We start from the raw sequence: 71700 nt of genomic DNA on the forward strand, positions 1-71700 counted from the left end.
AATGTACCTTGAGTAAAGAAATTTACTCCCTTGGCAGAACTATGCAAGGCTTGACAAGGCTTGAGATAGACTTGACAGATGACTCAGAGTTTACCAGAAACACAGAGAAGCAGTGGGTAAGAAAGTACTATTGTAGAAGAGTGGCTGCAGAGTTACTCGTATAGGAAAGCATGTACGTTCTCAGGCAGTATTAATCTTAATAAGCTTTAATTTAAGTCAATTTGTTGTCTGAACACTACTAAGAAGTGTTATGCCAAAGACGTTATCCAAGATAGTTCCCTATCTTGGAATGGTTACTCCTGGTCTTTGAGTTACAACTCAGCTGATTTGAGTTTCTTGGGGCAGTGAGGTTCTGTGACTGCACATAGGAAGCGGTATATTTGAGAGACAATAAGCAAGCTCGGCTTAGAAAAAAACATACTTGCTGTACACTATTTCTTTTGTATGGGCCCCCATTGCAAGCTCAGCAAGGAAAGTACTGGGAGGAAGTAGCACCCAACAGAATTACGACTGAGGCTTATGAGTTACTGGAAGTCTTCCGTGGCCTACAGTTGCAGGTTATTGCATCAATAAGAGAACAGTTTACACTAGAAAGTAAAAGTACAGCATTTGTTCCAGGAAATTATTGCCATAGCTTGATGCCTCTTATTACCTTGAAAGTGAAGAGCAAGAGACCTTGAAGTCATTAGCAATAATTCTGAACAGCTCATCAACCTTAATACGTCCTGTGCAGACAGGGAAACCTTGACTGCAATTGCTACCACTTACAAGCATAGAAAGCAAGTAAACTCCTGAATATTGGCAACAGTGGGATGGATGACACTTTCATGTTGCCACAAATGCACAGGAGTCAGTTACCTTACATCAGTTCATCTTGATCAAGCATGAGATTTTTACTTACCATAGGAACTTACATGCTTTCCTTTCACGTATACTTGTCAAAAATATTACAAGAAAGATTGATGTATTCTGGTTTCCTGGCTTACCTTATGTTTCTCCAGTGCTAGGTCAGGTACGGGGTCTTGCTTCAGGTTAACATCAGTTGAATCAACTTGTCTTGTGTGCTTAGCTCTAGATGGTCCTGCCACTGCATCTGGCTGTTCTTTGCTTCAGATTCAAGATAAATCTGTTGCCCAGATGTACCACCACTTCTGGCCTGGGCATGGTCTAGCAGCAAGAAGAGACTCCTTGTATTTCAACCATCTATGATGGAGGGTCCAACCAGAACTCCAAATCCACGTACTCCAGTCATTGTAGATATTTGCATTTTACACTATGAAGGTTTTGCTAATAACTATACACAAAATTTCCTTGCTGGATGGAGAAACATTTTACATTACCACGGGAGACCTCTTGCTGCTGACACAGTTAAACCATTTCCCTGAAAAATTCCAGCTTTTCTAACCTTTATGTGTTGCGTCTGCTTTTGTCTGCTTTGGCTGTAGGTTTCAGGAGAGGTGCCGGCAAATCTTTGTTAATGAGAATACTGGTTTTTTCTACTCCTGAGCCAGTGTGGGAAACTTGGTATCCAGGACTTGCCAAGCATGACTCCAGTCCACTTTCACCTCTCTCTGAGCAGGTTTTACAACAAATGATGTGCACTATCTCACTGCGGGCAACTCACCAAGTCTCCCTCCCCAGATCACTGCAGCTGCTAGGAAAACCAGTATCCCTCAAAATTAGACACCTGCTTTCAAGAAGAACACTGTGCCTCACGGTAACAGACACGATAAATGCTGTGAGTAATGACAGATCCATGTGCTAACAGTGCTATCAGCCACCTACTGGCTCCTTTCTTCTTTAGATAAAGGCTTTTCTCCCCTGTGTGTGCATGAAGCACACACTTCTGTGTGAAGGTGGATCTCTCTGCAGAAGCAGTGGGAGCAGAAGGCAGAAGTTCTCAAGTCCTGTCTGCAGCAGTGAAACAAGCTCAGTGCTGATCATACAACCGGTGCTCTTAGCCTCAGTTTCCCCACTTGTAATAGGAATAATCTCTACGCTGTAATCACGCCGCAAGGCGTAGTTAATGTTTGCACAGTGGTGCTTGGGAGATACCAAGCATCAGATATTCCCAGGATACACCAGTAAAGCAATTGTATCTACACAGTGAACAAAAGCAGGCACAGATGCAAACATAATGTTATGCATTTTGGTACAAAATGAAATAAAAATTTTGTCTTCTCTCCTCAGATTTCTTGTCAAACATTCATTGTTTCCCATACTGAAGCGGTTAGTAATACAAAGCATATTTCTATCCTACTTTATTTTACATTAAAAAGTGAAGAAACATGATTGAATCTTAATACAAAAAAAAAGGGCTTAAGTTACATTCTCCTGGGATCATCTGTAGCAAAGCGTAATAAGTTTCTCAATATCTGACCTAATTATATCTGTCCTTCTAAGTTTTGTTTCCCATAAGAGCTAAATGTCTATGGTTAAAAATAACATTTGAAATTCCTCCAAGTTCCAACAGAACTTTTTCATCCTCTCTCAAATTTAATATCTATTTTTGTTTTAATTTTCACCCAACTTTAAAAGTTATGATTTTGAGGCTGGTATTCTGTTCTGACATCCAGTTCCTAAAAATGATAGTGTTAGGTAAACTTGAGAAATGGGGGGAAAGACTTACATTGTGTGTGTTTATTTCATGTCAGAAAAAACGCAGCAATCGAAAAAAGGGACAGAGAGGCATGGGGAAGGAAGGATACTTTTGAGATTGAAAAGGAATTGCCTGTGTTAGAAATGTATCTTCTGGATCATGTCAAGGTCTCTTGACAGGGAACACCAGGTGATTCTACAATGTCTGTTTGTATCCTCTCTCCCTCCCTGAGCACCCAGTTTAAGCCCCAGAGCAGTGGTGATGGAAGGTGAAACAGGCCCCAGCCCCTATGACCCATCAGTCCTGTTTAGAGCTCCCCATATCCAGGCAAAAACTGTAAAACTGTGCTACTGTTGGGATGACAGAATTCTTCATACTCATTTCTTCCTGCTGGCCCTGTTACTACAGGGCCGACACAGACCTGAGACTGGAATGCTTTGCATCTGAATCCACTTTGCACAGCAGTTAGAGACTCCAGTGCCCACTGAAGACCTCTGTGTCTCAGTTTCCCACCCATTAACAACAGCAGTGACCTTCCTGAAGAGCCACTGCAAGGCTGAAGTCCTAACGTTTGACAAGGGCAAGGAGATCAGGTCTAATGTGTTAAAGAAATACATGGGATTTTTATAACAGGTCACACTTCATTCCCAGGGAGGTTGATAATAAATAATCTCTATGCAGCATCCTCTATTGAGAATAGGCCAAGAAAAAAGTGAGTCTGCAAACAGAGATACAAGCAGGATTTTTGGGTGTGAAATTTGGCTTAGCCCTTCTCCATTGAGAAGTTTTTCAGGCCTTGTGGAAGGAAGAATCTGGATTTTCAGGCTAAGTATTTGAACATCAAGCCTTGTGCACCTGCAGGAGTTCTGCATGCATCACTGCAGACGGGCCATAAAGCCTCATCCTGGTGCTTCGTAAATGGTGCCGCCTGCTCTCAAGTGCAGAGCTGGTGTGAGCTCTGTTTTCACAGTTCAGCTCACGGGAGGGGGGCGCAAGCTGAACAACAAATGCAGTTTATAATTGCCCAGTCATTCTGCTTCAAGGGTCTGGGAGACTTAAATGTCACAGTGTACAAATGGGAATTGTTGGGAGAAATAGAGCAAAGTGACTTCAAAGGCATCCAAGCCCAGTGTTTTTGCTAGTTCATAGCACAGGTTCAAGGCTGGAGCAGATTGCCTAAATTCCCTCAGAAAGAGGTAGCAAAGGGCTGGAGGATGAGGCAGTGGCTTCTCAAAGGGTCCTGTGGTGGAAAGGTCTCTTTTGTTAGACAGGTGGCAGGGCAGTTTGGTGGTTATGATATTCCCGAAGGACATGTGCATTCAGATCCCTGCAGGCTGAGATGGGCCAAGCCCTCTGGTTTCACTGACCTTGCCTTATTTTGCTGGTGCAAAACCTGACTGCAAGCTCTGAATCCTATTATAGCTGAAGCATCTGACTTTTCCTTAAGAACTCATGTGAGGGATATGTTCATACCTTCCCTGTGGTTTTTCTTGGGACCAGGGGCTGCTGTGAGTCCCCAGCTTCAACTGCAGCCCTCTGCTATGGGGAATTCAAGGCAGAGCCAACCAAGGGCTCCTCAGAAGAGCTGATGGCACTGTGCGCGTCCATTCCGAGAAGAAGGGGCCAGGGTTGGGTTGCTCCTGCCATAGAATAGGGGAAGGAAGAGCAACACTGTGACGGAAAACCAGGCTTGTTACTGCTGCCCCTACTGCAGAGATAGGAAGGGTGAAGACAGAAATGCTGTTGCAGGATGAGGCTCTCCCTTTACCCTCAAACAGCAGCTGCTGCTCTGGCTGTCTGCACTCCTCTGCCCCCCAGTGCAGCTGTGAGTCTGGTTTCCTGGGGCTGACGCCTTGTGTTGCTGTGACAGCCCGATATCCTGTGCCCATGCTGCCTGTGCCCAGCAGTCGCCCCGTGTGGGCTGCCTGCAGCAGTGCACATTCCCCTGGGGAGCTGGGGGTCTGCACCTGCAGCATGTCTACACTTGTTGGCAAAACACTGTCCAGTCCTGCAGAAGACTTTGCTAATATCTAATAGCTGGTTGGACTAGATGATCAATGTAAATGTCTTCCAACAGAATCATCCTATTCTATTCTATTTTAATCTCAGAGCCATCTCTCTCTTCCCATGATGGGATGCCATACAGCAGGCATTTTGCAAGATGTCTGGAGTCAAGGTCCAGAGACATCACGGGGTGGATGGGGCTGGCAGCGAGCAGGCTATCCTATGTTCACCCCCAGAACAACAAAAACACCAGGAAAAGGAGAAAAGAAGACAAGACAGCAGAGCTGGGCTTTATTTACATGGGTTTCCTACTACTTTAGTTGGGGAACGGAATACAGTAGTGGTACCCTGGCTCAGTTGTTACGTAAGAGGATGTTACCTGTGAATTAAATACAATGTGCTTCTGTATTTTCTAGCTATTTTCCCCAGTATAAGGTGTTGATCTGAGTGTTTTTTTTTTTTACCTTTTTTTTTTTTTTTTTTTTTTTGGAGAGTAAAGTAAAATAGAAATTAGGGATCCTAGACACCTCTGAAAGTTTAAGTAGCCCAAATTTTGGAAACAGGTTCTTTTTTCATTCAGATGCTTTCTAATAAAAAGGTGGTTTGTAAGCACTGATGATCTTTGATGATCTGTTACAGCTCTACCACAACCACTTTGGGAAGCAGTAGATGGGAAAATGGTTATTATAGAAAAGCCAGTGCTTGAAATAATTTTACCAACATTAGGCATCCTATTTTGGGAAGAAACTGAAGAGAGGACTTGCCAGAAAATATTGACGTTTCCAGAAGCAAGATATTCATAGGTGATGAGCCTGATTTACAGCAATATGTGCACACAAACGTTCACTAACTCCTAGATTGTGAGCAGGAATGTCAGAGGCTCATTTCTAAATTGAGCACTTGCACCTGAATGTGTAATATTCCAAACATAGTAGGTGCTTCTTACTGTTCCGCTATGTCTGATTTGGAAAAATCTGTTCCTTGCTAGAGTGAACTCATTACTTCCCAAATATCTTCTTAGAGTTTGCATGTGACATTCATCCAGGAGTTCCCTGCAGGTTCAGTTCCAATGCTATGTTTTCAGAGAGTTTTCAGTCTTCCATAATATTTTTCTGTCCTCCCTTTCACGTCTATCTAGCTCCCAGTAAATCTTGATAACTCTGATACGCGGTTTTCATAGTTTCTCCAATAATCTCTTTGAAGAGACTGGACAAGCAAGACCATCTCTCAAATGATACAAAGCATTTCCCTAATGTGATATTATGTGTGCCAAGAAATTCCTGATTTAGTTTGAGTACTTTCATACTGCATTCTCGTATGCCAGCAGCAGTCACAGGAGCTGGCTGGGGACTGCCTATTCCCAGGGATGATACTTTGCACCTCTAGGTCACACAGCTGCCACTGCCAGTTCCAACAAAGGTTTTCCCATCGCCCACCAGGAAATATGCGATCACCTGCCCAAAGCCCATCAGGACAAATTCTCTTCAGTATCTAAGAAACAATTCAGATAGCAAATTTTTGTTTAGCTTTGTGGCTAAATACTGTCCCAATGCATCTTTATAAAGAATGACCTCTTTTTCTTCTTCTTGTCTAGACCAAGTTCCAATCACCCAGAAAAGGCCAAAGACAAGACGCTTTAAGCAGAGAGACACAAAACCAGGATCCTCTTCCATGGTTATTTTGGATTTCCAGCAGAGCTGCTCTTCATGTGTTATAACAACCTCTATGCAATCGCTGCTCCTTTGCTCCCCCCGAAGGGAGGTTTCAGCACCCTGCCTCCTCAGCACCCAGGCTGTGCACTGCACGGCTGGCTGGTGCCACATGCAGCCGAGGTGCCGGAGCACTCCCAAGGCCTTGGAGCTCAGCTGCTGCTGTCTGGGAGGTCAGAGCCTGCCCACTGCACCCCTTTGCAGTTCTGCTGGCCCCTGCGCAGAGGAACAGGGGTCCTGCTGTTCCTCACTGCTGCAGGCCTGCTAAAGGGAGTGACGGCTTGTTCTTCTATCTCTATTTGTGAGAACGTTCAAATACCAAAGTTAAATCCAGGCTTATCCTCTCTTTTCTTCACATAAAAGCTTCCACTCAAAGCAGATGTTCTCAAATCTATTATCCTCTATATTGTTCATAGTGGTTCTAATTTTTCCCACGTTGCTCAAAGCTCTATCCTCAGGTGACTGTTCTCTGAGCTTTTCCAGCTCAGCTTTACCTTTCAAATAAGATTTATCCATTAAAAAACAATTCTGCTGCTTTTTGCAGCTATTATTTTGTCACATATGGATTTATTCAATAAATGCTTTTAATAGCAACATTTCTAGGCTTTGTTTGTCAAGAGCTGCCAGGCTTTTACAAGCCAGGGTTGGCACAGACATTGAATTGCCTCTCTGTACCCAGGGGAGAGTTTCCTGCTGGTCATGACAGAGGTCCTGCATACACAATGTAAATGAAAGGAAATTAAAAATATGGGTAGCTACATAATTCACAGCCAGTAAATGGTGAAGAATATCAGGCTTCCAGCAACTTCTGGACCTCAACAAAGCTTCTAATAAAAGCAGGGATGTGTGATTTTAATTTGCAGTTCCAAGACCTACTCAAAGACCTAAAAGCCCAGCTTCAACACAAGCACCAGGGCAGGGAACTATATAAAGGCCACTAGCAAGAGCAAATTCAGCCAGCCCGAGGGCATTGGGAAATAACAGCTGACAGGACAGAAGAGAGAGGTCAAGATAAGTATGCCAAAAATCTTTCATTCATGGGTCAGCCTGAAGTTAAGCAGCACTGCTGTTGCCTGCCTGCTGTGGGGCAATGGGTGTCTAGTGTTTGTGTCTTGGCGTACATCATATCCACCCATGTAGGATTTCACAGATGTTCCTGAAGAAGGTGGTGGTTGTGGAAAAAAAGAGGGAGTCTTCTATTCTGTTTCCCCAGTCCTTTGCTTTTTCTGAGGTCTTCAGGTGTCTATAGCTAAATCCTTAGCCCAAATTCTCCTCCATCAAAGTGGCACAGTACTAAGTTTGCCTAAAGCAAAATTGACAGGGAAAAGAAAATACATTGCCTAATACTATTTTTTAGGTTTTTCAATAATTCTAAACTTGGTTTAGTGCCTCTTTTGCTTTCTTTCAATGAAATATTTAATACATTCTTAACATTAATAGGATTTCTTTTTGCTCACCTTCCTCCATTCTTTCCGTAGTTACCCATCTAGTCCCACAAGGACTTATTAATTAAATTCTCTCAGTACAGAGTTATCTCTCTCTGACTATCTCTATTTTCTGTACTGCAGCTTGTGTACATTGTCGAGAGGAATCAGAGAGAGCAAAGAACCAAATAAAAAGATCCCTCCAGGATTATAGCATTCGATTATACAAAGAAAACCAGCAGTTCCGATTGCTCATCCTTATTTCCCAGAGGAGGCCTCAAATGTCTTTGTTCTTTGGCTTTTTAGAAAGAATTTCCTTTTCTGGTAAAATCATTTTACCTGTGAACTGCAGGCCAGGCTTTTCGTCACATTTACCTGCTTTTCCATTATCAACCATTATGTACTTTTCTTCCCCATGTTCTGCCTCCAACAAACAGCTTTGGGGTGTTTTGCACCTCCCCATGGCTTTGTACCTGGGCTTTAGGACCTTCCACCAGCTCTGGCTTTCCTGAGGGGGGAATATGGTTTCACGTGAACCACAAAGTGGGTTCTTCTCACAGATGACAGTGTCATAAATGCATTACTGCTGAGTGCAGGGATGATGAGATCCCTGGAGAGGCCTCGAAAGGAATGAGTATGGGGCCCCAAGCCCCCTCTCATCTCCTGAAGGGCTGTACCAGTTTTATGGACAAAGAACACCTTCTGGCCCCAGAGTTGTCAGTCAAAGTCAGTTTCCTCAGTGCTGAAGTTACAATAAGTAACAGAATAACTCTTACAAACATAGTGGGAATTATAGTAGTATATCTAATTAACTGAGAGTTTCAAGCTGTGAACTCCCTGCCTCCTTGAAGTCCACAAATCTGTATGACTCACAGCCATCACACCTATGGTATATGTGCACGCATATACATGTTTTGATATGTTCAGTATTTTGCTCTTGTCTAAAAATAAAGCTGCAAAATGGAACGGGAAAATCCGTTTGCTCCCTTACACTTTGTGCTGGGAACCTGATATTACCTCCAGTTTGCCGTCTTCCCAGCTGGCTAGATATTGTATTGTTTATGTTGGACCTCCTCCAAGATTAATGGCATCATCTGTACAGTTTTAACAGTCTAATCTTGCTAAATCTCTTTGTTTTGAAATTTGATTGTGCCTGATCTTCATTATTTTAATTGTTTAATATATTATAATTAATTAGATCTAACAGATTCCCGTTCAGCTCAACATATTTACATCCGTCTGTGAATTATGGGAAGCACATGACAAACCAGGCTGATTCCATGATGGTTTTTAACTCCAGAGACCAGGTATTATTTTTGCTACGGACTTGCGTTTGTGTGCAGACAACTCATCTATCTTCTGTTTCTCCAAGGGGTTCCAGCTCACTGTGTTTATAGCCTAACTGGATCTCAGCACAAGTGTTACAGAAGTAACAATAACCACCCAGAGCCCATCCCATAGGCGGCTTCCTTCTAACTGGGACTGACTCCTGTTTAAACTGAGCACAGGAATAAAGAACGTGAACATGCAGGTTTGTGAATATGTATGCTGTTTCAGTGTAAAACACGGAAACCTCCCTTTCCTCCCCACCCACCTCATGTCAAGTTCTGGCAAGATTTTGGTGCTTCCCAGAGGACAGACTCTCTGCCTACATAGAGGGGTACCTTCTGCTTGCTGTGCATGTCACAGCCCCATCAGAGTCATGCCAGTTGTCTTCTGAAAATGGTGTTGCTGTTGCTGCTGCTGCTGCACACACAGGCTTGGCATCCAGATTTCCTGCACCATCTCTCCAGTAATGCATCTTCATTCTGCCCGCATCCAGGTTGCAGGGAAGAGTACCTTTTTGCCAGGGATTAAGAGTCAGTTGCTTCTTCTGAAGGTAGAGCTGGAAGAAGAGCAAATTTTCCTTTCCAGTGGTGAATGAAATTGCCTACCTCCTCTTCCTCATCAACTTAACACTGCACTTCAGTGGGAAGAGCATTCAGCCAGGACATGGGGGACCAAGTTCAATTCACTCCTCCACCTGAAAGAAGACAAACCCATTTATTTAGAGGACACTCTTGCTATCAGGCTCCACAAGGGGACCTTTAGCTCCTGCTAAAGGTTTACCATATTTCTTCAAAAATTAGTAACAGAACATTGATCCTGAGAGCAATTGCAACCTGGTGGTCTATTGGCCAGAGCCTACAGACAAGGGTGAAAAGACTTGGTTCTGCTCCATGCATTAAGGGCTACTTTTGCATCTTATCTGGTGATTACTACTGTGTAAAATAAATGCAGGATATCTTCCTGAGGAGTATCAGGGATCCCTAGCACTCTCTTTGCATCAGCAAGCAGTATGGCAAAAGACCAAAATCAACCTATATATAACAAATCAGATCTTGACTGAATTCATCACAAAAAAGAAGATGGGAAGAAACAAACATATGCAGAAACCTGCCATTTTCATCTCCACAAGAAAACCATGAATGCCCCCCAGCTGATAAAAGACATTCCCTTTGGTGTTACAGGCAGCCAGCTGCACGGGGTTGCTCACTGGACAGTAAGCAACAGATGCTCCAAGGAAGACACAACAGGTGTGACATGAAAAAAGCCATGTGCACTTGGTCCTGCCAAGATGCACTGCCTTTGCAGCATCTATGGTTTTGTGGGCTCAGCTGCCAGCCTTCTCTAAAAGCACTTAATTAAGATAAATTAAGACCCTCTACAAAAAAATACAGGAAAAACATTATCTTACTTGAGAACCTTGGTACATAAGATCAGAGGAAAGGATCTCTAGAAAACATGGACATAGAATTTAGATTTTAAAGCCCTAGAAGACAAACAAAAAAAAAAATTTCCTCTTTTGTTTCTAAATTCCTTTGATCATTTTCAGATCTGTAAAAATATTCAGTTATAACACCTGTAATCAAAATAATATAGTGTATGGTGTATGTTTTTGTAATCTAATTTGGGGATTCTTTTCCACCCCCAAAAACATAGCACAGGCTTGGTTTTAGGTAGACAAGTATTTTTATTTATGTAATTTTTTTTTCCCTGAAGAAAATGCACTTTCAAATTATGCATGGGATGGATTCATAAATTTGAAGCAGTCTGCAGGCTGTTAGAGTTGAAAAAGGAGAGTTTTTAGTGTTTGGGCCAGGTATGGTCACATCCACCCCTCAGCACGGAGCCAGCCGGGTGGTTGGCACAGCTCAGCTGGCTCTTCCTGATGCTGTCAGAGGAGCATTTCTGACTCAGGTGGGCAGAACACTTCACACCCCAGCAGCCATAACCACAGACTGGGAGGAACCCAGCAGGAACTATTGTTGCCAAGAGAGAATGTGTCAGAGCAAGAAGCCCGATGGAGAAGGAAGGAGCAGGCCAAAATCACCAGCAAGGCTGGTCTGTGGGAGAAAGATCATGGCGGGGGGAGAGCGGGAATTTTTGGTTGGTGGCAAAGTACCAAGGCATAAGAGAAGAGCACTTTAGTGGTGCATATATCCAAATGAATGTATTGAAGAGTCCTCTGACCCTCTGACCACCCTTTGAGCTGCTATGCCATATTTACTTGGGGAGGCAATATGCTAGAGATATAAATTGTTCTGTGAATGTCAGAATGGTGCCAGGGCTGGCACGAGCCAGGAGCAGGACATGCCAAGCAAACACCCAAATCTTCCTGGGAGTGGCACACTGTAGGAATGCCAGGAGAGGCTTCATTTACAGCTGAATTGCAGGTATGTCAGCCTAGACTGTTACCCAAGAACCTGCAGGAAAATCCATCCCTGAGTTTGTCTCCAGCTGCAGAGGGTTAGGCTTGGTATTGCAGATCAAGTGCCTGTGCACCAAGAGCTTAAAAGCTTGGTCAGAAAGAACTCCTAACCATGCTTGCCTCATCAACAGCTATCAGTGGGAGACAGAGAAAACAAAAAGTTCAGACAGTTTCTTCATGAGGGCTGAGCAGCTGTAGCATAGACTGCACTGGCTGATGAATTTAAGCATGGAGTTCAGGATATTTCAAGAACTTCCTACCTGAACATCAACCATAGCTCTGGCTGGAAACTTTCAAATTACAAGCCAATCTCCACTTTGTCTTACAAATTGCTTACTAAACGCCCCTAGCCCATGTGCTTTCTGATAGTTGCAGGATGCAGCACAGATCTTTCCACATGCTTTAAGACCATCTATGGATCTCATTTGTAGTAGGGATTTTTACTGATTTTTACTGCTTCTTTTTCTTCAGCCAAACTCTGATACTAGATAGGGTTCATTCTTTTATTACACTCCTTCCTTTTTGTTTTCACAATAGGTGGAACATTTTCTTCAGCAGGTTTTGTTGTTTTTTGTTTTTTGTGTTTTTTTTCCCAAATCTTGTCCCTCCACCTGTTCTCCTTAGAAGGGCACCCACTCTCTGCTTTTGAGTTCTGAGCTTTCCTTGTGCAAACCATCATCTCTGAAAATTGGCACTGGTACACATCTTAATCCATAGCCTAGCAAGCCTGTTGTCTCCATACAACTTCTTGCATTTTCAGGCATGAGCTGTAGCCAGCTCTGGTGACAGTTTTTCTGTAAAAGAAGAAGAAGAAAAATGACATTGTAAAATCTGGAGCTGATCAACAAATCTGTTGGTGAAGCTCAGAGTCACTCACAGCATTCCAAGTTAGTCTACTGCTATTATTGCTGCTCGCATGCTGCTTACCGTATCATAGAGATCATCTGGTTACAGCCTAGTTGCACTCTTAATTAGCCCAGCCAGAAGCCTGCCAAGTTTGAAAAAAAAAAAAAAGTAGTTTAACTGAGAAGTGAGACATTAACTATTTGAGAGATAATATCATCTATAAACCTCATAGTCTTGTTCAGCAGTTTAACCTTTTTCTCATTGAAACCTCATTTTCAAGTTAAGTAAAAAAAAAAATCCTAAATTTGGGGGAAGTGTGCCTGCCCTGTGAGATCTTAGGCCTGGAATTTGGGCTTCAAAAATCTTTCTTTGGGACTTAGGTTTCAAAGCCTGCCCTAGATAAATCACAAGAAATTGTAATTGGCTTGGTAACTGGCTTGCGAGTGGGATCTCAGCCCCTTCTTCAGCCTCATATTTTTCCATATGGCCTCAGGTTTTTCCACAGGCAAATCATACAGACATTTGCCTGAGAGCTCTGTCCTACAGAGCCTTTTCCTGCAGGACTGGGTGTAGATGTCAATTTGCTGCTGACCTTTAAACGACTGTAAAACTGTAACTTAGCCACGCTGCAAGCACTCCCACTAATTTTATACTTCCTGGGGCTTATCTATTATGCAAAACCAGACAGGTTTCACAAGCTGGAAGTTGTGTACAAGAGCAGCTTTTATCACAGCCCAGTACTATGCATGTGTGTAGTCTTTGTTTAGACATCATCTCAATTGTGTCCTGTTTAGACAAATGACTGGAGAAGAACTACAAAAATTTCCAGGCTAGATAGGGTATTCATCTTGAGGAAGGTCCTGACAGAAAAGACAAAAAGGAGACAAGGCATTTTTCTTTGTTTCTCCAGCTAAGGTAATTTGTGAAAAATACAACTCTCACATGGTTTTTAGAGTAATGCAGACCCTGTGGGACAGTTGTAAGGCTCCATATGGGAATATTCTAAAAACACTGCAGTGTTGGGTTGGATGTGCTATTTAAAATGTGTGTATAGATTAAAAAAAATAATAATTTGCTTCATCCTAGTTAGCCTCTCTTAAACCAGATTCACTAGTTCCCACACACAACAGCTGTCTTTAAAATGTAAGGTAGTTGCCAGGCGGGCACAATAAGAATCCACAAGCATCTGATGAGTATAAATATCAAAGCAGGAGATTCTCCAGTCAGGATGAAAGGGGTAAGTAACAATTAGTTTTGTTACAGCTATTGACAGGAGCACATCCTAACAGCCTGGTTGAACTTCTTGGATGAAGAAACAGCTAGCCACTAACTGGCTCCCACCAGGGTATATCTGAGACCTCATTTCTAAATCAGACAGAATCCTTAGGCCCATTAAGTTATGGGAATTGATGCTGAGCCAGGAGAGCAAGGGGAATACAAAGATAGTAACAGACTCCAGAGATCCTGGAGGAAAAAAGGTGTTCAGGACAGAAAGGAAGAAGAAGAGGCAGGGCAAGAGGATCAAGTTGCTGAGTGGTTCTGCAAAAAAATAAAACAAATAAGGTGGGGTTTGATTGATTGTTTTCATAGACTTAGGCTCCTAAAATCTCTGCCATAACAACCTCAGGTTCTCTTCTGAAACCCACTCTCTATTTAGGGCACATGCTATGCTCAATCAAAAATCTTTGAGCACTCTCCGGCAGGCTGGTGGCTCTCAACTCAGGCACTATATAAGGGCTGGCTTCCACCTGCCTTGTCCTCACCACAGGCATTTCATTACGTGCTTTGTCCTCTGTACGGCTGCAGTTTTCACAGACCTTATTTATCTTGAGATTTCAGCTCTTCTTTCAAATTTGGTTGAAACTGGGTACTAAAGTTTTTAAGGGGAATTGCTGAATGTACAGAGAGATAAACAACACAGTCTCATAAACCTCATTTCAAAGGCAACCAGGCTAAAAATGCCAGTTTTTAGTTTCTGATCCTGTTCATGCCAAATGTTGTCTAACATTTCAGAAGCAAGCTGTGGCCCCGAGAGCTTCTTTCAATATCCTATCAAGAATATAAAATAAATTCTGATAAATGTAGTCAGTATAAAATAAAATTAGTTGAAATTGGTTGCTGGGATGCAAAACTGAAGCTGACAGGCAGTTGTGAGGAAACTTGCAAGAAAATGCTTATTTTATGTATTTCTTTGGGGCTTAGCAGCCTGGAGCTGTCAAGATGGTTTTGCACATGCTCAGCAGAAAAAACAAGGGAAATGAGTGATTTTACCAGCAGAAAATGTAACTTCCTACTGCATTGAGAAACCTTCAAGATTAGAAATATTATTAATGCCTATAACTTGAATAAAGTCTGTTGAGATAGTTTTGCCAAGGGCTTGTGAAAATCTAAGTAAAATATATTAGTAGGTTCACCTTCATCCACAACTCTATTGAACCATTCAGACACCAGTAAGTGATTAATGAGATTTTTTTATCTAGAAATTGTCATTTGTAGGACCATCTCATAAAATGACCCTTGAGATGCTGTATAATTTTATTTTGAATTTCAAGTGATCATCTCATAAACAATTCACTGTATTAATAATTCCTTGGAGTACCCCAGAGAAATAGAGGTTCAGTATGCTACCTATTGATTATCTTATTGGCAAATGTTTACAGTGAGAGTTTAGAAGTCAGCATGTATCCTATAGCAGCTGTTTCATTTTTGAAGTCCTGTAGAAATCCTCAGAACATATCCTGTGAGACTGGAAACTTGCACCTTTGCATTTTTTTCTGAACCCTTCAACTCTAACAACTATGGTCTATTTCTAAAAAAATGTAAGGAAAATAAATAACTTATCTTTGAAAAATAAGATACAAACTCAGGATAAACACATGCAAGACAAGAAGCTCTGAAATTAAGTGGCAGAACTGACTTGAAACAAGACATTATGGAGCCTTTCTCCTGACAATCAACATTAAAACATAAGTGAATAAGCGCAAATAAATAAAAAATAAGTCCAAAAATAAATCAAAGTGGGTATAATAGAATGATGTTAGTCTGAAGTTTGCTTCAAGACATCCTGTCACTTCTGGTAACACTTTTAAGAATTATCTTGCTCACTCAAGAGCAGTTACACATAAAAGAAACGAATACAAGCTAAAGGAGTTCTGAGATCCAATGGCTACTGTTTGCAAAGAGTAAACAATTGTATTAATCTATAAACGAACAGAATTAATCTATAAATGAGCAGTAATTTAGCCCTGTGTGAAGGATCAGGGTAAGACTGATGCATAGGTAATTTATCAACACCATGCTGAGTTCACTCCAAGTCGTACTTGCAGCCTGGAAGACTCATGTTTGGTCAGTGCTCCCAGCGGAGCAGGTGCCCAGCCACCCTCACTCATTCCAGGGCAAAGCACACCCATTTTGGCACCATCCATCTTGCTTCCTGTAGGGTGAAAGGGTGAAGAAAATAGATGTGATATGCTCTTTCAGTGTATCTCTGGAAGAAACACAAATACCTCAGCACTGGGCAAGCAGTTCGGAATGAGAATATAATAAAATCTTAATACGTATGTTCCACTTGCAGGCCTCTGCCTAGCCAAGTGTTTTCAAACACTCATGGTTAATCTCTTTTTTGTTTCTGATGTTGTCGATATTTAATTTGATTTCTTCAAAGTTCTGATGACTGCAGCAGGATCCCTTGCTCCTTAGGTACGCTTCAAAACAGTCTGATTAATCAACCTTATTTGTGAGTGATGAACTTTGTTCTTCCATGCAGCTTTCGAGTTTGTATCTAATATTGTACAACCAATGCAGGTGCAGAAACAAAACATATTTTCCCTAGGAAAGCAGATACACCCAAAGCAATGGCAAGATTCCTTTTTTCAAAATGAGTCTCAGCAATTCAAGAATTTGCACACTTTTATAATGCCACTAACATACTTAAACACTACAATGAAAGGAAATAAATGAGATTCGGGACCTATACATACATCACCACCCAGACCTCTCGAATCCCCTTTCCTGCTAACGGGTTCTTGGAAGTTATTGCAGCCCTTTGAGTGTGGCCAAATTCTGATGTTTTCCCCCCATCTCACACACTGAGAGTCAAAAATAAAGTCTGTCAAAAATAAAGTCCTTTAAATTAAATTCAGCTCTTAGTGACCCCTGTGCAAACTTACAGTCTTTCATACCACTCAGGAGCTTTTTCTAAACAAGGAAGACCAGCATCTATCTTCCTTTCTCAAAAAGGTCAGTAGGAAACAAAGAACAGTGCTGATTTATCTTCATCACTTGGTGACAAGTTCTGTGAAGGCAGTTGCCATTTTACATTACTTTTTTTCAGAATCAGGGAACGTGGTAACTTACAATTCATCATTTCTATGCCATTTATTTGGTGGGTATCCTGACATACCTCTTAGATACTTGTCACTTTGTTGACAAGATGTTCACAAACATTTTTTAATTATTTTGGTGAAAATGACCTTTGCATTGTAGTGACAGGTAAATTGAGGAATCATCCTTGGAGACACTTCCAACCATGCACTCTATACATATACTTAAATCCATCCATATACAAAATCATTTTAGGATTTTATTCCAAGGTACAGGATTACTTATGCAAGACTCACTGGTACATTGATTCTTTGGCTAAATGTGTAATTTTTATAAAACTAGACTACGAACAGACAGGTGAGGAGGTTAGAGAAGGTTTGATGAGGCAGAGAGAAAGGCCATGTGAGATTCAGCAGCTTTAACTACTTTCCACTCTGTGATGGAAATTAGTAGCCTTATCCACAATTTATGTTTTATCACTGGCACCAGACAGAGTCAGAATCTGACTCATTTTACACCACTGGGTGTGGGGGGACGGAACAAAAAAGAAAACTCTAAATGCATGCATCCTTCACTAAAGTCTTTCAGCTGGGTCAACCTACACGAGTATCCTGATGACGAAGGGTGTCCGCTGATCCAAAAGGACAATCAGAATACAAAGGAGATGAATGAAAGGTCTCCTTCCCTTGTGCAAAGCTTGAAGTTTGGCTTGCAAATCACATGCTGTGGCCAAGGAAAGAAACAAAGATAGCTCGGATATATTCCAAAAAAATGTTAATAAATGTTTTATTCCAGAAAGGTGGTAATATTCCAGTGATCTTGCTTTTGCTAAGTGGGGGGACAGAAGCTCAAAGCCCTACAGAAGCACAGAAGGGCTGCATAAAATTACTCACATATAGATATAATGATGTAGCCTGAGAATCAGCACAGCAAGGCATGTACCAAAGTCGCAACAGTCAGGATTTTGAGCAAGCAGATTTTGGAAAAGTAGCTCTTAACAGTAGGAGAGCACACGACAGAGCTGCCAACTCTTCTATTTTTCCCTCTGCAGGCCATAAATTTGCAGAATCATCTCCTGGTCTCTGGAGAAATGCCCTTTGCTAGGCTGCCTTTCCTCATTTTCCTGTTCCCAGGAAAAAAACACAAACCAACCAACAGTAACTCACAACATCTCCATTTTCTAGCAACAGCCTGGTTAGCACCACGAGTCACCATCACTGCACCTTCCAGTCCTGACAGCATTTGCTGCCTTCTAATAGCTATTCCTATGGATTTCCTGGATTATTGTTCCTGGCCTGTGTGAGGGTAAGCCTCACAAAAATCCTACCATTCTCTTCTAGTGTAGGGATACCCTACCTTGTACTTACCCACTTTGATTAAATATGTTTAAGCACATAAAAGAATAACTAAGCACTTGTGGGAGAAAGGATGGAAGGGAAAGAACTAAAGGCTGTGTTTGGAAGGAGAATAAAAGACATCTGAGGTAATTTTCTTCCATCCCATCCCTTCATTTCTTCCTCTCATGTAAGAGAGTAAAGTAAGAGTGATTGTAAATAAACATGCATATATGTACTTTCATATGCAAATGTTTCTAACTCTACAAATGAGTTTTTGCTGCTGGCTGCCGACTAGCATGCCTGACAGTCTGAGATAGTGAAAGTGCAAGTCATCGAACAAAAAGCTGTGTAGAGAGCAGCAGAGAAAATGCATCTGAAGAACAGGGAAGCTGCTTAAAGCCTAGCTTTTTAACAGACCAAGTTTCCTGGTCAAAACTGCAATAAGCAAGACAAAATAAAACATTCCACACTGGGGGAAAAGTGCAGGAAATATAAGAATAGAAGACAGCAGGAGAGCATCTGTTCAAGAGACAGCATATGCAAAGGTGAGTAATGTCTAATTCCTTGGATCTGTTTCAAATGGCAGCGTTCGTGAAATCCAGAGGAGTGGAAATGGTGTTTGGCAAAAATAGCCCACTTAAAGGGGAAGGAGTGCAGCGTCTGTTGGCACATGGGGCTGTTAGCAAACAATAACTATGGTTAGTGGCAATTAGGGTTGTTGCAGGAGATGTTCCATTTGCTCCAAAACCAAAAATAATGGAAAGGACTGAGCGGAAAGGCTGATGTTTTCCTCCCACAAAACTATTAACACTGCCTACAATATAGTAGCCTACTTCACCAGGGGTTCCCTTGTATTTCCTGGACATATCAGAAAGCAATACACATTTCTGCTTCATCTAACACATGCTCCAGTCTGGGTTCTTATGCACTTTTAATGATTATAATTTTTCCTGTATCAGTTAATTTTTCATCATGTTACCACAAAATATTCAAGTACCTCTGAAGACGTATGGTCTATATTTGGGTGGTTGCCATTTCAACGAGACTTCTCTACAAAATAAAGGTTTAAAGCTTATGTTAAAAATGAACTCTGTAACATAACTTGAAACAAGTTGCAGCAAATGCTGTGCCATCATACCATCTGTGTTCAAGTACAGCTCTAAAGCTCTCCTCCTATTGCTTCCTAAAGTGGAAAATAATGGTAAAAAATAAAAACAGATAAGATGAAGAAGCATTGTGTATTGGAATATATTATGAACCTGAGCCTTGTGATGCTTGCTTCAAAAAATGAACCCATCTGTATCGGTAAACTCCAACAAAGCATCTTGGGCGAACCAAAGAGGAAGATTATGTATTTCTTCACATTTAAATTAAGTAATGGTGATGTTCTCAACTGACACAGCTCATAAATTTTGGTTAACTTTGCTCTACACAATATTGCCCATTTTGCTTTTTTAGTTCTCTTCACAAGCTTTCCAACAATATTCCAGAAGAACATGAATAAAATTCATTAAACCTTGGAGTTAATGGAAGAAACTAGAACTGATGAGAAATAATTAAAAAAACACCCCACTGTTAAATCAATGTCTAAGATAAAAGAGGTTGCTGGACAAAATTTACACAAAGCAAAATGTACATTATGACAAACCCCAGCACACATCTTAAACCACGAGAAAGGGTAGTAAGAGATCCAAAAACAAACCCTGCAGGTAAAATGCCACCGCAGAAGTACTAACTACTCTTTATGTGATACAATAAAAAAAGCCCTGTTCTTAAAAATTCGACTCTGTCATGCAGAGCTTAAAATAGCACCTTTCTGATACTCAGTCAAACTACGGGATCGGTGTTTTGGAGAAGAAGAAATATGTTCCCTGTTCTGGTCACTTCATTGCACTCTCAGGTCTGCAGTCACTTTGTCACTGCAGGGTCGAAGGAAGACGAGGAATGTGTCGGGAAGCTGTCCCGGAACTGCCTGGAAAAGACAGAGAGAGTACACAGGCAAGACCACGAGGCAGAACGCAGTGCATCTGCGGGAGAACCTGTTGATGCTGTTTTCTCTGGTACTGCACTAACCCGCTCCCGGCCACTCACTTGTCTAGAACACAAATAACTTCCTCTTGCTTTCCCAGAAGCAAGCACCTCGCTCTTCCTGTGCTATTCCCACACGCTGCCCCACCAACAGATTTTGATGTCAACATCAGTCCAGGCCTGCCCTGCGCTGGGGCTCCTCCTGCCTGAGTTGTTTCGAACAGTCAAGCAAATACTTGCGATCTGAGCAAGAGTCGCTTGGGAAGCTGCTGCCGCTCGATTTCCAGTGGCGGCTCCACAGCCGGGATACAGTAACCGGGCACGTGACTTTAGCCCGAGGTTTTATGTGAGACCTTGCACCAAACGGGAGCAGGGCGGGGAGATCACCGGCGTCTCCCGGAGCCACGACAGCCTGGAGCAAGCCCCCGGAGGGAATCCCCCTCCCACTCTGGAGGTGCTCCAGTCCCGTGGCACTGACAGATACACGAGTCTAGAAGAGAACCTTTAGCCTACCTGACCCTTTTCAAAAAGCATGTCGAGGTGCTTTCTCCATTTTATTATTCTCCATTTTATTTCTAATCCCGTGAGACAGTGCTGACCCCAGAGCCCAGGAGAAAGCAGGAGAGGTCACGACACTGCATATTTGAGACAGGGATTCAAGCTGGGGCATGCTGTTTAGACAGGGGACAAGCAAATGCCAGCTTCCAACACATTTGGGGAACGCTGTTTTCTTTCAGAAAGAGTATTTCCAACATCAGTAACGTTTATTAATACTCTTCCTACTCCTGTCAGCACGTTCTCATCAACGTTTGCGCGGTGCTGTCCGAAATGCCCGCTGGCATTTCCAAGAGAGAGGCTTCCCAAAGGGACCGTCCTGCGCCTGTCCTGGCGCCAGTCCCAGCAGGGTTTCCCAGGGCCCCGCCGCCATCCCCGGGCTCCCATCCTCTTCTGGACTTTTCCCTTCCAACCCACAGCGTGTGTAGGATGAGGCTCCCGGGGCGCGGTTCGATGCAGGGCCGGGACAGTCCCGCTCCTTGCGCACCCCCCCGCCCGCGGGGCTCGGCGGGGCTGACTGGGGGGGACTCCGGGAGGCACCAAGCCGGGGGAGCCCGCCCGGGGCGACACCCGCGCACACCCCGAGACCGCACGAGGCGGTGCTGCCGCCCCCTCTCTGCGCCGCAGGCGCGGGGCCCGCGGTATGGTGCTGCGGGGGCCGGGGGCGGACCACGGCCCCAGACGGGCAGGACACGGCCCCAGACGGTCGGCAGCGCAGGGACCCCCCGATCGCCCCGCTCGGCCGTGTGGGGGGCGGGCGGTGCCGCCGGTGGCTCTGGGCGTGTCTGCACGGGGGGGGGACAGGAACGAGATGGGGGGAGGTTCGCGCGCGCCCTCGCGCGCCGTTGCCATGGCGCCGCTTGACGTCACGGGCGGCGCGCGGCCCGCGCGGTGCGGCGCGGTGATTGGCGGAGACGCCCCGTGCGCGGCGCCGGCGGAGGGAGGGAGGGAGCGAGGCTGCAGCGCCGCGAGCGCCAGAGCCGCACAGTCCGCGCCGGCCGCCCGCCCGCTCCGACGCACCTGCGCCTGCCGCGCTCCCGCCCGCCCGCCCGCCGTGCACAGGTAACGGGGCCGCCGCCCGGGGACGGCCCCCCCGCACACGGCGGGACGGGGGCGCCGAGCGGGGCGGCCGGCGGGCAGCGCCCAGCCCGCCCTGCTCCCCCTCCCCCTTTCCCTGGGGCGGCTCCGCTGGGAGGGAGCGGGGCGCGGGGGCCGCTTCACGGGGCCTCTCCGCACCGGGGATGGGGGGGGGAACGAAGAGGGAGGAAGAATGGGCGGAGGGGGCGGCAGGTGAGGCCCCCGCTCGTGGCGGCCTCGCGAGGAGGGTGAGGGAGTGCCGCCCCGCGGGCGGGGGCCGGTGCGGGCGGCGGGCGCTGCCGGGTGTGGTCTCCCGCCGGGAGCGCTGCCCGGGCGCGGAAGAACCGCAGCCGCGGCCGCCCCCCGGCAGCGCTCGCTGCCCTCCCTCCGCCCAGCCCCCGCCCCCGCCCATCTTCCCCTCCCCACCCCGGTCGAGGGGTCCGGACGGGAGCGGCGGCTCCCGGGACTGGAGGGTGCTCCTCCTCCCCACCCCCGAGTCCCCGGGGTTGGACCTGTGGGCTTCCCCTCGCCCGGGCGTGGGACGCGGCATCCTCCCCGGGGCGCGGGGCGGAGGGAGCGAGATTGGGGCGGGCCGGTCTCCGGCGCCCACCCGCCGTGACAAAGGCGGCGGGCGCGGCGCGGGGAAGGAAGGAGGGAGGGAGGGCGGGGCGGCCGCAGCGCCCCGGGGCCGCCCGCCCGCCCCGCCCTCCGCTCCGCCCGCCCCCGGGCCGCTCCATTTTCTGCTGTCACCGCGCTCGCCGCGCCGGGGCCGCGGCAGCGCCCAGCCCGCGGGGGCGGCCCCGGGACGCGGCCGCCCGGGGATGCTGCTCGGCAGCCCGCGGTTCCCAGGGAGCTGGTGGCGGGGCTGGCGTTCTGACCGCGCTCGCCCCGGTCACGCCGAGTGGTAAATAACTATCGCCAAAACCCTGCTTTAAAATGGCTCCTTAACCCCGCCGTGCGCGGTGCCGGCAAGTTCTCGACGCGCGCTTGCAGCCGAATCCCGCGTTTGTGCCCCCGTGTCGGGAACAGGATCTATTAAAACTTACAGTCACCTGGAATGCTAAATTGTGCTTCATTTATTCCCAAAGACGGGATAGCCTTGCTATTGTTTCTGGTAACGTCACGTGAAATGGCAAAAATGTTAATGGTTAGAAATGAAAGTGCAGGGTTGGGGGGTGTGGAACATACAGAAATAAGTAAAGCATTTATGTCCGAAATTGGTTCAAATTTTAGTAATCATGTCAAACTTTAAAGGACGGTGTATCCTAAAGCTTATTGCCAGTTCCTCAAAATTATTTAAGTCAGGATACATAGAAGGATGAGGGAGGAGTGTATTTTTCCTACTGTACCAAGAGATATTTCCCCATACCTCTGTTTATCAGAGCTTTATTTTTTTAAGTGGTGGTAAGATACAAGCTATGAAGCATCTCAGCCAGGTCGCACTACCTGAAATACCGATGTTGAAGTAATATTTTTAAATAGTAAAATTTTTTGTTTGTTTCTAAAAGCACAGTCTCTCAGGCAGAGCAGCAGTACCTGGCACAGAACATCCCATAATGGGGATTCCCATTTTGGGAAAGGGAGTTAATATCATGGAAGGGTGTATGCCTTGAAATTTAGATATTTAGTGCATTCTGACTTTTGAACATCCAGTGTGGGATTTGATTTGCAGATCTCTGTGCCAAGTCTTTCTGCCTGTAACTGTATGAATCTGTTAAGGCTTAGAATGCTGCCTGGTACTGTTTGTTCAGCCTTTATTTGATGTTCTCCTGTGAAAAGCTTAATTTTGGATTTTCTTAGTTGATTTTGTTTTATCGATAATTTAAAGCAGTTGATACTGCAGATGGAATGTAGTCTTATGAGAGAGTGATGGCAAATAATTAGGATTATTTTGTGTGCATAAGATAGGAATGATTTGCTTTCAGATCACTTTGGATGTTTCTGCTTGTGTTTATTAAAATAACATACTTTTAAAAGTTGAAGTTTTTTCAGGACAAAACAGTGGCTTTTAACTCTTCAATCCATATATCCACATGTTTGAGCATTGAGTGCTGCTTGTATGCCTTGTATTTTGGATTTCAGCTGTACCTCTTACAGTTCCGAACTACTCTTCATGAAGTTAAAACACCTTTGTGCTTGATCAGTGCCCGAATAATGCCTCACTATTTTTCCTCTTCAGAAATATCACCATGGATAAAAATGAGCTGGTGCAGAAAGCCAAACTGGCTGAGCAGGCTGAAAGATATGATGACATGGCAAGTTGCATGAAGTCTGTGACTGAGCAAGGAGCTGAGTTGTCCAACGAAGAGAGGAATCTTCTCTCTGTTGCCTATAAAAATGTTGTAGGAGCCCGTAGGTCATCTTGGAGAGTCGTCTCAAGTATCGAACAAAAGACGGAAGGCGCTGAGAAAAAACAGCAGATGGCTCGAGAATACAGAGAGAAAATTGAGACTGAGCTAAGAGACATCTGCAATGATGTGCTGGTGAGAAATAATGAAACTGTTGATCCATTTTTACTTACAGTTGCAGAGTACATGGTGTTGGGGCCTGTGGGACTATTTCTACCCTGTCAGTAAAGCTGTGGTCTCCTATGCTATTTCTGAAGGACAGGGTTTAAAAAAAGTCCGACTTGTCTTTCCCTCTAAATGTACTGATTATTTATATGCAAATTATAGTTATGAATTCTAATTAATTTGGACATGTTGAAACATTATTGTATGGAAAGTAATAGTTATGAAAAGTCAGTATATTTCTCTGAGATTGAACTGGATGTAGGTTTAGTTTGGGGTTTTCTCCTCCATCCTTCCCCCTCAATGCAGTATTTGTATCCTAGATCACTTTGATTTCTGCTACTTTAATATGCTGCTCTAGTTGTAAGAGGTAGTTTTTACTCTACAGAAATTGTGCCCCTCCCTGGGTAAGATGATGTAATGTTAGTTATGACTCAGCCATGCAGAAAATTGTCTGCAGGAAGAGGCAGTAGAAATGCTGTGATACCCTCTTAAACTTAATTTTTAGTAGCACACTAAAAGAGTGTGCAAGTTAGACATTTTCTGTGGCTTGTAGTTATGTAAAAATGTGCATGTACCTGGAAAGCAACCTTGTATTTTCATTGGGAGGCTGGTTTATGAAATCCGAACCTCTTCCAAATGCTTATTCCAGATTGTCGGGTTTTTCCAACTGCATATGCCTGTGATGCTTCAGTGAGCACTCAGTGAGCAGCTGTTCAGTCCTGAGACTACTCATGAGGTGGAGGTTCAGCTGTCAGCAATAGAGTTGTCCACTGGACTGTGGACCATGCTGGTGTGTCACCCCATATGGGACAAGGGATCATGTACCCGGAGGTGACAGAATGACATGTGATACGAGGGAAGTGTTAAATAGCCAAGTAATGTGCTTGAAGATCTGATGTCAAATGAAAATTAAGATCAATGAGTAGCATAAATTTTGCTGGATGTGTGAGATAACTAAATGGCATGGGCAAGTGATAGCTTCTAGGAGACTGGTTCTCCCAGGGTGTGGAAGAGTCAGCATGGATAACTCTTGAGTCTTGGCTTCCAGTGTAGGCTGGCTGCTATGGTTATTGTAACACACCGGATTTTTTATGTTTTGTTATCTTGTCTAAGGATAATTCTTAAACTTCCACTATGAAAATAGAAATGCCAAACTTACTCATGGGAAAGAACTGATTTAGTGGGTTCTTGTGTTGTAAAGTGGTGGCTCATCTATTCAAGGCAAGGAAATAAGGATCCAAATCTGGCATTCTAATTGTTTGTTATTTCTTTCATTATTTTGTTAATGGGAAAGTCCTGGGGATTGGATGCTTTTGGTTCAGAGTTACCTGAAATTCTTTTGTAAACTACGTTTGGGTTTAAGAAATCATTTTAATTAAGTCTATGGGCTTAGAAATCTTATAAGAATTTAGAGTGTACAATTAACTCTTTGTCTGATCATGGAAACCAGACTGAGGTGAAACTGGCTTTTATTGTGCTTGCTAAACTCAAACACTAAACCAAAAACCTAGCTTTTGAGTTTGCCACAGCCAACTAGAGTGTCTGGGAGAGAAGTTATAGGGTGGAGAATCTTGTTAAATCTTCTGAATCTCAAAATGGATTTGAATTTCTCTTTGTGTTACTGAGAGATACATTCATTATTCAAAGAAGTTATTATTCTTTGACATGTTACTATTTTTAGGAAACTAATGACTGACTAATCTTTAATGTTGACAGTCCCATTTTTCTTAATAGGTTAAGGAAAAATTACTGTCCAGAAGAAACAATGCCTTAAGCAGTGATTAGCAGTAATAAAAGTACATTTTTAGACTTGAGTTTAAAAAGAAAAAAATTAAAACTTTTGTATTCGAAGGACAGGATTTAAAAATGCTTTCAAATAGCATATGGTACCTGTGATGTTGCCAGCTATATTGAAAAAATAGTTTAAAATATATTCTTGTTTTCTTTTTTGAGTATCTTGTTTACATATGTTCTTACCTAGAAACATGACTGACCAAATTGCTTTATTAAACATCCACTTTGCTTTAACCGAGAAAAAAGAAATCTGGTAACATGTAGTTGTTTATTATGAACAGGAGACTGCACAATGTTACATGCAAATGTCGAACTAGGGTTTGGGTTTTTTTGTTTGTTTGTTTTAGACGATTTCTGTAATTCTTGTGCAGCATAATCAAGTCTATAACTGTTTACAGAAGTGAAAAACAAGGCTTACCAAATCTTGACTGGTGTGGAGTATGCCATTAATTAATAAGACCTCAAGTGTTAAAATTTCAGAGCTTTTAGCCTTATCAATTAGAGTACAAAGGTGGCTTGCCAACTTTTGTATCTTTATTGAGGCTGTGAATCTATTGGAGCTGATGTTGTGTCTTCAGTTGTCTGCTAGGCTCTTAAGTAATATTTAATGCCCTGAGGTGTTAACGTCACAGCTGAATGTGACTGGAGTTCTAACTTCAGTGTGTTGAAGGAGGAAACCAATTAAGAGAATGTGTTTGTGACTAGAAGAGTGTGGCCAAAGCTGGCTCCTCTGCAACTTCTCGTTCTTTTCCCTCTGTGTTTTGTTGGAGTCAAATCACTAGTGTTTTATAAGAAATAGCTCCTCTAATCCCATAGATGCTGAGTATACTCAGCTCTGCCTGAGTTCTGTTTCCAGCTCTTCTGCTAATTTCCAGAGTGAATAAGAGCAGTTAATGATGGCTTCATCACTATTGGGCCCAATGATAAAAGTTTTAGTGGTTATGTGGCTCAGGCCTAACGATTTATTTTTCTCCTTTACACTGACTTTGCAACAGGAAAAGCCAGCATCTGCATCCTTGCCACTTCCTAAATCTCTTGAACCTGCTGTGGAGTACCTCTACAGCTCTGCAAAGAGCTGAACTCATCCCCTTGTTTGCTGCAGCCTCAGAGTGCTGCTGTACCAAGAAGAGACACCTAAAATCTCTCATTCCAGCACCAATTCTGTCATTTATATGTAGAAGTATATTAAGGTATAATATAACAGCTCTAGTCTGGAGTTGGCCTGGTGGTGCTGGCAGACCACAAATAATTGCGACATGTTGTACATAGTACAAGGTCCTTGCACTGTAGCAATAAAGACTGAATTTTTTAATTCTTCAAGAGTAATATCATGTATGTAAGGAAGTACATTGCATACTTGAGCATCTTAAAAGTACTTGAGTATTATAAAAAATTTACAGCCTCAGAAGTTTTGAATTGATAGAGGAAATTAAGCTTTTACTTAAGTACTTTTTCTCATGTTACCTAAGTGTGTGCTTTACATCCTGTTTCAGTTTCTTAGAAGGGAGGGCCTAAAGTACCAGTATAATGATCTATAATCATATTTTATTATTTACATAATAAAAATCATCATTAGCATAACAGGTGTGGATTTTCTTCAAAATGCTTTTTGCCATTTGTAGAAAACTGAGCTGGAACTGAAGTGATTAAAATTAAATCTGTAGTAAGATGACTTTTTCAGCTAATGAGGGTTCTGAAATACAGAGAAGAATGTATGGAGAGGTCTTTGAATAGCTAACACCCCATATTGCTTGCATATTAGAAGTTCTCAGGAGCATTAGTAGCTTTCAGGTAGTCTCTGACATGAGTTAAACATAAACTAATAATGGAAAACATGACTGGCTATCTTCACTTTAGTAGGAATGTAATTCTGGACAGTTGCACTCTCTTCCCTAGGCCTGCACATACTGCAGCAGTCCCTGCATGTCCAAATGCATGGTATGTGACAGTTCCCCTGTTCTTACCCCACACCCAGTCTTTGGGTGAGGTCACTTCCTCCCATAGGTTCCACCACAGTCATACCCTGAGTAAATTTCTTCAGCAGCAGTGCCCAAGCACTCTGGTTTGCTGTTTCTTTTCCCTTTTTAGTTATTTAGGTTCCTGGAACCTTGGCTGACCTTCAGTTATGGAGTTACTGTTGCATGTAGGTGCTACTCAGCACCTCTTTCCCCACTCCCTCCCCCTACCAGAAAAGCTACAGAATAATGGTGGTGTTCAGGACCCTCCAATAAAATGAAATTACTGCTTTCTTCACTACATTATTTCTTCTTAATTTCATGCTCAGAAGCACAAAATGGTATTCCTTGTGTGCTGATACTCTTGAGATTTCTTTGTGCTTGTTATGGATGCTTCACTTGTTAGAAGTGGTAATTGTGAGAAGTTGCAGTTATATTTCAGATTAGTGATTGAGATTTGCATTTCTTTCTTATGCCTGTTGTTGAGAGGGGGAGTAGGAGAAGGTTTAGTGACCTACCATGAGGCTGCAGTTCACTGGGGGAAGGGAGTGTAATTCCATTCAGAATGCATCTAAATGGCTTTTTAAAGAACATACCACAGAATTAATGCCTATTGCCATCATTCTCGAATTACTGTGGGACTACTTTCTAGTTGCTGCCAGCACTTAATAGGTTACTATGTTAACATCTATAAAACCTGTCTAATAATTCTTAATGACAGGATTAGAAAGTCTAGTTTTCTCCTATAGGAAGTCATATGCATTTTGACATGCACATGTGTGAATTGTTTTTTTAAAACTCAGCCATTGTATGTTCATTGTGCCCTCCTCGTGGTTAAAGAGCTAAGCTGTAGAATGGTGCTAATGGGCAAGTGAATAGATTGCTTATGAGCTTGAGTGACTGACCATACCATACAACCTTGCTGCGACAGTATCTCATACTAACAGAAGATTGAGTGTTCTGACTGAAAATTGCTACCTTCAGTTCTGTGACTCCTTCAGGCTTGCTTAATTTTTTATTTTTGACTGCACTTTCTCTCTTTGAGATCTGTATCCTTTTTTCGGAAAAGAAGAGGAGGCATTTGTATAAATTTCTATTTGCAAAATGTCAATCACAGAAGGAGGGTGGATATTTTGTTGAAATCTAAGAGTTATTTGAGTGCCCAAAATAATTTCGGTTGAAAGGGAGGTCATTAAGTTTGGCTCTGCTCAGATCAGCTCCAGTTTGATCACTTTGCTCAAGGCCTTGTCAGTCAAATTTTTAATGTCTTCAAGTGTGGATATTTCACAGCCCCTCTGGGCAGCCTGTCGTAATATTTGGTCATATTTATTGTTAAAAGAAAAAAATTTAACCTTGCATGTAACTCAGAACTTCTTATGTTCCAGTTTGTCTACTGCCTCTCATTGTTCCACTGTAGAACTCAAGAAAGAGTCTGGCTCCATCTTCTTTATGCAGCTGTACATGGCAGTAAGATCTGCTGGTCTGCTCTGGGCTGAAGAAACCCATCTCTCTCAGCCTTGCCTTGTACATGATGTGCTCCACCCCATAATCATACTAGTGACTTCTACTGGACTTGCTTCAGTATATCTGTGTCTTTTTTGTGCTGTGGAGCTCAAACCTGGATGTAGAACTCAGGATGTCATTTCAAGTTGGTAAAATTTGCGTTAGAAGTTGGTAATGGGTAATGTATTAGCGGCACATGTGAAAATATGCATGTACTTCTGGTTCACAAATGATTCTCTGAATGAATTTCTATATACTGCAGAGCAAAACATAGCCAGGGTTTGGTAACTTCCAAGGGTGGTTATAATTTAAGCTTTTGATTAACTCTCCCAAGTCTGGCTTTTTCAGTTAGGGCTTGGTTGGTATAATTGCTCACATATTTTGGAGGTAGGAGGCTGAGGCAGTTTGCATCAACCTCATGATTTCACTTTGTTAATCCTTTAATCATTTCCCTAGTTGTAGCTACAGCCTTCAGGGTTTTTTTTTGACTGTTGGGTTTTTAGTTTGGTTTGGGTTGTTGGTTTTGGGTTTTTTTCTTTACTGCGGTGAAAGCATTGCCTAAGCTAGAGTAATTTGCTTTACTTTTTTTAGGCAATTAGACTGTTGAAAAACTGTTGAATCTTTGATAATTTAAATATAACTCATGGGTCAGTTGACATATGAGATGACTTGTGTTGTTTTTTATTTATTCTAATCTTAGCAAGAAGGGCATCCATAGTGTTGATACCTGTGTTTACTGCACCCATTTATCAGGAAACAAGCTAAGGTGCTCTGCATAAATGCAGTTACCTCTGATATATACATTAGCTGTGCTCACACATGTGTACACTCATGTATACATGTATCTACATCCTCTTGCATTCATTGGAAATAGAAAAAAATCTTTTATAACCACTATCCTGCTGTATTAATTTCATTTGGCATTAATGTTTAGTAATTGGCTTTGATTTACAGTAAAAAAATATATAGTGGTTATACTGTTCAAAAGCACTGAAGTGACAACTTGCTTTATTTGACAGCAGTGTTCATTGTTCGAGTACTTTATGTACCTACTGCTGATAGGCAGCTCTAAACAGCAAAATAAAATCAGTTGATCAGTTTAGTCACTGGTGACTGATACTATTCTCCTTCTGTACTGTTGAAGGAAAAACTTCACTGAGTGTACTTGTAATTTGTGAACTGCTAAGTGTATTTGTTTCACAGTTGGTTACAAGACAGTTAAGAGCAGAAATGCTGCATTGTTAAGCTATCAGGTTCTACTGGTGCCTATGAAAGCCACAAGTGGTAGAAATACAAAATTTAGAATATGAGCAGAGTTAGTGCATTGTCTCTGTACATCTGCACAAACAGATGTACACTGTGCTGCGCTATCTCTGGTTTTATCTGGAAACTTCTGTCTCGTTACTGAGCACGTGACAGAAGTTCATGTTTCTGAAACAGGTTCTCAAACACTTTACTTGTTCTTTGCTAGGGGCAGACACAGTGGCTCCTGGATCTGAGGCTGGTTGTCTGTTCAGGCAGTAGTTGACTGCCATTTTGAAATAGTTTGAGAAAGCTTGTGGTATTAAAATTGATTGAGAGAATTAAGATTGTGATTATTTCTTAAATTTGGTGTGGTTTTTTTTTAATGAATGTCAGTTTTTGTGTAGTTATTTAATTTTCCTGAAATCTGACAGAAGATTGGCAATGCCTCTTCAAATGAGAAGTAATAATAAGTCACGCTGCTGAGATGAACAGTAAAAAACAGATATAGTACGTTGGACTCTATGATCTGTAGGTTGGACTGATTGGTCTCAGAGGTCTTTTCCAACCTCATTGTCTCTCTGGTTCTGTAATGCAGCTCATGAGGCAGAGAACAGTTGTGGGTTGCTTTTTGTTGTGGTTGGGTTTTTTCCTGCGTGTTACCTTTTGTGATTATGCAGGTTACAAAAGATTTAACAAAAGTAATCTGATCTCTTAACCCGTTGGTTTCTCCTAGTACAGAATAGGTTTACATTGTTAAAAGGGCATTGTTCCTAATAAAATGCTTTTATTAACGTTGTATGCTATAGTGAATCCTTAACAGATACATGTTCTGCTTCAGGTTTCAAATCTGCTCATAGTGCAAAGTGCTAAAGATAAATGGTTCCTGCTTCTATTTCTTAGCAGAAATAAGTGTTACACCATATTTATGGGTGGTTTTATTAGTATTTCTTCAGAGACCGAAACTATAGAGTCTTCAGACAGCTAGAATGTGTTCTTATTCAGCGTACAGCCACAGTAGCTGCTGCTTAGACCTACCTCCGAAGCAGAAATTCTCATCCAACTCGGTTTCCGTTTTGTATTATCTCAAGTTTCTCGGAGGATATTCTGAAAAGAATAATGATCAATGCACCTGACACCATTCTATTTTGTTGTAAGTCCACAATATTCAAGAAAGAGTTAAATGAGGCGATAGGAAAAAAAAGAGGCATAGATAAAAATTGCATATTGACTTTGATCCTCAGCAGAAACTGTTTATTAATGTTATAGCAATGCCTTGACAAATTAAAGACTTTATTCCTAATATTTTTCTATTAAGTGTCTTATTGGCAGCTGCCTTTTGTATGGGATTCCTCAGAGCTGATTACTAAAGTAGAGAAGTATTTTTGCCTGTGCTTCAGGATTTGTTGGTTCCTTCACTGTCATGTTTGTTAAGCATACTTTGATAAAAACCTGTAATGGTTCAAGAGTCTTTTGAATAATCTCAAAGAGTATATCCTGATATTAAGCACATTTGCCTCCCTTGCCATAAATACCAGTTGGAAAGCAAAATGGTAGAAGGAACAAGCTAATAAAGGACATGGTAAGGCAAATCTGCAAGGAGTGTTGTGTGTACGGCTGTTAAACTGTGAACTGAGATGCTGCTCCTCATTGCCTCAGTTGCTGTCCTCTTCCTTTTTTTGCACACCAGTGGTGTGTCTGTGCCATAGCTTCCCTCCAGTTGCCCTATAGACGTTTTTGTGCATAAACCTACTTCTTGCTGACTTGTATCTATCCCCCAGCATATGTGTCAGCATGAGGGTGATTTTTCAGTGTGTCCTTCTTCCATGTGTTCTTCTGCCTGCCCATATGTGACACTGCTTTTGTTCTCTTTTCTAACGAAACACATTTAGATTGTTTTAGTGGTATTTTTATGTATAAGCTAAAATTTCTTGACATTCTTTCTTTTGTCCGTTAATCCTTTTAGTCCTTTTTTCAGTTATCCTTTTATTAGTTACACCTCATTTCCTCTATTTTTTTCCTTTCTAGATATCTTCACCAGATTGACAACAGAAAAACCGCAAATCAAGTGTATATTTTTCCCGCTCTTACCAATCCCATGTCTCCATGGATGTCACATTTCCCACTGTTGCATAAATGCCACAGTTAAATTCCTCCCTGTCCCCTTGAAGGTCCTTTTTCCCAAATTCTGAATGCCTCCCTGCTGAAGCTCATCCTTCTTGCCTCCTTTCTTCCAGCCAGCCTTGTCACCTTTCTCAAACTTCTGCTGCTGTTTCTGTGGGCAGCTAATTCAACGGGAGGAATGAACTGGTACTGAAAACAGGCAGCAGCCTTGTTTCCTTCTTCAGCAGATGTTTTACCAGTGAGATCTCCACTGCCTCAGCAGCCTCAGCTAATATTGACAGATTTTCCTGTATTCCTGTTCTAGTGACCAAACAAGTAGAGAGAATTCTGTAGCTAACTTCAAACAGGAGGCCTTACCTTTGGCTGGAGTATAAGGCTGACAACAGTCCTTTTGGTTTTGCCCCAAGGGGGTTGGAGGTCACCCAAGAGGCAGCAGTTGCAGAGCCCTTATCCCAAGCTTTGGGTAGAACTATAATCAGGAGCAGCATAGTAAGCCTGTCTCAAAACAGGGTTTGGGAAGGGATTGTTTAAATATATTCCTCTTAAAAATACAAATATTTGTCACTTCCCTCCAAGAATTCAGATAGAGTGTGTAAATAAAATTACTGGCCGCAAATGGTTTGGTTAAACGCGTAGTAGTGTGTTTGCCAATCTGTGCAGTGCAGCTAATTGCACGTGTTTTATAGCCTGAGTAACTTTCCTAACTGTTGTGCCAAGGCAGAAAACACATGCATGGAAAATCACTCACTAGGTTTTTATGGGAATAATAGGTGTCTTGAACTTGTCTGACACAGATGGCCTGCCTGAATAACTTTGTCATCAAAGCAGAAGTCTGTAAAGTATAGCTTAATGAAGCATGCTGCAGTTAGTGTGCCGGTTGGTTAGTGGGTTCCATTGTAACCGGGTACAACGTAGCTCTTCTCACAAAGTGTGTACCTGAAAACACTGGTCCAAGTCAGTAATTTGAATGTCTACCTCAGTACACCTGATGCTTTATACCTGTAATTCTTTCGAATGCACATGCACAACTTCACAGGTAGTCATAAAACTGCAAGTCAACTTCGTAATGGTAGTCTGGTGGTTTTGTGTTTCATCTCACAAAGAAAGGGTTGTTGCCCTTGCACACAAGAGGAAATAGGTACTCTGGATTGCAGATGGTTAGCAGACGGAAGAATCTTTTCAGCCAGTATGATTCTTCTTGTGTTCTTAAAATGACTTGGAGAAAGATAGTGGCATGCTGCTCACATCATGCAAATGTTAGGCTGTTGTCATTAAGTGTGAAATGGATTTCAGAGTGGGCTTTAAAAAAAAGATACACTGTTTCTTTGATGTCTTTCATGAATTGAAAAACCAAGAGTTCTTCCATGCCGTTTTCATCTCTATGTTGTATACCATGGATGGATGACAAGTAAGTTGAAGTTCAGCTAATACTCATGTGTAATTTATTCTCAGAATTAGAAATAATGTCATTACTATGTCGTGTGTCTTTCGATACTGCATGAAAACAAAAGGCCTGCCTTGTCATCTTTAAGAAAAACTCATACTGTTTAAATTACCTAATGCTTATCAGTGTGTTCTTTTGGATTTTTGCTGTTCTGAAGCTTGGCTCTTTTGTGCAAGAGCAGTATCTTTTTGTTTCTCCAATAGTTCAGGAGTTTTTAATCAATTAGGTATCTTAATAATTAATTTTTCTATATTTAAAAACAAGTTTCTTGTTCTCAGTACTTTAACTGTGTATTACCCGCTTGTTTACTGCTGCTTTTCGTAGAGTCTGGTGATTATTCTTTCACTCATGTTTGTCAGGAGGGAAACACAGAAAATTGAGCTGTTGATGCAATCCTCAAGTGCATTAGTAACTAACTAAAGTTTCTAGGCGATAACATGTACTGAAACCAAGCCTTTTCCCTAAAGGGAAATAAGCAGAGAACTGGAAGCAATACGGCAAAACTGAGGCATTTATTTTAATGCTCTTATGATGGATTTGGGAATAGATTCTGCCCCACGCAAGTCATTTGCCAGACACGCAAATGCTTTTGAAAGAGGGTAGTTTTAGGCTTCAGGTGTCAGGAAAGGACTGTTCAAGTCTTTTTGTTGGCTTCCTGTCTTCAACTGAAGTCCTCACCAAAATTTGACAAGCTGAAGCAAGTCCACTTGCAGTGAGAAGCAGACAGACTTCTAGGAGAGGGTTAGGTGTTGGAATTTTTTTGTTACCACTTGGTGGTCTTCCTTCACACTCCTAACTAAGTCTGATAACTCTTACCTTTCAGACTTTATCTTGCAAAACCACAGGAACAAGTACATAGAGACTTTCATCAAAACAGGCTCAAAATGTGTTGTACCTCATGTCGACTGTGTCCTGTTCTGCCAGTAGAATGTGTGTAAGAATGAAGAAAGTGAATCTTCACTTCAGTGTTTAAAATAGCCAGGATTGAAGTTCTCCAGTAGAATAATACAAGTTGTGTGCAGGCAGCTTCTGTTGTGCCTTTACAGACACAGACTTCTATCTAGTACATACTTGCTGGGGGTGAGGGAGCATACTACATGGGTGAGATTTCTTATCAGTGGTATGTGAGAGCATAGCTGACATCTCCTGACTTCAGATGTGTTTGTTTCCCAGTCCAGACTACCAGAAAGCTGTTAAATTAGTCCTAACCACAATTTCAGATGTGAAGTGTTGAAGCCTGATCTTTGAAGAGCCAGAATATTTGTAAGGGTTGATATTCAGGTTTAGTACATACTCTTTTTTTTTTTTTTTGAAGAGTAATAATTTTCTAGTAGATCTTTCTGAAAAGACATAAAAGAGGTTCTAGAAACACTTGTACAAGCTGTTACAGATTTTGGCTGACAAAGGCACTTAGATGCTGCTGTATCTGCCTAGTTGACTACGATAGTATGGTTTGTTTCACAGCAGTTAGATTCTTGCTGTCAAATTAAAAGCTCTGACAACTGCTGATGTGTATTTGGGGGGACTCAGGGGCCGGGAGTGGTGGCTTAGTTTTGTTTAAAAAACTGTTTCTACCAGATGCTGATCAAGGCACTGTAATGTGTGGAGTTGTACTTAATGCATACTAGTATATATAAAAACTAGATGGGAACTTTACATGATAGCAGGAAGGTCATGAACGAGCATGGGGGCTTAACTACATCCCATGTAGCTATAATATACACGTGCTGTATGGACTACAGTTGTCAGGGTGTTGCATGCACTGCCCTGGTCAAGATCACTTTAGTAATGACAGATCACTTATTGGTCAGGTCTTGGACTAGCTGTGAGCATTTCAGTGGCCTGTGGGATGATCAGCTCTGTACTGCTGAACACTATCATATCAACTGGTCAAGGAGGGAGAAGGAAGGTTTGGACAAACAACCTGTCAATAGGACTTAAATATCAAGATATTCCTCCTTGTGAAAACAGTTGTATCCTCCAGAGAAGCTTTGCAGTTAAAGCTATTAAAAAACCCACATAATAAACAGTATTGTCCCTAAGCTGATGTGTTGGCAGATAACAAAGTGTTAGATTGGTTATGACTTTGATTATACTGTCTTCCGTAATTGAACTCTAAAAGGTCAGTAGTTTCATTGGTCTTATCTGTCTGGTTTTCTGTAGCCACACCACCTCCATGCATGTTGCACTTTCACAGCCACTCTCTACGATAAATCACTGTACTGTGAATCTTCAGGCTAACTTTAAACAAGTGGTCTGTGTTCACTTATGCCAGTAAAAGAAAATATATCCTGAAATAAATGGACTAATTCAAATAGGAGAAACTAAATATATATAATACTAGATAGATAATAGGTAGAGCTCTCAGTAATTTCACATGCTAGCTTTTAAATGTTTATCTGCTTTCAGGTTTTATTGTTGCTGTTTATGAAGTATTTGGCATAAATAAAATTCTTTCAAAGATATGTGGCCTACCAGTCCCACATGTTGTTTGTATAGAAACGATTCTTTCATCTAGACATGGGCAAGCTACAGTTTTGAGTTGGAGCTCAAATAGTTGGCTATATTGGATGAATAGCTGTTCAAAGAGATTTTCTCAGTTGATCAGTCTTTGAAATTCAACATGGCTTTAGAACTTATCAATACAAGTTTATAGTGTTCAAGCTGCTGTTGCCCTGCTAGTATCTGTCTGATTAGGAAGACAATTCGGTATTTCCTCTTCTCTCTCGACTGGTGCAATTCACCCATTCAGTTTGTAAACACCTCATTTGTGACCTAAGTGAAATTTTAAGTCTGGAATTCAGTTGCTGATGTAGGAGCAAGTAGAACTGGACTTCTTAATCAAATGACCTTCTACACAGGTGATGATTAACTTCTGTTTCTAGAATCACTGAAAAAATCTTGGTCTGACCAATTAATGGAGGGTACAGAAGGAGGGCAACTCCCCATGGTGCCAGAAGGGTAGGTGCAGACTGACACACCTGACTTAATTGCAGTCTTAAAGAGAAAAACTAATAAGGAGCCTTATTCTCAGTAGCCAGTAACCTTCAGTTATCACTGAAGTTGGAGTTCCTTGGCACTCGTGAAAATATCATAGCTGCAAACCTTCAAGTTCTCTAATGGTGAGGACAGAGCGTGTAAGTAGTTACAGAGAGCTGAGGCGCATGACCCGTATTCCTTCTGTCCTTCCACTGTGTCCCAGCCTCACGGGGGCAGAGGTGGCTCTGAACCCTTCTCCTGGCATAGTGGTACACCCTCCAGAAGGATGCCTTTGGCATGAGGTAGCACAGCAACTCCTTTGAGTGGCTCCATAAAAATACTTCTGCTGACTTGCTTGTGTTGTGTTCCTTCTGTTACCAAAGGATTGTCTCTGCTGTCATTTGGATGAGAAGCAAGGATATGCAGTATTTTTCAATGTCTTCCAGCACAGTTATAAAATGAATTTATATACCAACCCCCACAGTACTGCAGATGTCTAATATTAAAGATGATGGAATAAACCCACTATGTTGAAGCCAATAAGGAATATCAGCTTACAAGTTTTTATTTTATAGTGGCATTATTTATATAAATGAATTAGTGCTTTTATTGAGGGGAAAAAAGCAACAAAGACCGAACTTACTCTTCTTGCTCTTTCTGTGATTTGCACTTTTCTGTAGCTTTCTGTAGTTTAATAGGTGTCCTGTTAAGCAGAGCAGGTACCACATGTGCCTGTGTCACAGTGGAATAGTGGCAGCCTACCATATCCAGGGTGTGCCTGTTCCAGGAATATGTCCTGTAAGATGTTCGTTTAACTTGCTGGGTGCTATTGAGAGGAAAGTACTGTAAAGCAGCCATCATTCCAGTTGAAACTGAATTAGTTTGTCCCTTTCTGTGGCATCATTGGAAATATGAGCTAAAAAAAGTGAAGCGAAACCAAAACGTCAGTCATCTAATTTATTGGAAAAAGAAGATACCCATAAGTCCTACTAAAGCCCCTTTTAAAAAATTATTTTCTGCATAGCCTTAGCAAAGTAAATGTAACAGCTTCTGATTTAATTCTGACTATTCAGGAGTGCTTCTGTACTTATTTTTGACCTTCAAATAACTGCTTTTCTTTCTGAGTCTGACTTCAAGCACTCAGTATCACAAAGTTTGACCAGTTTGTATCTTGACTAAATGTTTTGGAGCTAGTGATATTTTTTCCTTTTTTTTTTTTCCCATCATAATAGAACTCCTGCTAAATTACATGACTGCCTCATCTAGGAACTTGCTGTGTTAATAAGCAGTTAGAATAATCTAGAAAAACCTGGTCTTAATTGTCAGCCCATAGGGAGGATTTGGTGGAGTGACTCCAGAGAGCTACCTTTGCTTTGGAAGATGGAGGAGATACCTGTTAGGGCAGCACATAAAGTCAGGTAGAGGTGCTATAGAGCTGAATGTCAGATTGTCAGCTGTCTGGAAATTCAAGAATAACGGGTTCACCTTGGGAGTTTTTTTCTGGTGATGCCACTACAGTGTTCCAGTTAATGGGAACTGGGCTGAGGAGGCTTATTTATTGCCTGTGTATGTAAGATACTCAGGTCTCTGATTTGGCAGCTGATATTTCATATCCTTTTATTGTCTTTTGTGGATGCAGACTTTCTTCAAAGGTGTACCCTCTGCTCAGAGTCTTTGGACTACCTTATTTTTGTCAGGGGTCTGTATAATGGCTTATAGAAACCCTTCCTTTGGTCATACAAGACTCGTCCGCTAAATTTACACAGCCGCCTTCTCCCCATCGAGTCACGGGCTGCAGCATTCCTTGTCTAGAATTGGGATCCAGAACACGTTCTCTAGCTGAATATGTTATCTAGGATGTGAAGAAAATAAGCAAAAAGTAAAGCTGTCTTGACTTTGAAATAGATTGAAATATAATTGAATTGTTTGTTCAGCATGCTGTAAAAGTATATATGTTCAAAACACTGTGTTCTTTGTTTCTCTTTTAGTCTCTGTTGGAAAAGTTCTTGATCCCTAATGCTTCGCAAGCAGAAAGTAAAGTTTTCTATTTGAAAATGAAAGGAGACTACTACCGTTACTTGGCTGAGGTTGCTGCTGGAGATGACAAGAAAGGTATTGTATGTCATCTTGTGGATAAATTTTGTCTAATTAGATTGCATATGGCAGGGCAGTGAGACATGTCTAAAATTAGAATACTTCTGATTTGGATGTAAATCTCTTTAGAAATAGGCCTCGTTTTCTGAAGAAGAAATCTGAAGATCTTTGTGAAGAAAAATCTTAAGTTGCTAGCTTTCAAATGAATTACAAAGATTTCCTTATGCCTGCTGTTCAAAGCAGGGAACAGGTGTTTAGTCACAAAATCTTGATATTGACTCCAACTTAAGGCATAGGTGCATCTGGTTTGTCACTAAAGTACAGGTTTATGCTGCTTCTCTCTGGCTGAATGTTGGGTCTTTTACCTTTTTGTAGTCTTGTAGCTTTTTGAAGACTTATCTGTTCTATTTCTCCGGCACTTCTACAGACTAAAAAAGGTCTGCATAGGTTCAGTGATCAAAGAGACTAAAAACAACCTGGAGGAGAAAATTATTATAAAACTAATCTTACTATTGAGAAAATTTCTTCTGTAACCATGCTAGTTTAAAATCCAAAAGTCTTCCGTTTCCTCAAGTTTCTTTTATCTTCATGTAAGCAGCATACCATAATGGCAGGTAAGTTGCCTTTACCTGAGTTTAGTTAGAAAAGTTAATATAAGGTACTTAACATTTTGGGTGGCTTAACTGCTGTTAAGCCACCCAAAATGTGTGCTGGACGTGCCCTAACAGCACGCTGACTCCATGCAGAGTCACCTTCAGTTCAGAACAACACATAGATACAGCCCGCTGCAAACAGTGCCAGGCTGTTTCCTGGAGCCACTTTGGGACCGGTGGCAGTGTGCCCTGAAGAGCAGCTCACTCCAGCACAGAGCCCAGCCTGGCATCTCACAGACTCCGCTGGCTCTACCCTCAGTCTGCAGGAATCTGGGAGGTTTGGGAGAGTGTGCACAGTCTGAATTTGCAGACTTGGGACCCTCAGGGTTTTTGGAGAGCCATCAAGCTGTGCAGCTGTTGCTGTTCCGTTCTTCCACTGTGCCCGATCTGCTCAGCTCCTCATGGAGCTGTTGGACACGTGGTGCCCCTGTGGCCTTGTGCTGCTCCCGAGGTCTTAAACTCTCCCGGTATGACACAGAAAGATGTCTGCGCAACTTCAGAGACTGGATTGAGTTGGGCGTAGAGGGGAAACAGACATGGAATAATTTCAGGGGGATAGATGTGTGTGCTTTAGTGGCACGTGTTACATCCGCATCCCATGGTGAAGCCCAGATGCCCCAGAATGCTGAATAATAGTGTTGCATAAAGATACTGATACGTAGTATATAGGGCTCGGTTTGACTTCTTATGCTACTGTGTGCAAACTGACCCAGTCCTGGTGACTGCAGAATTTCATGTGTTACCACTACTTTAGATCTGCTACAGAGTTACTATGTTTTCCTTTTGGTAATTTCAGTGAACTCTATTCACATGCATAGGAGGTACAATTTTTTGAGCCCCCAAGTTTCTTTTTCTGTTGAGGATCAAGTTACAGGCTCTAAAATTAGACTGTGAAAATCTTTGTTTAAAGTGATTTTGAATTTTGTTTTTATTTAACCCAGTCTCCTGGCTGAGCAGTTTTTAGTGGGTTTCCATTTTTTTCATTTATCCCTCTCACCCTCAGTGTTCCATCTCACAGTCTTTTCCTGTATGCTATGTGACCTTGAAGAAGAGCAGTTGATAAGTATTGTTTATGAAATAGTGGCTGCTGAATTGGACAGTATTCTTTCAGCTTTTGCAGTAAATACAGCAACAATATGAAGCTCCCAACTCTAGGAGTTGGAATTTTATCCTCATAAACCACATTGTTTATTTTATTGCCTGGGGTTTTCTTCTGGCAGTCTAGCAGACAGAGATGTCAAGCAGGTACCTCACCCTGGTTTAGCCTTGAACTTTGGAGCTGCACTTTCTAAAGAATTCAAGGTTAAAAACTTCTTTATACTGTGTGACTGATTTAAACATTAATAAATACATCAAACTGTGCACTAAGTTACCCTAATCGTTGCTCCAAAGGTAACTGTTTTCTCAAATAAGAAGAAAAGTGCTTTTTGTTTTGAAGTTATGTCAAAGAAAAATTACTGAAAAATAAAATTCAGCTTCATTCCTTAGAGTTACTTGTTTTTCATGCTGCCTTGTTTGCCTTTCTTAAACAGCACCATTTTCTAAGGCTTTTCCCTTATGGAAAGAGTAAAACATTTCTTACTATTTATCAATTTAACTTGCAGTAGACCTGTTTCTTCTCAATTGTAATATACTAACTTCTGGTCACTTCCAAGGTGTTACAGCAGCTGGGCTGCAGCACTCTGTTATTAGTGGTAAGTGTAGAGAGGACAAAAGTGTTGAATAATTGTGAAGTGAGTGTCCTCACTCTTCGTATGGAAGAGAACAATACGATGCTTTAATTTTTGTGAATACGTAAAGGTGAACAGATAAAGACGGCATAGACATCCTGAGTATTGGCATTCAGTTGTTCTAAGAGTTTGAAGACTTCTGACTTAAATACTGATGTATATTTGAGTCCTTAGCTTAAAGTTTGTTTATTTTTGAATACATGTGACTGGCGCTCTTGCAGAGATCATGCTGGTTTGATCCAGAAATGTTAGGATTTTGCATCTGAATTGAATGACTTCCTGCCCACCTTTTTCCCAGATGCTGTTAACAATGGTGCGAGCACAGGAACAACTGCCCCTTTGTGCTCAGCATCCAACCCTTCCCTTGCCCCTGCAGCTATCAAGGGCACAGTCCAGCTTTGTGGGCTGTGTTGGGCCCTGATCTCTGACTTGTGCAGGCAGAGCTTGCTCCTAAGTTCAAGTGCCTTCAGTGAGAATGGAAACTGTTGAGTTCTTCAATCTTTGGGTACACTTTGTAGTTGCTGTTTTCTGCCAAGTGTTTATAACTTGTACAACTGAACCAATTAAGAGTTATAAAAGATTAATCTCCAAAAAAAAAGGGAATCAAATTGTTAATTTTTCTCCCTTCAAAGTTCTATTCCTTCAAAGTACTAGAACTTTTAAATTGGGTGAAAATGCTTTCTATATTTGCATTGGAAATAGAACTGTGTTGGAAGCTTTTAAAAATATATATTTCATTTGGGTTGAGGTATGCCACACTGTCTTTGCCAAGCAGTTTGAATGGAAGCTCATAGATGACGTAATAAAAGGGTTCAGCATGATAATCAAAGGTCACCAATGCTTCCTGTGACTAAAATTTGGATCTAATGCATGGCAGTGTTTAAACACATTGCAGTTGTGGTACTGTGTCAAACCTGTGTGTAGTTAAAACTTTGGGTTTGTACATTTTCATGGATGTGGTGGGTTTTATCTTGCTCAAGCGCTACAAAACTGCTGCAAACATTCGTAAATATAAGTAGTCCCAGGGTGGCAAGGAGAGACTCAAACCTGTGATTTGGTCAGTGACAACTTCCCTTTTTTTAATAACTTGAAAATATAATTTAATAGAATTTTCATAAAATAGCAACTTGTTTGGTAAAGTGCTGATTAACAGACATTCACTCTTAATACACTTTGTTCATGCAAGCATGAACACGGTCCTGATTGTATGTCTGGATACAGTATGTGAATTACTTACTTGTTGTGGTTTTTGTGTGTGTTTGTTTTTTCCCCAAAGGGATAGTGGAGCAATCACAACAGGCATATCAAGAAGCTTTTGAAATCAGTAAAAAGGAGATGCAACCAACACATCCTATCAGATTAGGTCTGGCTCTGAACTTCTCCGTGTTTTATTATGAGATCCTCAATTCCCCGGAGAAAGCCTGTTCCCTTGCAAAAACGGTAGGTCTGAGGGGGGGTGAAATTCTGTATAAAGTATTTGCATAACCTTTTGTTGCATGGCTAATGGAGTTGTTTGTTTTTATAACACTAGGCTTTTGATGAAGCAATTGCTGAGCTTGATACATTAAGTGAAGAGTCATACAAAGACAGCACGCTAATAATGCAGTTACTGAGAGACAACTTGACAGTGAGTATCGTCAAAGTTTGCATATTGATGGCAGGATTGGTCTTCGTGGCACTCAGAGTTGTCCTTTTTGTTCATGGCTCTGGAGCTGTCTTATCACTCACAAACAAGTTTACAGTACATTATGTTTCTGAGCTAAGTCTCTCTCCTGCCTATTTTTTGGGGATTTTCTGTCTACCTGCTAACGTAGTTTTCTGACAGATAGCAAAATGACCATATTTTTCAGGTTATTTTATTCAAGCATGTTTAAGTGGTGCAGTCTGGACTGTGACTAGGAAACCTACTACCTCATATTAAACAGCATTTGAGAATACAGTTGCATTTGCCTCTTCAAAACTTATGTCAAATTCATATAGCTTTTTCTATGTGATTGCATGTGCAAGGAATAGATCCTACCTGAAAACTGCAAACAAAGCTTATAAGTCCACTTAAGAACCTGTTGTTTGAGCTTTTTTGTTTGGTTTTAACTTTGGTAAAGATGAAATGGAAAGTCTTTTTTTCCCCTTGGACTCACAGCTGTCTGTAGTTGTCAGAGTAATCAAAATCTGATGTGCAGGATTTTTTAATCTACTTTGAACTTCAAGACTGGCAAAGATAAACATCTAAAGCAAATGAAACTAAATGTAAGCAAACCTGCAGTAGTGAAGTTAATGGCATTGTTCACTCCACAGTCTGTGGGGAGAAGAGCTGCAAGCAAGAACTGAAAAAATAAGCACCTCTTGTGGCCACATGCAGCCCCTTGTTAAATTGTGCATCTGATGTCAGAGGTATCTTTACATCAGAGATAATGTTACAAAATAGTGATACTGCTTTTAACATAACTAGAAATTGTACATTGCAGAAAACTGGTGTTGCTGTATTTTTCTGCTTTTGTGTCTAACATTTAATTTCCTTGTTTCTTGGATCCTTTTCCACTGGAATGGCAACTTAACTCTGCTGCAAAAACTACTTGTGATTGTTCCAGTTGTTACTTACAAAGCAAATGGAAGGGATTTCTCAACCTCTGTATTGGAGACAGATACAGGGTTGGCATTGCTCTCAATGTCTGTGTGTACTGTCCCCTTGAGTGGGATTGCTCAAGAGCTGTCCTCTGAATGAGTAGTATTGAAACAGAGAATAGAGGCTGACTTTAATTGCTGACTTCCCAGTAAAAACAATGTAAAGCTTGTCGTAGCAGTTGGAAAGCAAATTGTTTCACACCAGAGCAAAAGTTGGACTGAGCTCCTCCCATAGTGTGTGAGTTACAGTAGTAGGTCTGATAGTTTGTAAGCTTTCCATTATAAGGGAGAAAGCTGTAAAGAGATGCAAGATTTCATATTCTTGAATGAATAATGTGTCTTGCCTTAAATGCTTAGCGTGGTCTGTATGAGTGCACTGGTTCCATGTGTTTCCACAACTTCTTGAGGTAGAAAATAGCTTTTGATACGTGTGTGACTGACAAAGATTTCAGTGAATTTCATAAATGTAAAAAAGGTTTGTTTTTCCAGTTATGCAAGTCTTCCAGTCTTTGAGGTAGGTGGGCTTTTGACAGTGATTCAGCATGTTGATCAGTTCAATGCAGGAGCACTTTCTTCAGTTGTTGGTTCTGTTTTTCCTTGAGTCTTGTATGGCTGAAGAAGAGTCCGTGTTCATTCTCAGTGGAGACTGAAGGCAGAGAAGCGTTCAAAGGGGTGTTTAATGTATCATGTGAAAATCTGTTTTACTGGAATTGCTAGATAATTTCTTTGCTCTGCTACAAAATTGTCTTTTTTTTAATTAAATAAAAGGCATCCCTTCCTCTGAAGAGTTTGTGGTTTTTTTTTCCCCAGCAGATTTGTTAAACTGTGCTTTCAGTTGGTAAAATTGGTAATCCCCCTTTCATAGCAGTCAGGCCCTTTTTTTTTTTTATGAATAAAGGTATGTGTATGTTTAGATTAGACATGAGGAAAATTTTCTTCACTGAAAGGGTCGTCAGGCATTGAAACAGGCTGCCCAGGGCCATGGTGGAGTTACCATCCCTGGAGGTATTTGAATTTTTAGATGTGGCACCTGGGGACATGGTTTAATGGTGGACTCGGCAGTGTTAGTGGTTGGACTCAATGATCTTGAAGGTCTTTTCCATCCTAAATGACTCTGTGATTCTGTTTTCTAGAGGTGAGGATTTAGGATAGAAGCTTTTGATAAAATGCTGATAAAACTGTTCTTACTAACTGTTAATTGGGACTAATGTAGTAATGTAGTATAGAAAGTAGTGCAGGCCTAGAACCATACTACTGGTGTGCTGTTGTCTCCAGTAGAACTTGTTGCTTAAGGCTTCAGCAAGGAAGATTGAGTGGATCTTCAGAGCAAGAACAAGACTACTGATCTTGTGTGGGTTTCTCTATTGCCTTCTGCTCCTGGAAAGGATAAAATGCTTCTACTGGTGGATTTTTTTAGAAGAAAGTGTCTTATGAGACCTTAGTGGCATAGCACTGTCAGTGGAGAGAGAATTAGTTGGTTTTATGTCTTACCACCTTATGCTGTAGAGCGTGAATGATTTGGTTAATGCTGCTATAACTCCATAAAGTGGGAGATTACAAATCATACTGGGCCGGTAATAGTTTGGAAGCAGCCTCATGGCTAGATACTTGCTTCCCAAAGTAATTTCTTTGCCCTGGGTGTTGCTCTGGAACTGATGCTTGGCTTCCTTAGTTGGTACTTAATTGTGATATATGGCTCCTTAGTGTGATTTTATGGAGCTGAAAATAACATTTTTTGAATACTTCTTGCTTAGCCTGATTTTTCTTCCCTCCTTGCCCTGCCCACCAAGTTTGGAAGCTCAGTGTTCTGAAAGTCACTGAAGGGGAGCACAGCTAACTGAACATAGGAAAGGGATAGTGATTTCAGTGAAGTGGGTTTTGTTTAAAAAGCAGAAAAAACCTTCAGATGCCTGTTCTGAAGAAAAGGTAACAATCACTGTAGCACTGGGTGTGGAGAGACACCTGTAACAAAGCTCTTCCTTCAGAAAGATGTGTAAAACTTCCTTGAGGAGAAACCAATTACGTTAGTTCCTGATTTGCGTTTATCTGTTCTGTAGGTCTGATTGTTGCTTGTAGTTGTATTTTAGTGAGCGTTGTGGGTGTGAGACTTTGGTTTTGACTGTTCATTGACTTGCTCATTAAGTATGGTGTAGGGTTGTGTCACCTAGGATTGGATTTCCATTTTGTAATAGCCAAGAAACACATTCATGTTACTGTATGCTTTTTCTTTTTCCACAGTGCTTAGTAGGACCTCTGAGAACTTACTTAAGACATAGGCCTTCATTCTAACAATTCCTTATTAATTTTTAGTCATAAGTGTTAATATCTTACATATTTTACTCTGTTTTTTTTTCCCCAAACAGTTGTGGACATCGGATACCCAAGGAGATGAAGCCGAAGCAGGAGAAGGAGGGGAGAATTAACCAGCCTTCCAACTTCCGTCTGCCTCATTCTGAAATTTAAACAGTAGACCATTTGTCATCCATGCTGTCCCACAAATAGTTTTTGTTTACGATTTGACAGGTTTATGTTACTTCTATTTGGATTTCTATATTTCCCATGTGGTTTTGTTTAATATTAGGGGAATAGAGCCAGTTAACATTTGGGGAATGTTTTCATCTGAGGTGGCCAATATAGGGTTGTGAAATTTTTATACAAGTTTTACATGTTTGGCATAGTACTTTTGGTACATTGTGGCTTCCCACAAGGCCAGTGTTAAAACAGCTTTCTATGTCAGGCAAAGATGACTGCTTGCATATTGGTCTGTCATGATGGAAAAAAGGGATAATCAATGTTGCAGCCACAGGTGTAGTTAGCATGAATATTCAAGCTGGAGCACACATGGCTGCAAATAAACTGATGTCCCATAGATATTGCATGTTAAGTGAACATGTGACATCTGTGGAATATTCCAATCAAGTGTACATCTATGATTGCAGCTGAAGTGTTCCTTAAGACAGTTTGATAACCCAGTCAACTTTCTCTAGAGAAGGACAGAGAAACGGTTCACATTCCATTATTTGTAAAGTTACCTGCTGTTGCTTTCATTATTTTTGCTACACATTTTATTTGTATTTAAATGGTTTAAGCAACCTAAGAACAAATGTACAAGTAAAGATGCAGTAAAAATGAATTGCTTGATATTCATAATGACACTGTATATCGAGCACAGCAGTAAAACAAAAACCCATGTATTTAACTTTTTTAGGTTTTTGCTTTTGTGATTTTTTTTTTGATACTTGCCTAACATGCATGTGCTGTAAAAATAGTTAACAGGGAAATAACTTGAGATGATGGCTAGCTTTGTTTAATGTCTTATAAAATTTTCATGAACAATCCAAGCATAACTGTTCAGAACATGTGTATTAAGTTGATGTAAGTGGAATAAAAGTTTTATGAATGGACTTTTCAACTACCTTTGGTGTAGATTTCATGTCATCTGTCTTCCCACACCTTTTAGAGTAATGGCAATATTATACACAAGTTCAATATGGAAATATTTTTACTATGGAAAATCTGAATACACATTTAGGCATTTAGGTAATTTCAGGGAAGTTGAGATTGAATGCTTCATACCTGATTTTAAGATTACTCTAATTAGTTTACAACTTTTAAAAGCCTGTGTCCTTTTGACTGAACAGCTGGAACTCTGGAGATACCTTAACAAACATGAATGATCCCCAGACTTAGAGCAAAAGGCACACGAAGTTCTTTAAGGGCTGACCTTTTGGAATAGGTCTGTTTATGTGGAAACCCATGTTGTGCTGTTGTTGGCTCTTTAAAGGAGAACTGAGCAGGAGCCTCTGTGATGTCCAGAAGATTCAGACACTGCAGCTTGGTTTGTGGAAAGGCTCCCCAGAGTAATGAAATAATGATGCTCTTCTTTTCCTCATCCCCAGGGAGGTCTGCACTCATGGTATCCACAGAATATCTACAGCATTTGTAGATCATAGAATCATAGACACTTGGTTTGAAAGTGAAATAATTACAGAGAAATTTGAGACTAATTTTCAAACAGTGTCACATCTCTGGCAAATAGTATTTTAGAAAGTAACAACTGTATTAAAATATTAATGTTACGTAGTCAACATGAGGGGAAGGATGAGGGGCCTTTTTCTTGACTCAGCTACACCTGTAAGCACAGTGTAAGTATCTTCTAGTTTTAGATAATGTTTATTTGGGTGAAAAGTTACCTTGGTGTTACTGGGTTAATCTGACACCTGGAAGAATAAGATGAACCAACTCACTGAATGTAAACTCCATGGCCTTACCCTTTTGCAAATGCAGTTGACTTAAGCAAGTTACAAGTCTTAATCTTTACAGGTTCAGTATAGCCTTTTTGTTGTATTTAACAAAAAAGTTTAAATACATCATTGCTTTCTGATTGTGATGTTCCATTTCCAGAGGCATCTGAGCCCTTTTTCCTGATATTAAGCATCAAGATTGGTAGAAAGGTGATTAGTATAATAGTTAAACCTTTTAAAAGATAGTTAGGGACACTAGTCACCATTCCTAGAATTGAAAGATTTACAATAGATAATAAAAATTAGAATCTGATTAAGAACAGAAAGAAGGGAAGAATATGGAGGGCAGAGATTAACAAGGCTTTCTAAGGGCAAGCTTGGTACATCCCTCAGTCACCAATAAAAAAGTAACAATGACTTCTTTAATACATGAAAGCACTTGTCAAAAGCAAAAAGCAGTATTCAAATACATTTACAAAACAAAGGGCTACATTCCAGTCTGGAAGAGAGGCAACTTGGCAGACCGTGACTAAAAAAAATTCCTTTGGGGATATTTGATCCACTTTTAGAAAAGGAAGGCCCACAGCTCACTCTATAGCAAATGTTGAGTTCTGTCTCTTAGAGAGGCTTTAATGAAGACATTGCCTGCTTCCCTTACTGAAATGATTTGACTTTCAACTTGCATGGTTAACGTTTAAATTTCAGCTCTATGAAACAATGTGACCTGAAAAATGCCTTTTTTTTTTTGTTTTTTTACTTTTATCCAGCCATTCCAGAAAGTTTTGAGTAATCATGTTTTGTAAAGTTACTCCGTGTACTAGGAGAAATCAAAGTATTCCTGAAATATAATCAAATGAGTGGAATATAGCAGGAAAAATATATTATCCTTGTGCCTTTAAACACAAATTCTGAAGGTATCTTTACATAGGAAGTCACTGGATGGTGTGGTGACTTTTGTTTAAGAAGGCCTTCTCTGATCTTTGAAATACCACAGAAGGTTCACCTGGAGTCTTCATTTCCATCATTCTTCCACTGGAGTGCTCTACATTATTTAATGATGGGAAAAGTGTCCTGCATTGAGCAATCAGCCTGCTCTTACTACAAGCATGTTTTCGTGTGTGTTGAGTCCTTGTTCTGAAGCGCAGTGGTGTTGCTCTGCACACAGCATGTACCCCAGCCTGCAGCGGAGCCTCCTGCTCTGCTGAGCAGAAAATGCTTTCAGGGGCCTCAAAGGCTTTGAGCTTTGAGTGCACAACTGGCACTGTACATGCTGCAGTGCAGAATGCCATTCCTACGGGATCTGCATGGAGCTACAAATGATGGATGGGTGGCACAGCTTGAACAGGCAAAACAAGAGGGGTTGGGAGTGTTCTCCCGCAGCCTCATGCCCCTGCTAAAGGGGAAATCTTCCAGGATGACAAAGTGGCCATACAGAAGCTTAAAAGGTTCAAGTTCAAGGTGCTGTGGAAGCAGCCCCTGGCATCCCAGGTAGCACCTGCCTTTTACTTGCCTTGTGCTTTGGAAGAGCAGGTAGCTCAGTTACCTTCTGCTGGTGAGGTGTCTGTGCAGTGGGCAGTTGTAACAGGGTGTGCTTCCTCATTTCCAGCAACTTAGAGCTCAGCAAGATCCTGGCAGGCTTTCCAGATTCTGGACAGAGGAGGGAAGGAAGGAAGGAAGGACAGCCCTGTGGATAAGAAAATGTATTGGAAGTCAAGATGCAGTCTCTTTTTCCAACTCTCTTTTGGGATTTTGTTTTTATGGTAAGTAGCTTTATTTTCTTCCAAAGTGCAGTTGAAATTTGTTAGAAGATGGGAAACCCCAGCCTTAATGAAAATGGTTACTCAAAGCATCCTTTCAAAGAGGAGGAAGTGTTTGCTATGGGGTGGTTTTAAGGTGCCTCAAAACTCATGTGAGGAACCTGTTGAAGGAATTGTGCTAAACAATTGGCGTCAGTTTTGAGTTGTATTCAGAGACCTTGCATTAGTCTTGTGGATATAACTGAAAATAATTTTTTGCAGACCCCACCCATGGGTAGGGTATGTCAAAAATTGACATACTTGTACTTGTAGGAGCTGCGATGAGTAAAACCAGGCATGCTTTTTGAGTACTTTAGATTGCAAACTATACACTAAAGGTTCCTTTATTCTTCTATAACAAAACTATTTGGTTTTTTTTTTCCTTTTTTGTTTCTATCCTCTTGTAGCTGGGTCTGAAATAACAACAAAATTTCTAAAACCTACCAAGAGCTAATTGCCATAACAACTACTTGCTTTTTAAAAAAAATCTGAAGTATTCATGATAAGAGACAACTTCAATATGAATCCAGATAATTAAGCTCAGTTCAATGTTCTTTACATTGTGCCCTGCTGTCCCCAAGCTCTGCTTTTGACAGATGAGTGACAGAAAAGTGCTCTGAAGACTTTCTCTCCTGTGTAATTCAGTTTCCAGCTGAAAGCAGAAAAGCTGAGGCAGCTCTCCTGGTTTGGTCTCGGGGTTGGTGTGATTTTGCTGGAGTCAGCACTTTGCATTATCACTCGCTCTTTGCGTGGAGGGTCAAATTATCTCCTCAGCAGGGCTGAATTGTAGCTTCAGTAGATTCAAACCTCATCCATCTTTACTGGGTGCTTGAAGCACAATAAACTATTTTGGAGGTGTAGATTTGCTTTGCAGATGAGCAGGGACATGAGGGGCTTTAGTCATCCCATTAGCACTGGCTGGTGTGAGAGGACTTCTGGATCCTGGGGTGAGGCAGTAACTAGACATCCCTTATCTCCACCACTTAGATGAGGGATGCACCTGCTGGTTTTCCAGTGGGCTAACAGTTAGTAGCAGTGAAATACATACAGGGTAGAGCCAAGTCAATCATGCTACGTGCCAAATTGCTTTTTTAGAACTAGAGAGAAAATGACAGCTTCAGATTATGTTGCCAGGCAAAATACAGCAACAATTATGGCTTGGAAGTAGGAGTTTCTAGAGGGTTTGGAGGTTCACTGTGCAAGCTATGCAGTTTTTCTTGGTCTCTCAGGGGTTCCTGAGATTTTTGGTTCCTGTATTTTTGGAACATCCAAGGTTCCTGTAATGAGCAGAGCAGTTTTAGATACATTTAGAGAACTTTCTGGTAGAGCTGTTCTGCAGAAAATTAATTTTTTTACCGAAACTTTCTAAGGCAGCTGCTCAGATGGTTGCTTTGCGCTCCTGGCAAAGCCTCCAGATGTTACCAGATTGTAGTAGCTGAAAGTAGCCTTGAAAGAAGCTGAAACATAGGGCCACCCTAACTCAGCTACCTGATGGAAGATCTGGAATGCTGTAATTCATTGCAGACTCATTCCTCCTGACTGGGAGGAAGAAGGCAAAAAGAAAAGGTTTCAAGGACAGAACTTCAAATATGTCATGCCCTGGATTACATGTCTGGGGCTTGTTGTTAACAAGGGATTGGAAGAAAATAAGCATTTTTAACCACAGAGTACCTTCCCTTTGTTTTGTTCTTTCTTAGAGTGATTGTCTTTTATAGTGATTTTTTTTCTTACTAGAGATGTGCTTCTCTGAAGCATCTTAGTAATTTATTTTAGTTGACCAGACATTTCTTGCCTGACAAGAAACATTGGTGTGGGTGGGAGGGATTACTCCCTTACTGTTTGTTAGCTCTGTGTTCTTTCTTCTTGCTTTTAATCCTGATCCCCCATATACACTGTGCTGTAGTGCTTTAAAACTGGAGCATTTCATCAGGAATCCACATTTTTGATGAGTAAAGTGGTATCTGCATATTGGAAGCATTCACTGACAGTGCCATTTTGCTGTAGATTAGAGTGCCAGCTACATAAAATCTAAATATCATACACCTGAGCTGCCATCCCAGCAGACCATCCCATCAGGCTGGCACACGTGTGTGGACCCCAGGTGATGTGAGGGGCAGACAACAGCCTGTCAACACGTGTGAATTTGCAAAGCCAAGTCCCAAACTGCTGAATTTTTTAGGTTCCTTAAGAGAAAGAGTTATTTAAATATAAATCCTTATCGCAGTAGAAGATCCTTATTCTTAGATTATTGTCAAATTTAATCCCATCAGATTATTTCTTTGCATCTAAATTTGGTCATTTTATTTCTTTACGTTTCGAAAGTAATACTTTTGTTTTGCTGTTTTCTTCTGGATTGACACTTTCTGCTGCTGTATAGCCACACAGTGAGGAGAGAGGAAGACCAATCCCCCCAGCCTTGTGCTGTGGAGCCTGGTGCTTGTTGCATTGCACTGTTTTTCTAAGAGGCTCATTGCAGTTTAACCTTCTGGGACAGGGTATTTAAGCTGTTCTGCTGTTAATGCTAAGCTATTTAGCATCAACATGACTAATTCCAACTCCTACTGCCAAAAGGAACTGGAGAACCCTTCTAGGTCAGTGAAGTTGTCTCTGGATTGCCAGCAAGTGGCATTTCATGAGTGAGCATTTTTCTCAGCAGATGCACCGTTACTTAATGTGTCCTGGGGTTACCAGAGGGGACAGCAGGAAACTTTGTAGAGAAAACACTGATCTTCAGCAAAACATCTGTGAGCATGTTTTGAGACCTGGCAGCATTTCTGTATGTGGCTTCACAGTTCTATTCAAGGTAGAGGAAGGTTAACTCCTCAGTCTTATAGCTGAGGTCTCACCCAAGTTAGATGATGTCAGGTGCTGCAGTGTGAATCCAGACCATTCACATCCACGTTCTCATCCTGCCATGTGTCGATGAGCAGTGACCCTGAAGGGGTGACAGGCTCTTACACTAGAGCAAAAAGGTACTGAAGCAAAGTGCCTACCCTGTAATAGCAGAAAACAGAAGTGTAGGTCTATTACCTAGAGCAGCAAACATCAGCAATTAGCAGTTTCCTCCTCCAAGATGAAGCAGGTTGACAGTCATTCTGCAATTTTAGCATAGCTTGCTCTGCCAAAGTATAAGGATGGGTTTTACTTCCTGCTGCCCATCGGTAGTATTAAAGAAGTCCGACTTCTGCATAGCAGATTTTGTGGACTATCCATCTTTTCCCAGTCTGTTCTGTCAGGCTTGAAATTCATTGTGTGCTAAACCCCCAACAAACAGCAGGTTGCACAGCTGGGTTATAGAAACAGCTTATGTTTAAGTGTTTGGGAAAATAAGTCTGGGGTGTTATGAATTTGGGAAGATAGTTTTTGTACAAAGAATGCAAACAGGCACTTTGGTGAGGTGAGCAGAGAAAATGCTGACAGCAAGACTAAAATAAAAGGAAGTAAGAAGACGTGCTGAGAGAGATAGGGAAGCGAGGCAGCCAGAGTCCAACCTCAAAGCACGTAGGAGATTACACCCAACTTCCGAACCGGCCCTCTGAGCTGGGACAGTTCAAGTAGCATGTGTAGTGGGACCCTGCCATGTTGTAGGACTGGGAGGTGTTCCACAAACTGTTCACATGTGGACTTGACACACAAGAATTTTTAGATGGAGCACGACCTAGAAAAATGCTTGGGATTTAATGCAAAATTGGATCAGTTCATTAAATGTGACCTTCAGAGAAAAGCAGAGTTAAGTTGTATCTTTTTTACTTTTTTCCTGCCTTTGTCTAAATTAAGAATTTATATGTTAAGTATGTATTAGGCCTGTGTTACTGACAAAACTGTGATGAGATGTCGATGAAAATCTGGTTTTGGTTGTAGTGCTATCCCCAGTAGAAATTCAGGACATAATTAAGGTCTGGGGGAGCTTGTAAAATGACATCACCATCAGAATGAAGATACCGAATGCTGCACAGATAAGAGTTTTAAAGGGAGTGCCTTACTGATTTTGAGTTTTCTTTACTAAAAAACCTGTCAGTACCTGATGAGTGCTGGACATGTCATCACAGACTCAACAGTCTCTCCTTTTCCATTACTGCAAGGGCTCAAAATTATTATCCTGGTTGGTCGGCAAAGGGAGTTTTTGCTTCAGTGACTGTCACAGTAATATAACATGCACCAGAAACAATTCTTTTTCTTTGGAGAGGAAGGCCCAAGGTTTTGAATAGGCTTGCAAAATAAAATGAAAATCAGACTTGACATTCCCAATTGCAGCATGTACAAGCCAAGGACAATCTCCAGCCATCATGTGGGAGCTACCTGCCTGCTGCCCACCTGGCTGTATCCCAGCTGCTTTTCCCAGCTCCTGCTGTCAGGAGCAACTGCCATGATAGACAAACTGCCTAAGGAAGCCCTGGGGCTTCCCAGGAGTGTCAGCAGACTGGGAGAGTAGTGTGGAATTAGGAAAGCAGAAAGTGATGGATTTTCAAGGAGGGGAAGGAAATAACTCTGATGGTTGGGGTACAGTGGAGAGTTTTCCTGTGGTGGGATAAGCTTAATAATAGGGAGAAAAAAATCTCCAAAGAAGTCCCTTGTTAAATATTTTTGTAGTATCTCATGTTCCAAACCCATGGAAATGTAAAAGATGGATCCAAGATGCTTTCTAGTCAAACTGGTCTTATTTAGGGAAATCCCTGAAAGTCAGGTAAAAAAAAAAAAATTGATGCCTAGATGACCATTGGGTGGTGTCAGAAAATATATGTGTGGAAGGGGAGGGTGGCTTCTAATGATCACAGTGGTGAAGTTTTCAATGAGTTTTTAGCTTCCTCAGTCTGTGCCTCATACCTTCAAAGAGCCACAGTGATTCATGAGTCACCTTCTCCTTTATCCTACTAATACCTTGGGATTGATAACAAAGGGAAGAGAAAAATAAGTTGCTGTGCTGTGCCAAGAAGTTATTTTAAGAAGAAACTCAGACTAAAAACAAAATCTGGATTTTCTATCTCTGAGTTTCAATGTTTTTCTTCCCTTTCCTTTATCAAATGGATGAAACAAGTCAGCCAGTTACTGAATTGCCTGCTCATTTTCTTCTGATAATACTGTATACATGGTATTTTGTTGCAAAATGATAAGGAATCTTCTTCCCTGAAGAAGTTCAGGAGCTCATTCTCTTGGTTCTGTACCTGACCTAAGCTGTGCTGCTTTCCTGTCTCCATGAGCACCTCAGCTGGCCATGGGCATGTTCAGCACCTGCTGCTGCCCACAGAAGTACTCCAAGGGCTGCATCCCTGTCTGTGACTCGCTTCTCTGAAACACAGAGCAAATTTCAGCAAAGCCATAAAGTTCCCCTCCCAGCAGGCTGGCACAGTGGAACACCCAGGTCATTTTTGCAGATTAGTCAGTTAAGGCATTATGATCATTAAAGCTTTGGAACATGAACATCCCAGCTGATGGTGTGAATGACAAAGCAACCAGGGAAATGGAGAGCCAGCTCTGAGCTGTCGGGAGATTGTAAGTTCATGGCCATCGTTGTCATTAGTGATGCAATATTCCAAAATGGAGAGCCAGCTCTGAGCTGTCGGGAGATTGTAAGTTCATGGCCATCGTTGTCATCAGTGATGCAATATTCCAAAATGGTTCCCTAGGAATTCGGTTTGTTTGAACCTGGGATGATGATGTGACCAACCTCCTTCCCCTGCCTGTCAGCTCTTCCTCCACTGGGGAGGGCATTGCAAGGGATAAACCTGCAAGGAGATGGAGATTCCCTGCAGGTGTCCAGTGCAGACTGGTGATGGCACAGGTCACCCATTAAAGGCCAGCCAAGGGGGCCCTCTCTCTCTCCCTATGCTGCAGTCACACTGTTTGTCACTCCAGGTTTTGTGGGGTGATAACAGGAAAATTACATTTTTGTAATTGAAAGGATAATAAAGAAGCCTAAACTCTCTCTGTCCCCAAAAGCTGTCCCTAAAGGTCACACCTGAGACATGGGCAGAGAAATTCAAGGTGGCTGACTGCCTTGCTCCTGCTGCTGTTCCCCGGCTAAAGAATGGAATTCAATCTGCAGGGCTGCCAGATTTGACTTAAATTCATATAAGAGATCTTTTAATTGAAATGTTTGATTAAAATTTTTTATTATTCAAACAAGAAACTTCATGATGTGATTAAAACCTTAAACAAAATCACAGATATTTTTGAGGAAGGGTAAGCTGAATTTGGAGCAGACTTTATGCCATGTACTGAGCAAAAGCTACATCACACTCCCTAACAAGGTTCCCGGAACAAATTAAAGAACCAGTTGAGTATCCTTCACAGGAACATGAGATGTCCAAGAGGGGTGAGCCAGATGGTCTTTTCTTGATTCAAGAAATGCCTGTTATGCTCTGATGATACGTTGTTCTTTTACTTGCAAGCCCTACAGAATGGACTCTGATAGAAATTTTTGTGACAAGATCCTCTTTAATTACGTCTTTTCTATCATGTGGCATGTGTTAAGGTTTGCAGTTGTGTCACAGGCTGAAACTCCTTATGCTAAGACCATATGCATCTGATGATAAAACACAACCCCTTCCCAAAACAACAGATCAAGAGGCTATCAGATACTCTAATGCAATTTCAGTGGTATATTACAGCAAGAAGTAATGTTCTGGCTTTCCAAAATTGAAAATGTTGCTTATGTTGCTGGTGGAAACCCAAGTATTTTTGTAGTTACTTAAGAGCTACTGCTGAAAGTATCTGACACCCACCTTCAGCTGCATCTCTGCAGAGAGCCTGAGGATGCTGGGCAGAAGTCTGACTGTTCTGTAGCTGCGGAAGGAGCACTGAGAGAAGGGTGTGTTCCTTCTCAGAATTGCCAGAAGATGCAGAATTATCTGAGAGAAAAGGGGAAATCTCTCAGGAGATGTTTGTGCTATTGATAATGGCAGCAAATGCTGTGCTGGGCTCTACGTGGGGGCACAGCAAACACATGCCCTGGGGGTTTATGCTCTCAGCTGCTGTTCATTGCATCTGTAGAATCTGTAGTAAATAATGAACTCCAGCTCTTTTAGAAGAGCAGCAACATGTTTTCTGTCCGGAATACCTGTAATCTTTGGCTTTGCCATGCTTATTAGGACAGCATCATTATCTGTCTCATGACAGCAAGTGTCTGGTGTGGCAGGTCATGTACTAGAAAGATGTCATGCTCCCCAATTCCAACATCACATCCAGCCTAATGGAGCATTTTTGAGCCCAAAGACCCCCAGACAGTATCCTCAGCATCAAACCATAAAAGAGGCCACGGTGCCAAATTGTAAAGCATCTAACCTTTGGACTTGGTACTGTAGATGGAGAAAACAGTGTCCCCTCCACCTGCCTCCAGGAGCAGGCTTCAATGTGCGGGGTGGTAAAAGTCCTTGTGGCCCCCTCTAAAGTCAACACAAAAGAACAGGATCCTTTACGTGGGTGAGTAACCCTGTTTGGAACAGACACAAGGAGATGCCCTTCTCTCCTCTGATAGGCAAGGGAATCCATGTTTTTGATGAAGTCAGAGGAGCTGCCTCTCTGTGTCTGACACATGCCTGCTGTTTCCTGTGTGCAGCCTTGTCCACTGCCCTTTGTCCCCGTGCCCATGCCAGGCTCCAGTGTTTAAAGGCCCCTGTCCCTGGGAGCAGGCAGCTCTGGCAGCACCACTGAGCTGGTGTGAGTGAGGAGCTCCCAGAAAGGGCACCCTCTTCATGGCTGGATATGACAGTCTGAGGAGCAGGGAGATTCCTAACCCTATTGTTTTTGTAGTAAGTTCCCTTGCTACCAAGCAGTGGGGAAAGCAGCTCCTGCAAAACCCTCCAGTTTTCTCTCAGTTCTGTGTTTATGTGGCTGGGGTAGGAAGGCAGCAGAGCAGGGCACCCCCCGTGCCTGCAGACACTCCAGGGCCTCAAAAAGCTGTTTCTCGCCAAAATCATACTCTGAATAAACAAAGGATCTGTGCAGATAATAAGCCTTCGATGTTTCAAACTGCCACACGTGCGAAGCCAAATGCTGCGGAGAATAAGTATTCAAGCAGAAAAGGCATTTGGAAAATCTACAAATGGGACCTGGGCATGTTTTTCTTACTAATTCAAAGCTGTCTGCAGCATGTTGGTGCTACCTGCACGGAGTGGTGCTCGTCAGGACACTGACCTCCTCTCCCCTGCAAAGCAAAAGGAGCCGTGGTCGCCCTGTGCAGCCACCCATCAGAGCAGGGACAGTCCAGGCACAGAGACTGGTCCTTGCTGCTGTGATGTGCCCCATCCCCATGGGGAAAGGGCTGTTTCTGAAATCACCACGGGCCTTGGTGGTGTCTTTCGGATTGGAAACTTGACAAGGCAGAAAGCTCATGCTGCACTTGGAGAGCAAAAGCATTGTGGCAAAAGTTGTAGTTTACACTGGAGGGAAAGATTTACAGTTCTACTGTGTTTCTTTCCCAGGAGGACTGTGCTGTCCTACGCACCTCTTTGTGTGGTTTCACAATCAGAAAGCTGATGCAGCTGAAAACCAAGCTGTATTTTCTACTGGATGGGGCCCCTGATCACCAACTCACAAAGACACTACTGTCAGCAGCAGGAGAGTGCAGGACCACCCTTTCTGATCACAGCCCATTAGGAAACCACAACCTTCATGCAGAGAGCGTGAGCCTGCAGACTTGCAACAGCCACATGCAGTAGTCAGCTTCTCCATCACATGGAGCAAAGGTGTATTTTGTGTGAGCGTTTATGACCTAAACTGGGCTGATTCATCCATGAGCCACTCCTGTGTGAAGCAAAGGTCACACAGTGCTGGATCCTTCCCTGCACACTCTCTGCTCCTATATAAGATATAAATAGTTATTAAGGCTAAAAATGTTTACAGGTTTTTTTATACCTAAAAAGAAACTAGGTTAGGGAGTAAAAAAGCACTTTTCTTCATCTAGCTTTCCCCTAAGGAGAGAGGAAGGTGAACTTTCTGTTTATAGATGATACATGTAAAGGGTTTTCATCAGTGAATGTATCTCATCCTTGTGTTGCATTATTACTTGATGAAAACAACGTGCTGGTGAGAACTCTTAACGTTTGCCACAGGATTATGGTTTTAGGGGCACGCTGAGATAACCAGGATGAGCTGGAGACAGAGGCCATGCAAGGTTTGTACGGAGACAACCAGTATGTTGTATCAGACCAAGTTTAGATTGCAAATGTTGGGCACAGCATTTCTTTTTGCATTTTCACTTGAGAATCTCTCCACAGCACATGGCTAGGATCCAGGGTGAATAAACTGAATTTTACAGTTTCTAGCATTTGCTGTCTCCTACCAGCTCAGTTGGAGGAGAGGGGACGGGAAAGGGAGAGTGGGGAATTAATTCAGTTTCCATTGCCCTGTGATGTTTTTTCTTAAAACACTTCACCCACCACGACCCCACTGCAGTGCTCCAGACTCTAGCACCTCTTCCAGAAACAACGCAGGACTGTTCCCGCTTGCCCTGCTCGCTCCCCAAAACTCTGGCATTGCCAGCAGTTGCCTGCAAGTGGGGGTGTTGCTGCTTGTCAAGATGAACCATGGTAACTGGAGAGAAGAAAGTAGTCTCTGGGGGTTCTTAATATTCCTAAATTCCTGAAGTACATGTGCAGTAAGATAAAAAAAGCCTAAATCATTTTGCATTTTAATAAGTGCTTTGGTGAAGAACTGTGATTTCCTGGATCCAGAAGACTGGCAACTGCTGCTGAACCAATGTCAGTATGGCAAAATTTAGTGGCACCCCTCACCTGAGATCAAAAGACAGTCTGCGAAATCTCCTTTGAAAACATGCTGCTGGAAGGAAGTGCAATCCAGACTTTGTTTTTCATTCTTTATAAACATGAACATACAGCAGCTTCAACAGCTGATGTTAGGATTGCAGCTGCTTGGCTGATGCCATGCTAAGCTGCTGTGACTTTGGGCAAGAGCCACTCTAACTAGCGCTGCCGTGACTGGTTCCCGCAGGAGGCACGAGGAGGGGCCACATCTCCTGTCCAGCTGTTTCTGTGGCAGAGGTGAGTGTCCCAGCTCCCCAGCCCCTCCTCTCCTCTCACCAGCTGTCATCCACCAGACCCCCTCCAAGACACCGGTGGGGAGGATGCTCCTGTGCTGAGCCTGTGGCAGAGGCCCGGGGAAGCTGCCACAGGGCGCTCCTTCACTGGCGAGGACAGTGGTTGTCTTCACACACCAAGAATTACTGAAATGGGTACACTCATGCTGGAATTAAATTTGGGTATTAGCAATAACTTCCACTGCTGAAAAGGAGATCATGAGAACATCTGAAGTTGTCTTTTGTGCAAGCTTAAAACTACACTGTCTGGGATGTGATGAATACTGCTCACAAAGACTCAGGCGACCACCCAGGAGTTAATATGATTAAGATCATTTATTCCTTTTGTAATTCTAAGAAAGCTTTCAGGTTCATCAAGTGAGTGGCTTCTGTTCCTTTTATCCTGAGATGGGTACACCTACTAGAGCTCACTGCATGTCAGTTTGAAAAAACACATTTTCTGAGCCTTATTTACATGAAAAAAATCCAGATTGTTATAACCATTTCTATTCACATCAAAAGCATTTTTAATTTGCAAGCATTTCTTTGTTATTTCCTGCTTAGACTTTGCTACTGAATCACAGCTGCTGAGAGGGATGCTGGCACATTGCTCAGCCTTCCCTCCCACCTCTGGTGAACCAATGGAGTTTCCATTCCTGCACAGGGATGTCAGGTCTGCCACCAGCAGTCCTGAGGGAGAGACACACACATGCTCAAAATAGCCCCTGGACCATCCAAGCTGAAAGCTTCAACCCCTGGAGAGTCAGGGAACACTGTGGGATCCGGTGTCCTATCATTGCTTTGCCGAGGTGTCATCATACCTGTGTGGAGTGACCATCCCTCCTGCCCCACCATGAGCACCAATGACTGGAGGTGAGAGACACCAAAGTCTCAGCAGGGAGCCAGGAGGAGCAAGAGCTGACAGCACCCAGCTCCTGCTGAAAAGCAGCTTGCCTGGCAGCACACAGCCTCCTGTGTGTGCTGGGAATCGATGCACCCAGGCAGAGGTGGCAGGAGAGGTGCTGCTGGCAGGTGATGCCAGCCTGAACGGGCCCTGGCTGAGACAACTCGGTGCTGAGTGCTGAGCTGCTGGGTTGGGGCCTGGCCTGAGACCTGTACAAACAGGAGACAAGAAGTACCTTTCCAAGGCAGGAACTTGCTCCGGCTGGCCCTGGGAAGGACACGGTAATGTGGCTGCTGGGCCTCGCCTGCGGAGCTGAGCTGCGGTGAAACAGGACACGGCCAGAGTGCACAGGTACAGGTGCCACTGCAAGGCACCTGTAGTGGCATCTGGCCTGGCAATGTGATTCCCACAATTCACTGTGGGGGAGGTTCTGGGCTGCCTTTTCTTACTCTGCCTGTAGTGTTCTTGTTTGCAGTTGCACCTCTGTGAAGACCCTGCAGTCAGTCACACAAGATGTTACATAAATCAGTTACTAATTTCTTCAGTGACTGAAATACCAGGCAGCCCCCAGAATGGCTCAGATAAAGAAGCAAATGTGGCGAGGGTGAGAGAAGAGGACAAGAAACCCCCGCATGAGCCCAGCAGAGCGTGGGGAGCAGGCAGCAGGCAGCAGTGTAGGCTGAGCTGAGAACAGGGTTTCCACCTGCCCATGGGCTTGTCAGCAGAAGGAAAAATTAACCCATTCAGCATATTTTAAGCCCAGCTATGAGCCCGCAGGGCACTAGGCAGCCAGGTTGATGCCAAGCCATTCCCTGCACCAGTGGACTGCTCTCCTCCCTCATGCCCAGTGAAGCCCTTTTGGCTCTCACTGCAGTGACCACAAAAACTTTTTGGTCCTTCGGATGCAGGCAAGGCAGGCAAGGCTGCAACCTGTCTGGGCAGAGGCGATGCCATCTCCTGCCCCTAGGAAGGAACAACCCCATGTACCAGCACAGACTGGGGCCAGATGGCTGAGAAGCACAGGGCTGCTCACAGCAGCCTTCTGCACCCCTCCATTCTTTCTTTCTTAAATAATTTGTTTTATAAACACATTAGTTTCTTGGCTGATGCCCTCAACCATTTGGATGTTGTTGTGCACTGCAGTGCTCAGCAATGCCCTGTGCCAGGAGGCTGCTCCCAGTGAGCGTGGGGTGTCAGCATGGCTGGGGCTTGGAGCTGGCAGATCCAGCCCCTGCCTGTGTGCTGAAAGAAGCTGGACTTGGTGCGCTGGGGATGCGGGATGATGAGGCTTCAGCAGCCCACAGAAGCTGAGCCAGAGTCTCTTGGACAGCTGTACCTCACTGCCAGAGGTCATCCACTTGTGCTTGGAGCCTCGTGCTGTCCTCATCCCTTACGGGTCTGTGCCTGGCCTCAGTAGGAGGATGGGGAAATTTTGCCAAGGGTCCTGTCCAACCCACGTAGACCTGTGACAGCCTGCCAAGGGTTCTCCTGGGTGTCTGCAGCATCAGAGACTGGGTAATCACTGAGTAATCATACAGGCTAATTACAGGGTTACTTTTGCCCTCCACAATAAAGTGCTACCTCATAATTAAAAATAAAGAGAACAGCAATCCTAATTATCAGGCTTTCATTATGAGGCACACATGGCACTGCAAGGACTGTTCTTGTGACTTGCTCTCAGCCCTCACCCACACCTGCCCATTATGCTCTCAGGGAAGCCCAGGGCAACCTCTCCTGCTGAAAAACGAGGATGAGGTGACCATCTCCACGTAGACCTCACCAAATGCCATGCAGATCGGAGGTTCAAGAGGAACCTGCCCTTGAGCATCCCTCAAACTTCAATGCCTGCTGCAATCCAACCTGCAGGCTGCTGCTGACACTCAATCCTCAGCCACCTTACCATCTCCTGCATTGCAGTGTCAACATAACCATAAATTACACTATGTTCCATGTGTTCACATCCACATGGAAGATAATCATAGCCTAGTATGTCTTTGTGTTTAAAATACTGCAGCAAATACACCGTGTTGATCTTCCCAGGTTTCCCAAGCAGCATTAGCCCGGCACACTGGGGAAGGAAGGGCTGCTCAGGGCTGTCTCAGGCTGCCTCTGCTGAGGTGCCAGGTACGGGCAACTTCTGCTGGAGGTAGGAGGGATTACAAGCGTCTCAGAGCTCACTGACAGCTGTAAGTTTTGCTCCCACTAATAATGACATGACAAAATATTGTGTTAAAATAAGTAAGCACTTCTGTGCTGTTTATCAGGCAGTGCAGAAGAGACACCAAGTTATTCCTTTCAGCAAATGCTGAACTCACCTTAAGATTCCCCCATTACAGGAAAGACCCTTTCACAAGGTCTGTCTCTGCTGTTCCCTTGCAAAATAAGGCTTTAGCCAAGGACCTGAGGGTCACAGCTGCACTCAAGGCTCGGGGTGTGGAGGACAAAAATTTGGCTCTCAGAGGTGTCTCTGTCTGGGCAGGCAGTGGATTTGCCCATATTCCTTCATGAGTCTCTTCAGGAGTGCAGTCAGGTCCCATTCACCCATGCAGCCAGCACCTTCCCCCCAGCAATGCTATCAGTTTCAACTGGACAAAACACGCCAGAGTTCCCTGCCAAAGAGAAGTGCATCCCAGCTCTTAGTCTATAAGGAAGTGGATCTGATACATCCCAACAAATGGGACCAGACCTGCAGAAGCAACTCAGATTTCTGGGAGCTGGGCTGAGGACCTGAGGCTGGAGGAGCCCCTGTGGTTTTGCACTGCAGACCTCTGAGGTCTGTTTGCAATGCAGCATTGAAAACCACCAAGCAAACATGTGGCTGCAGCACTGCCTCTGCCACTCTGCAGGTCAGAATGCTGAAAAACAGGAATCAAAGCAAAAAAGTGTAAGTGTCTGAAGAACCAGGGAGAACTTAGGTATGTCCCAAGGGCAGCCCTGCAAGCTGCAAGGCCATGGGGTGACTGCGCCTCACTGACCCTGGCCCTCTGCCCCTGCTCCCCATCCCTTCCTCCCCCAGGGCAACTCTGCCCAGCCCTGATGCTTTCATGCTTACTCTACTTAAAAGCAGGCAGGAACAGCTTACCCCGTGTGTCTGAGGCTGTCACTGAGAAGCACCTGACCTGAACCACCCTCTGCTCTGCTACTCAGTGTGCAGGAATATGTTATCTGAGCCAGCTTTCCTCTTCCTTCTGGTTAATCAGTGTTGATTAATTGGAGCTCAACCCCCTCCCCTTTGGAAGAAGAGAGGCGGCATCACTCTTGATGGAGCACATGTATTTGCTTTCAGAAAGCTGCCAGCATCCTTTGGAAAATAGCCAGGTACATTCCCCGAGCATAACAAGAAATCATCACGTGAGAGGTGGGCAGACGTGTGCCTGCCCATTACTCCAACACCTCTGCCTGGAGCGGGACCAACAGTGACGTGTGCCCAAGTGCTGCTCAGCCGTGAGGACCATGTGCTGCCAAGGGCCCTGAAATGCTCCTCCCCAGCCTCGTGCCACACTGAGACCTCTCAGTGCATTTAGCAGGTATTATCCAGGCCACGTTTTTCCATCATCCTTCCACGGGGAAGGGGGGGGAGGGGTGCAAGGGATTGGGAGCACAAAAATGGCGTGTAGACTTGGTGTATTTACCAGGGTCTGGAGACAGCACTGGGGAGATAAACCGGCTGCCCCAGGGACCGGGGCAGGGCGGGGCCGGAGGGGAGAGGGAAGGAAGCGGTGGCTTTGAGCAGCAGTGCCGGAACCGCCCAAGGGCCACGTCGTGTTGCTGAAAAAGAGCTCATGTGCTGGGAAAGGTAAAAGTTGCCTCGGGGGTTATTTAGTCACTGTCCACACTGTCCACTGTCCACAAGCTGGTAGTGGGGCTACGAGCATGAACATGCCGATCAGCCAGCACCCGCAGCGCAGGGCTGCCTTTGCTCCCACACACCTCATTCCATCTCATCCCCAGCAGTGTGGAACGGGGGACATGCAGCTGGTGGCCCTCGGAAGGCAGCTCCAGCCAGCCAGGAACGCTGCTGCTGAGCTTCCCTCGCCTGCCACGGCAGCGGCAACGCCAGCCTGTCCTCTGCCTGCACCCAGCCCGGGTCCGGCCCAGGGGCACAGCTGCCCTGCACAGCACTGTCAGCTGCCCTGCACAGCACTGTCAGCACTGTCAGCTGCCCCGCACAGCACTGTCAGCTGCCCCGCACAGCACTGTCTGTCAGCCGCCCCGCACAGCACTGTCAGCTGCCCCGCACAGCACTGTCAGCCCGCAGAGAGAGGGGCTGTGCCCCGGGACATGCCTGGGGCGATGGACTCCGGGCTGGTGGGAGCAGGCTGAGACTTTTTGATTCAGTTATTCCTATCCAACTGGGAGTTATCTTGAACATTCCTCCAGGGCACCACGTGGTTTAGAGGTGAAGGTGTTCTTGAGAGCCATCGTTTTGCACATTTTAACACAGAAAGAAAAGGAATTCCCCACCCTGTGCCACAAGAAATTGGATGGTAGGAGAACCAAGGGACCAAAGCTTCCCCTGGGCAGAGGGGCAGCACTGCCAGGAAAATAAAGTGAGTTAAAAGGCATAGTGGCATGCTTCCTTTCGCCACTGAAGGTTGCAGGACATGGCAATTTGGAGATCAGCAAAATGAGATCAGCAGTTCAGGACAGGCTTCCCTGTTCTGCTGTTCCTTGCCTTCTAAAACCTCTGAAGGGTGTGAAGCATCAGGGAGGAAGGCAGGGGAGCAATGACCTGGGATCTCTGTTGCATGGATTCGTTGCTCACAGAACAGGGATGGCAATTAACTGTTTAAAAAGTGGAGGCTGAAGGAGAGCTCAGGTAAGGAGCAGTCAGCTTTTTCACAGAAAAATAAGCTGCTCGGATTGATGTCACCTACATGTGCAACACCACGGGACAAGTTAGGAGAGACAGCTTTCTTAAACTCCCTTTTAAGTTACACACCCAAAATGTGGCTTTACACCCCATGTTGTTTTGGGGGGACAAGGTGCCCAGGTCTTCAGGGAGGATTCTGCAACTGCTGGGAGAAAGGACCTCTAAGGACTTTTAAGGACTTGTAACCAGCAGCTTGAATTCAGTCTGTCAAATAAACATCAGTTAGATCTTGTTCAGACTTCTGATATGCAGGCATTCACTTATCTGAGGGAATTTCGAATGGCCCTGCTGATGGGCACACGTGCACCTGCAGAGCAGCTCTCTACCCTCCTGCTATGGGCAATGGCAAAGAGCCACTCAGAGAGGGCTCTCAAAGTACACTTGGAAAAGTTAATTAATATAAGGGATATGAAAGCTATTACCTGAAAAAAATACCAAGTTGCTTTCTAATACTTTCATTATTATTAATAATTAAAAATCCAGACATCTCCAGACTGGATAGTGGCCCTGAAGTAGTAGTTGTACAGGGAAAATAAGAAAAGTGTCCAGATCCACACAGCTTGAACTTTGGGGGAAACTGAGCCCATCTTCCCACATTCAGTCCTGAGATATAGTGAAATGGAAACTATCAGCAAATTTTGGACATGAGTTGGATGTTTCCAGAAATGTATGCAACTTTTGAGATCTCAGCTTCTGGATCCCAGCTTCTGGATCAATCCCACCTGTAATTTATAGTTCTGCTTTTCAAAAAAGAAGGCAGGAAGTGTTAATTAGCCATAAAGCTCTTGCACCAGCCTCCTGTAAATGGTGTCATAGGACTATAATTTTCCATTCAGCTCTCCAGGCAAGCTCCTGCAGATAGGATCTCATTCCCTCCTGGATTGTTACTGAATTTCAGAGAAATGTTTTGATCCTCATTGCTGTCAAAGAAACTGGCAGTGACTAGACGGGTCCACCTGGAAGGCTCTGTCACACCATTCACCAAGCATTCCAGCCTTGGTCCAGCAAAGTGACAATAAAGCACATGAAGATTCCCACAGAAGTCAGCATAAGCAGCCAGAACCCTCTGGAGCAGGCCACCAGCAACTCATAAAGGAGGAGCCATCAAGTGGCCAATACTGCCATCTCTAGAAATGGTTCTTCAGAGGGATAAAGTGGTGAGTCACAGTCTATACACCTCTGGTCTGGACACTGCAGACATTTTAAGTTGCTCCATTATGTGCCTCACCCTTCTTATTTATAGAAATTAGTGAGGCATTTCATTTAAAAAAAAAAAAAAGGCTTCCTATGAAAGGAAACAATGACAAAGCAAGAGATATCAGTGGTAAAAAAAAAAAAAAAAAAGAAAATACAGCTAGCCTAGCAGAACAGCTATCCTATTATCTCATCCACATGGCACAGGCAGGACAAATTATAAATAGCAGCAGTAGTGCCTGGGAGTTGCATCTTGGCACGAGTGCCTCTGGCCAGCTCTTCCTGGCTCCCGTTCAGAGTGACGTAGGAGGGCAGGGCACAGCAGAAAATCCCCAGCAGCCCTCTGACCCCCTGCTCAAGCAGGGCAGGCCCCAGGCAGAGTGCTCCCTGGGGACACAGCAGGAAGGCTACCACTGATGATCGATCCTGGTCAAAACAGAAGCAGAGAACAAGCGTCTTCTTTTAGGAAACACAGCTTTTCCTGGTACAAATACCTGAAAGGCACGGGGAAGAGCCCAGAGATGGAGAAGGTCATTGTTTTTAACTGGTTTTCCTGACACTTGAGATGATGATGTATAATGTAGCTTGGCTGCAATACTCCCTGTTCACAGCAGGGAGAAAGCCTTTGTGCCACTGCTACACTATTGGACTAAAGAAAGGCCAGAGGAGAGCCAGAGGAGCCTCCATGGGCTGGCTCTCACACCAAAGCTGGGAACGGAGGGTACCATCTATTCCTTCCTCTTGGGACTGCTTCAGTAAGGGTGCAACTGTGTTGATGGAAGATAGTGAAGGAAACAGCCTGAGCAGCATTCTATTGCTTCCATATTTTCTCAAAGGTGTTGGGAGATATGGATGTATAAGAGCACTTCATTGCAAGGTCCTCATGATATGGGACAGACACAGACAAAGACTCAGCCCTGTATTCCAGAGTGGTTGCAATGGGTTCCCACCTTGTTTTGGGTTTCAGAGTAACACACATTGCTCGTGGCACAAGCAACACATCAGTTACAACTGATGGACAGTCATTTTGGGAGCACTGGTAATCTGAAATGAGTTACCTAGTCAGGCCAAGCTCAGCAGATGGGATGGAATTTGAAATATAATGAATTATTGTACAATGAGGGCAGTGAAACATGGTAACAAGTTGCCCAGAGAGGTAGTGGATGCCCCATCCCTGGAAACATTCAAGGTCAGTTTGGATGGGACTCCGTGGAACCCGATACAGTTGAAGATGTCCCTGACCATGGCAGTGGGGTTGGACAACATGGCCAGAAGAGGTTCCTTCTGATCCAAACTGTTTTATTATTCTATTCTATGATTCTAACTTGCTGACTTGACTGCTTCAAATCCTGTGTCCCTACCCTAAGATCTGTATTTAGCCAAGATACTCACTGCTGGCTCAACTACCAAGCCAAACTTCATCCCCACCACTGCTGCAAAGGTCATCTGCACAGGCAAAAGGACTTGATCTCGCTGATTGAGTACAGAGTGCTGAGCACACCTCCTTCTGCCCACCACTGCTGCAGGCAGACAGATCAGTTGCACTTCTCAGCAGGACTCCAACAGCACAACCCCATCACAGCACTGGCTGGTTGCCTGCCACTCTGGAAAAGAAAGGGTTACTGTGCCAAAAATACAGGACACAGCTTCTTTTCAAGGGCTGCCCTCGCTGACATGTTAGTTGTGATAGCTACTGGTGTTCAGTATGGAAATCATCCCTGGGTGCAGATTCATGGCACAGTCCAGTTCGTGACCAGCACATGGAGGCAGCATGTGCTCCAGCCCCTTGATGGGACACGGCACATTCTGCACCAAATAAGACCAAGCTTGTACCTCTCTGCTCCCAGTTTGTCTTTAAAGCTGATTTCCTCAGTGCCTGAGAAAAAGTCATGCAGAATCTCCACAATAACAATAGGAAACACTTAAAAAGTAGGCTGTGGCTCAAAACAACCTGCCTGGTAGCTGCTTGCAGGAGGGCTGGGACATGGGAAACTGTGCCGGGCTCTTGAGAGCTGGTGATTCATGTTCTGCAACCACAACCTGGCCACAAACCTCTGTGCCAGCAGAGAGTGGGGCAGCAACCAAGGGGCTTCAAACTGTTCAAGCAAACAGCTAGGGATCTGACAGAAGACTGAGTGAAAAACAACACAATAAATTAAATAAAAAAAAGTAACTCAGAGAACAGGAAATTGTGGGGTGGAGCTTTTCTTCTGACCATCTTGCAAAGGGGAAAAGGGGAATGAAGAGAAGCAGTTTGCAGATTCATGTGGTGTGAGCAGTGAAAGAGTGGAAAGGGAGGCTGCAGAGTGCCCCACCACCAGCAGAAGCACTGGCAGTGAGGGAAGCGAGGGGTTTCACCCACAAGGGCAGCTGGGTTCAGCTCTCCCCAGGAGGGGGAGTACTCTCTGCAGGTTGCTCAGAGGTGCTCGGAGATAGTGCGAATCTGTGCCCTGCCTGCACTATGTGCTGGCAGCCTGTTGTCTTAGGCAGGGCTCAGCATATCCAGAAAATCTTCTTCCACCATGTTTTCTTCCCCCATGGCACAGCCAGGGGACAGTGTGCAAGGAGCACAGCGTGCTGGCTGCTCAGACTTGCTCTGTTTAGGGTAACAGCAAACTCTTTCCTTCAGGGAAGGGAGTTGCACAACTGGTTGGGTATTCCTGCCTGCTGCAGTTTCTCACCATACAACCCCACGTTCCCATAAACCAAGCAACACATGTCAGGGCTCCTGTTTTCTCCCTGGCAGTGTGAATTTATAGTATATCCTGGCTATAAAAAATGCTGACTTTCATGTGGACCCAGCGATAGGAACAAAGATGGAAAGGGGATAGGCTGGACAATTGAAGAGCTGAGATGGGTGCCAGGTACAGGTAACTAACAATCAGGTGGAACATAAAGGCAAATCCCTTTCCAAGGTAACAAAATGCAGAAGAGAAAATCTTCCATTTTGGTGCTCCAGCCCAAACACACACCATTTGGCCACAGTGTCAGAAGGCTTCATCTATCACAAAGAAGTAAAGTGGGGCAAACACATAAAATTATACAGGAAATCAGGAAAGCCAAAGCTAATTAGCAGCAGAGCTTCCTGTAGAGTTGTCTATATTGGGATCATCATGCCTTCCTGGTGTTGATCCTTTTGGAGCAGAATATGGGACTGTTTCCACTCTGAAAATTGACAGGATTATTCAGAAAGTGAGAATGAAAAGCCATGGGAAGCCAGCTCCACATTCCCATAGCCCAGGGGTAGCTGCAGTTACTTCAGAATCACAGAATGGGTGAGATTGTAAATGACCACTGGAGAGCACCTATTTCCAGCTCAGACATCCCCCAGAGCATGTTACTCAGAACTGTGTCCAGGTGGCTTTTGAATCTCTTCAGAGAAGGAGAGTCCCCACCTCTCTGGGCAGCATGAGAGCATGGGCAGCATGAGTATCCTGACTGCAGTGGCACTGTTCCAGTGCTCTGTCACCCTCACAGTAAAGTTCTTCCTCATGTTCAAGTGGAACTCCCTCTGCCTCAGTTTCTGCCTCTCATCTTATTGTTCAGCACCAAGAAGAGCCTGGCTCCATCTTCCTGACACGCTCCCTTCAGATACTTACAGACACTGATGAGGTCCCCTCTCAGTCTTGCCAAGCTTCTCCAGGCTAAACAGTCCCCAGTTCCTTCAGCCTTTACTCAATTGAGGTGCTCCAAACTCCTAATCAATGGGACTAGATGATCTCCAGAGGCCGCTTCCAACCCTAACTAAACTTGTGACTCTGTGAATCATGTCCAAGGCCCTCCATTGGACTCTCTCCAGTATTTCCTTGTCTTTCTTGAACTGGAAAGCTCATTACTGGCCACAGCACTCCAGGTGAGGCTTCACCAGGGCTGAGCAGAGGGGCAGGATCACCTCCCTCAACCTGCTGGCAATGCTCTTCCATGCACCCCAGGGTACCTTTGTCCTTCTTGGCCACAAGGACACTATGCTGGCTCATGAACAGCTTGTTGCCCACCAGGACCCCCAGGTCCTTCTCTGCAGAGCTGCTTTCCAGCTGGTTGGCCTCCAGCCTGTGCTGGGGGCCTGTACTTCTCCTAAGGAGCTGCTCTCCTTAGTTTCTGTGGCAATTTTTGCAATTATTTCCACCTGGATTTGTGGAGTTTTTGGATTACAATCTGGCGACATCCTGACTGTGCCCCTGTGGAGAAATTGAAGCCAATAAGTTTGAGCTGCCCAGCCAGCTTTTGTGAAGATGGAGAGGGGGACTGCTTTTATGCACAAGTGACACAGTGACAACTTGTTTTTGAAGACCAGTCTCCTGACTGCAGTGGCACTGTTGCAGGAGGCAGAGGCTGTTGTTAACCTCCTTT

At 43.3% G+C, this 71700-nt stretch overlaps 1 protein-coding gene across 2 annotated transcripts; it reads left to right on the forward strand.

Moving 5' to 3' along the window:
- The first annotated feature begins 21508 nt into the window (after window positions 1-21508).
- On the forward strand, window positions 21509-47710 carry YWHAZ (tyrosine 3-monooxygenase/tryptophan 5-monooxygenase activation protein zeta). 2 transcript variants are annotated; one of them, XM_050308927.1, is made up of 6 exons: window positions 21509-21638; window positions 23833-24136; window positions 39196-39319; window positions 42961-43124; window positions 43216-43311; window positions 46670-47710. In XM_050308927.1, exons 2-6 carry the CDS (start codon window positions 23843-23845, stop codon window positions 46727-46729), a joined length of 738 nt encoding a protein of 245 aa, XP_050164884.1. In that variant the 5' UTR covers window positions 21509-21638; window positions 23833-23842; the 3' UTR covers window positions 46730-47710. The 2 variants fall into 2 exon arrangements, with proteins under 2 accessions (XP_050164884.1, XP_050164880.1); XM_050308923.1 differs by lacking the exon at window positions 21509-21638 and adding an exon at window positions 22624-22767.
- The last annotated feature ends 23990 nt before the right edge of the window (window positions 47711-71700 follow it).

The sequence above is a fragment of the Myiozetetes cayanensis genome, unplaced genomic scaffold (assembly GCF_022539395.1).
Source record: "Myiozetetes cayanensis isolate MyiCay16 unplaced genomic scaffold, myiCay2020 scf1, whole genome shotgun sequence".
In the NCBI taxonomy this organism is placed as follows: domain Eukaryota; kingdom Metazoa; phylum Chordata; class Aves; order Passeriformes; family Tyrannidae; genus Myiozetetes; species Myiozetetes cayanensis.

Excerpts from the sequence above, each read along its gene's own strand:
- YWHAZ (XM_050308927.1), top strand. The coding sequence starts at position 23,843 with ATGGATAAAAATGAGCTGGTGCAGAAAGCCAAACTGGCTGAGCAGGCT. Across the intron at positions 24,137-39,195 it reads ACATCTGCAATGATGTGCTG|TCTCTGTTGGAAAAGTTCTT; the intron begins GTGAGAAATAAT and ends TTTCTCTTTTAG. Across the intron at positions 39,320-42,960 it reads TGCTGGAGATGACAAGAAAG|GGATAGTGGAGCAATCACAA; the intron begins GTATTGTATGTC and ends TTTTCCCCAAAG.